Raw genomic sequence first — 70,765 nt, forward strand, 5'->3', positions numbered from 1 at the left:
CTGGGGTCACACACTCCCCTCGGGGCAGGAGGCCTGTCCTGCTGCCAGTTCCCCAATACTACCTGTGCTGGAGGACGAGGTGAGCTACTGAGCTCAGCTCCTGGGTGCCAGGGCAGGTTTCTCCTGATGCCCCCCCCCCCCCCCACGACTCTTGGGCCACCACTCTCCTGTACAGACATGTTCTTACAGACATTCTCATTCTGTCATGGGGGCATCACCTCCACTCTGAGGGGATTGAAACACCGAGGCCCGGACAGACTCAGACACACTTCCCTAAAACAATAAAGTATAATGGTTGTCTTTCAAGGATGGCTTGGGACCAACTTTTCAAGAACAGACATGCGGAGGGAGTCAGCCACTCCAGTCTGTGACCTTCTGACATCAGAAGCTCAAAATCCCCAGCCAAGATGTGGAAATCACCCGCTGCGGGGAAAAATAAAACCACCACCAACAGGGCCTGTGAAGAGCTAAGACACTGTCCATAACTACACAAAGGCACCCTAAAACCACCCTCTCTGACATCCACGCAACAAGCAGCTTCTCCCTGTCCCTTTCCCTCAAGTTCTCTGATACCTCCTGTGCTGGAGGACGAGGTGAGCCACTGGGCTCAGCCCCTGCCCTTGCCAGGCAGCCTCGGGGCAGCACTGTTTCTTTCTGAGAGGCCTGGTTGCACAGTATCGTCTACACACATCTTACAGCAAGTCCTTGTTCTGCACCAAGAGGACTCCAGGATTCAGAAAAACAAGGCCAAGAAGCAGCAGGATGGGTCCAGGGTGACTGATGGACAGACCGAAGCCCTACAGAGTATGTGGCTTTGGAATGTGTCCAGCAAACCCACCTTCCTTCCTCCTGGTACCATGCAGGGTGCCACTTCCAGAGTTTCCTGTCACACACATCCTGACGGGCCTTGCAGAAGGCAGCTCAACATGGTGGCTGATGTTACTCTTAAAAATGCACCTCCTTGTATCCTGAAGCCTAGGTCCCCAGTTGTTGTAATTCAGGACAGTGACATATCCCTTCCCAAGTCAGCCAATATTAAAGAGCCTGACATCTTGGGAGCTAAAGACCGTCTGTTTCTGGATCGATGTTTACTTCTCTTCTTTTAAACACAGCTTCTTGTGGCCTTGACCGTGCAGGCCATCCCCGTGAGAGGTAGATGAAAAGCTGTCATCATTGCTCCTCCTCCCTGGGAACACAAGCAAACAGATTCATGCATCAACCCCCACTTAGCAACAGCAGGCTCGAGTCCTGTAATTACCAGCATGACAGGGTCTGTCCCAGCTGGAGCCAGATGGGAACTATGCTGTGAGAGCCTCTAATTACACATCTCTGCCAAGAGAACCAGGTGGGTGCAGGTCATAATGACTTCCAGAGGGGAGCCGGGATCACCCACTGAGGCAATACAGCCCTAATACACAAGGTGGCAACACACAGTTTCTGGGACCCCACAGAACTGGGTCCCCATGGTCAAGAGGAGACATAGAGGTCTGTTCAGACCACAGCAGCCTGGAAGCGGAGTCTCTTCTCTCAGTGAAGACACAGGGGTTATATATCAGAGGTTCACATAGAAATCACTCCTAAAGGGGGAAACAGGTCAGTGGGACCTGGGACCACGTTTCCTAAGTGACAGTTGACTAACGTAAGTGTATGCACACATGCAACACAAATGCACACATATGCTTCATCACTCACCCACTGCAAACTGGGTACTTACATATGCAAGTGTTAGCCTGTTGCTGCATGCAGCCACGAGCCTAAATGTAGAAAAGAACCTTAAAAGAGCTTCTATGTCTGGTCCAAGTCACATGACCAGTGAAGAGAGGAGACAACCCCATAGCCAGTATAACCACCATACTACACAGCCCCCAAGAGTCCTTCATGTCTAGCTCTAGATAAGATTGTTAGTTCAGGTTTCACAAAGAGAAGCCTGACAACGTGACATGGTCGTTCTCTCTGCCCCATGCTTCAGGCCTGAAATAACCTACACAGAGCAAATTAAGCATCTGCCCCCCTAATGTGGCTGCCGTCACAGGACCCAAGGCTGGGGCAAGTCATTTCCCTAGAACCAGAGTTCCAAAGCCACCATCTTGTCCTGGGAGGTGATAAGTATTTTGAAATCTCTGATAGTGGGTTTCTCCGCCAATGCAATAACCCAAATCAAGCCACATTAAAAAAAATCCAGATTTACTGAGCAAAGCATTCCTGGGTGATCTCAGGGGAAGAAGAAATCACGTGGCAGGTTTATGGCCCAGACCTTAAATACCCTGTAGGCAAGGTCTTGAGTAGCTCTTGGGGAGGAGCTTCTGCTTGGTGGGTTTCCTGAGGGTGGGGTCTGGAATGAGCAGCGGGGTGGGGTGGGGGGTGGAGGGGCGCCGAAGGAGGGTTCCCAGCTAAACCGAAGGCAGTACACAAACACGAAGAATGGAGTTTTGGATTACCTGAAATTTGTAAAAACGGGGCTTTTCCCTGCTGACACTTTTGGAGGCAGGATCACAGCGGCCAGTGAGTGGCATGTACCTGCGGTGCCCACTACTTAGGAGGTTTAGGTGGGAGAATCACCTGAGCCTGGAGGTTGAACCCCAGGAAACATAATAGGAGGGCAGACCTGAGTCCTCCTAGGTGGATGCACACCCCACCAGCTGATGAATTTATCTGTTTCTTCCTTAACCTGTCTGCTTTGCAGAGATCCTGCCAAAGATGCTGGGATAATAGACATGAAGGAGAACACTACCTTCCCCGCACAGGAATGTTCTAGCTTTGACTGGGAAACAAGGAAACGGTGCCCTAGTGACCAGCTGTGCACTGAACCAGGACCTCAGGGTGGAGGATGGAGGATGGAGGGCAGGAGACAGCCTGCTGCTTGCTCTCTTCTCTCCTCTGCTGCCCAGCCTCCCACTGCCTCCACGGGACCTTTCCTGTCTCATTCCCCACACTGACTGACCGTCTTAGTTAGGGTTTCCACTGCTGCGATGCAACACCGTGACCAAACAGCAAGTTGGGGAGGAAAGGGGTTATTTGGCTTACCCTTCCACAGCACTGTTCATCAACGAAGGAAGTCAGGACAGGAACTCAAACAGGGCAGGAACCTGGAGGCCATGAGGAGTGATGCTAACTGGCTTGCTCAGCCTGCTTTTTTTTTTTTTTTTTTTTTTAATAGAACCCATGACCGCCAGCCCAGGGATGGCAACACCCACAATGGACTGGACCTTCCCCATCAATCTCTAATTAAGAAAATGCCTTACAGCTGGGTTTTATGGAGATCTTTTTTCAATTGAGGTTCCTTTCTCAATTATCCTAAATTGAGTTGACCTTCAGATAATTCTAGTCTCTGTGTCAAGTTGACATAAGACTAGCCAGCTCGCTGGGGTTTGATGGAAAGCTGGTTCCCGGGAGGACCCACGAAACTACCTGGCTAGGGGGACAGTCGACACTTTCCTCAGTGGCATGTTGTTGTAGCTGGGTTGTCCTCACCCAAGAGGAGGAGGCCAGGACGAACTCTTTACGAAGGGCACACACTCGTGACAACATGACTACAAGTCTAGAGGCAGACCTGAGCTGAGTGAGCAGAGACTTTATGCAGGTTAAAAACCATGTGTGTTACATCCTGGTGACGCAGTGGTGGCTGCTAGGAAGCAGGACATGAACTTTAAATAAGAACGGGGCACAGCTGTGTCCCCACGGTGTTTCTGTTAGACCGGGGAGTAGAGTGGTTACAGAAACAGAGGATGCAGGTTAGCACAAGTTCCGGTAAGTACCGTATGTGCCTGAGGGTCAGGCTGACCTGTAGCTTGAGTTTTCCTGCCTGGCCCACAGTCAGGACAAATCTCTATCACCTGCCAGTCCCACAGCCACTCAGACCCAACCAAGTAAACACAGAGACTTACATTGGTTATGTTTGTCATCGTGGCGACTGGCAGTGTCTCTCTGACTCAGCCTTCCACTTCCCAGTTTTTTCTCCTCCTTGTCCCGCCTATACTTCCGGCCTAGCCAATGGCCAATCAGTGTTTTATTTATTGACCAATCAGCAACACACTTGACATACAGACCATCCCACAGCACTGATCTCAGGTGATTTAGCAAATATGCTGTTCTCACTTCAGCATTCTCAGCTGACCTGCAGCCTTTGGAGAAGGCTCCATCATTAGGTGGGACCTTGGGAGCCTTAGCGGCTTCTCGTTCTAAATAAAGCTGCCCCAGGAATGCAGGCAACAAGGAGGGGAAGGCTGCTAGCCTCCGGCAGGTGTGTTGTCTGCACATCTGGCCTGGCTTGATGTGGAATACCCCTCACAGGCTGCTGGGTGTGAACATTTAGTCCCCAGCCAGTGGTGGTATCGAGGAAACTTATGAAATCTTTGGGAGGCGGGGTCTGGCTGGAAGAAGTGGGTGGGCCTTGAAGTTTGACAGGCCAGCCCCACTATCTGTTCATTCTCTGCTTCCTGACTTTGGATATAATGAGAGCAGTTGCCCGTGCCATGACTATGCCATCATGGTGTCTGGTACCCAGGAACACTGCTTCAAAAGAAACCTTACTACCAGGCTTTCCTCACAGCACTCAGGGAAAGTCGCTGCGGCAGCTCCTTAGAGATCAGCATCTCCAGATGAAAAGGCAAAGTCTCTCACACCTACGCTACCACCTGCAATCCCAGAAGAGGCACGAAGGCCAGCCAGTTCTTCTTGCCAAACCACAGGAACCACCAAGTGAGAGCCAGTGGGTTTATCCAGGGCCTGAGAAAGTTGAGGGGGAGATGCTGTGCAGTGAGATTCTGGGCTGCCTGCCACACTGCAGAGGTGCAGGAGCCAAGCACAGGAATGTTCATTGTCTGAGATTCCTGTTGGGCTGGTTGAGCTTGGCACCTGCCGCCTCCTCACCCCTGGTCCAACCGGGATCAAGGTCATCCTGAGAATGAGAAACTAGAGCAAGCACCCCAGAATCTTGAAAACAGCCATGCCCTGGGGAAGTCAGGCAGTCAGAGGGGATGGAATGGCATCTCCCTGGCACCTATTGGAGCTGGATAGGTGACTTATCGAAATATCAGCACACAGGTGGCCAGGTGTGCCTCACCAGCGTGGTCACAGCCCTCAGAGACCACACCAGGCCTTGTGTTCAACCCCCACGTACCTCCCTGCAGTGGTTTTCCTTCTGGTTACCCCTCCCCCTGTCCCACCTCACACTGGAACCTGTGGGATGCCCTACCCCCAAAGCTGTGACATACCATCCTCAAGAAGTTGGCCGTTCTGATCTTCGTTTAGACACGTCCACATAAAACCACAGCTATCATCTTGAAGGGAGCGAGAGTTTATTTCAGAGTCATTTTGAGTGACCATGGCCCCGGGAACACAGATTTAGGTTTCTCCAAGTTCCATGTTCCAAAGTGGAAGCAGTTTCGTAAGTTTTACGGAACAAAGAAAGTCATAAATCAAAGCAAGTTTAAAGTACGTTGGTGGCTACATCAGAGGCAGGTACAGTGAGATGAGGGAACTTTTCTATAAAAGCCTCTGATACTATCTGAGCTTTTGGGTTAGTGGAAGCTAGGGATCTTCTAAAGTTAATAGATTCAAAAAGATGTTTTTCTACTAGTCACAAGATGTAAGTTCCAGAGCTGGGCAAGAAATAGCTGTTCTGATCTAGAACTAGAAAAGACAGCTAGCCACTGGGCCTGCAGCAGTCCATCCTCGCCACAGCACTGCAGCTCTGTCGGTCAGTCGGTCAGTCGGTTGCTGTGGGATGGTCTGTATGTCAAGTGTGTTGCTGATTGGTTAATAAATAAATCACTGATTGGCCAGTGGCCAGGCAGGAAGTATAGGCAGGACAAGGAGGAGAATAGAGCTGGGAAGTGGAAGGCTGAGGCGGAAAGAGACACTGCCAGCCGCCACGATGAGAAACAGCATGTGAAGATGCCGGTAAGCCACGAGCCATGTGGCAAGGTATAGATTTATAGAAATGGATTAATTTAAGCTGTAAGAACAGTTAGCAAGAAGCCTGCCATGGCCATACAGTTTGTAAGCAATATAAGTCTCTGTGTTTACTTGGTCGGGTCTGAGCGGCTGTGGGACTGGCGGGTGAGAGAGATTTGTCCTGACTGTGGGCCAGGCAGGAAAGCTCTAGCTACAGACACAGCTTCCTTCTGTGATATTGGGTGGACAACTGAGATCAGACTTGGGTCGTCTGATGCCAGGCAGTTCATTGCCAGCATGGTTAAGTCACAGTACAATTTGGGAAAAAGTTTCCAGGCAACCATCAGTCCACTCAGTCCCATTCCAGGTGCACAATAAAGCTTAGGGTGTGCCTACATAAAAACTACCTTGTAAAGTGCTTGTGACCATGAGGGTGGATTCTATAGCTAAAAGGCCTAGAATCTAGTGTGATCTCTGATAGCATAGCAGTCAGCAGGCCACAAAGCCCCTGTGACATAAACCCTGCGGATGGGTTTAACTGGGAGCTTAAGATAAGGATCTAGGCAGGGAGAGTCTAGGATAAACATTTTAGGTGAAGTCTGCCTCGATAGCAAAGAGTGGATGAGGTCTGCGTCCACAGATAGGAAAAAGGTCACCAGGTCATTAACAATATCCACTCCCAGCTTCTGAGTAGAAGGGAGGAGAAGGCCCTTCCAGTTTCACATTCCTGGTTTCCTACTGCTCTATGGGACAAGAGCCTTTGTGCCCCCAACCAAGGAAGAGAGTTCATGGCATTCCAATACATGCAGTGTTATGGGGGTATCCACCAAAGAGGACTACTCAGACATGGGTTTAAGCCAATACAAAGTCTTCATTTTTTCTGCTTTGGGTGTTCAGGATCCCAGTGTAGCCCCGAGTCTTTCTCAGGGTGAGCTTTTAAGCACAAAAACCATATCCTGGCTTGATATACCTCAGTTAACAAGAACAATTAGCCAGAAGCAGAACTACAGAAGCCAAAAAACAAGGTTAGTGCATTCAGAGACTTTCCCAGAACTATGGTGAATTGCAAACCTAATTAGTCATATCAATAAAAATACCCAGAGTCAGATATCGAGGGTGAAGGCTGAAAGATCAGAGAAGCAGAGCAGCAGCCACTAGAAACTTTTTACCTCTACAAATCCTCGGATCAAATGGGGGGCTGAGATCCTGTCTCCACCACCCTTATTTTCATGTCTCCACCTTCCTGGTGCTGGCATTAAAGGTGTGCACCACCACCACCACCACCACCGCCTGGCTCTGTTTCTCTTTTAGATTGGTTCAATCTCGTGTAGCCCAGGGTGGCCTTGAACTCCTGATCTTCCTGTTTCCTCCTCTCAAGTTCGGGGATTAAAGTGTGTGCCACACTGCCTGGCCTCTATGGTTAACTAGTGGTTAACTCCACCCTTTGATCTCCAGGCAAGCTTTATTTGTCAGAACACAAACAAAATATCACACAACACTATGGGCTTTCATGGATTAGGTCTCTGTTTTTGTTTTGGCAGGCGGTACTGTCTACATGCTGAGTTTTATGGACTGAATGGTACCTCCATCTTGGAGTCAGTTGTGCAGAGGTCTGGGAGCCTACTGAGGTCTGGGGAACTGTTATAGTATGTAACGATCTTGCCCATGTGCAGCCAGCCCTCCATTGCCCTTCCTCACCTCTTTCCCTCCCTCATTCCCACCTCTAATGGTCCCACTCACGTTTTCCCATAAGCCTCCCATGATAGCTACTCCCTGATTTTGCTTAACAGGATAACCTCCAAACACCACTCATTCCTCTTTGTGGCTTAATAAAACTCCACTTGTAAGAGACCACATTTTCACTATCCATTCTTTCACTGCTGATATCCAGGCTGATTCCACAATTTGGCTGGTGTGAACCAGTGCATTGATAGACATGGGTATGCTGGTGTCTGGGTGTCTCTATGGAAAACTCACATTGACTCCTCTGGGTATATTCTCAGAACTGCTATAGCTGGACTATGCGGTTGTTCAGATTTTAGTCTTTCAGACACCAGCATCATGTCCTCCCGCTGTGACTCTTCTCTCACACCAGGGTGTTTATGATCCTTTCCCTTCATCCTTGATAACACTTGTTTGTTTTCTTGTTGGTCGTAGCCATTCTGACGGGCTGTCTAGATAGACTCTAGATGTTACTTAGACTTCATTTCCCCATTTCTAAAGACGTTGGACCCCTTCATGCATTTATGACTTCTTTTGAAAAGTGTTTGATTTGGCCATTTGTAGATTGAATAGTTTGTCCTTTTGGTGTTTAATCATTTAGCTCTTTATGTATTAACCCCTGCCACATGAATTCTTCAATTCTATTGGCCATCTCTTTACTCCAATGTTTTGTTTACTGTGCAGAAGCTTTTCAATTTCATGTAGCCCATTTGCTAAGGAATTCCTTAGCTATTTGAGTTCTCCTCAAAAACTCATTGCTTATGCCCAGATCGTGAAATGCTTCCCCTCTACTTTCTTGTAGGAGTTTGCTTCAGATTTACATGAAGGTGTTTGATACATTTTGAATTGATGCTGCACAAGGTAAGGAATGGACATAGAATGTTATTCTTCTCCCTGTGAATTCTTCCAAATCACTTGAAAAAGCTGTCTTATTTCCAATGTCTGTTTTTGCCATCTTTGCCAAGAATCGGATGGCTCCTTCTCTGTAGATTTAGTTCAGGGTCCTCTTTTCTATTCCAGTGGTCTACATACACGTCCGTTTCTGTGTTGGTGCCATGCTGGTTTTGTTACTGTAGTTCCATAATATAAATTAAAATCAGGAATTAAGTTGCCTCCAATAGTGTTGTTTTGCACAGGATTGCTTTGACTATTTAGGGTCATTTGTGTTTTCGTTTTAATTTTATGGTTTTTGTTTTGTTTTTCTAGTTTCCTGAAGAATTTCATTAGAATTCTGATGAAAGATTGCATTGAAATTGAAGATTGCCCTTTGGTAACATAGCTATTTTCACTGTTAATTCTGCCAATCCATGAGCATGAGAAGTCTTTCCATATTAGAGGAGGTTCATTTTCTCTCCTTCGTGTTTTCCTTGTTAAAGGTCTTCCGTGTCCTTGGTCATGCTTGTTCCTAGATTTTATTTTGATAATATTGTTAAAGGGATTGTTTTTCTGACTTTCTAGTGAATTTTTTTATTTGCAAATGAAGAGGTTTTTTTGTTTTGTTTTGTTTTTTTTTTGCATCTTGCTGCTTTGTGGACAGTGTTTATGAGATCTCAGAGCCTGGCAAAGTCTCTGTGGTCTCCAAGTAGAAGACTGGACAATAAGGTTCGTTCTACCTGTGTCTCTCTTATTCCCTTCTCTTGCTCTATGGCTCTAGCTAAGAATTCAAGCAAAGTATTGAATGAGAGTGGAGAGAGTGGACACCCTTTTCCCATTCCAGATCAGGAAGAAAATGCTTCTACTTCCTCCCACTCAGTGTGACATCACCCTGTAAGTTTGTCATATGCAGGCTCTATAATGTTTATTCTGTGTGATTCTCCTGGTCCTAGGTTCTCACACGTGTTCTGTCCAGTTCTGATGAAGACATTGTGTTCCCTTTGCTCTTGGACACTGTGTTCCTCTTTAAGATTCATGTCATGAGTCTTCCTTTTGATTTGGACCCAAGTGAAATGCTCTGAGGCTTGGAAAAAAACATCAGCAAATATGTAAGCTGAGCACGGTCAGGTTGGGGTGGGCATCATATGATTGTTTCCAAGCCTCTCAAACTACAGAGCATTTCTTTATGTTACTAAAAGCAAGACTTGCCCTGGACAGAAATACAGGTGACTCTTGGGGCTGTTGATGTGAGATGCTCTGCCCTGGCCAACTGGGGCTGGCACGACATAGCTATCACCACAGCTGAGTGCCTTGCAGAAGGATCTGTGCTCCCCACCGCTCTGGAGGTCAAGATCAACTGACAGATTGGTGGCCCAGCTGTGAGGAGGACTCTTCTCAGGGTTGCACATAGTCAGAAGTTTTCCTGTGTCCCACCTGGTCCTGCAGCTGCTCAGACCCAAGCAAACACACAGAGGCTTGTACTAATTATGAACTGGATCGCCTATGGCTCAAGCTTCTTGCTAGCTAGCTCCTATATCTTAAATTAACCCATTTTTATTAATTTATAAGTTGCCACATGGCCGTGGCATTACCGGTCTGCTGGCATCTTGCTGCTCCTTGGGCAGTGGCTGGTTCTGTCTCCCTCCCCTCTCCTTCCTTCTCTCTGTATATCTGCTTGTATTTCCTGCCTGCCTCTAAGCTGCCTTGTCATAGGCCAGTGCAAGCTTTATTCATTAACCAATCAGAACAACAGATATTCACAGCATACAGAAGGATATCCCACAGCAGCTGCAGACTTCTGTTTTCTTACTGTATTCTCACATAGCGAAGTGACCCCTCTGAGATCCCCTTTATGAGGGCATGGCTCCCTTGAAGGCTTCACCCACTTGACATAGTCCTTCCTGTGGTGGTCTGAATGAGAATGGTCCCCATGAGCTCATAGATTTGAATGCTTGGTCACCAGGGAGTGGCACTATTTGAAAGGATTAGGAGGCGTGGCCTTGTTGGAAAAAGTGTGTCACTGGAGGAGGCCTTTGAGGTTCCGAATGCTCAAGCCAAGCCTAGTGTCTCTCTCTTCCTGCTGCTTACAGATCCAGATGTAGAACTCTCTGCTACTTCTCCAGCACCATGTCTGCCTGCCTGCTGCCATGTTCCCTGCCATAAACCCCTGAAACTGTAAGCAAGCCCCAGTGAAATGCTTTATTTTGTAAGAGTTGCCATGGTTATGATGTCTCTTCACAGCAATAGAACACTGACTAAGACACTCCCCAGGCCCTGAGCTTCCAAATTTTCACCCTGGGAGTCAGGATTTCAGCATGAATTTGAGGCACACAAGCAGGCAGACTGGCTGGAAGTTTGACTCTCTGGCTGTCTCCAGGCTGTATCTCTTAACCAAAGCAGAATGAGGGCTACTTTGCAGCCTCTGGGAAGGGTGATGAGAAGAGAAGCAGATTTCTTTCCTGGAAAAATAGGGCTGAGCAAGTAGGACTAAGACTTTGCTTCAGTCTATGGATCTAGGACTAGCTGCTTCAGATGCTAAGTTACCTGAGATAGTTTACTGCTGTGGATATCACTCTGTATAAATAAAACACTGATTGGCCAGTAGCCAGGCAGGAAGTATAGGCGGGACAAGCAGAGAAGAGAATTCTGGGAATAGGAAGGCTGAGGCGGAGAGACACTGCCAGCCGCCGCCATGATGAGAAGCAGATGTTAAGATACAGGTAAGCCACAAGCTACGTGGCAACTTATAGATGAATAGAAATGGGTTGATTTAAGATATAAGAACAGTTAGCAAGAAGCCTGCCACGGCCATACAGTTTATAAGTAATGTAAGTCTCTGTGTATTTACTCGGTTGGGTCTGAGCAGCTGCGGGACTGGCAGGTGAGAGAGATTTGTCCTGACTGTGGGTCAGGCAGGACCAGGAAAACTCTAGCTACAGTTTACATAGCAAGTGTGGGAAAAATGTCAATCCGCAATAAAGTCAACCTGATTGAGAACAAAGATAATTCTATCTCTTTGGGGTTAATACTGACTGTGACTTGGAAAAACATAGATTCAAACAGTTTTGGAAATACGCCCTGGGCTTTCTCAAAGTGGCAGCTACCTTCATAGCTTTAAGCCACAAAGGGGTGTAGGTATTACATGACCTATTTATCGGTCAGGGGTCATGATGTACTGAAAATGCCAAGCCGTCCTCTCAGCCTGTGTGTGGACACCTCTCTGGGCAGCTTGGAGATGGCATCTGTGAAATGTAAGGTCATCAGAGGCCAACAGTGTTTCAGGAAGTTGTGGTCTGGCCCAGGCTCAAGGTCCCCCCTTGCACTGGAGTGACTGGGTATCTGAAGTCCAGTTCAGAAGGTCAGCTGGGAGTTGTATTTGAAGTCCTCCCAGCAAAGGCCTCTTGATTCCACTCGATGTGTGTTGAGTCGATTCCACTCTATTCTGTGTTTGCTTTTTTCTTTTTTCCCTTGACAAATACGAACAAGGACAAACTGATGAAAGGTAAGAGCTGGATGGTCAGGCTGTTTACATGGACTTTCCTGTTGCTGGTTCATCTCTGTAGCAGGTTGCAGTTCCCCTTCCGGGTCAGGAAGTGCAGCGGCTGGGACAACCTAACGGGAAATTTATACTGTTTGCTCAGGCAGATGGGAAGTGTATACACTGGGAGCGTGACTGCTCCAAGGTATGGCTAAGCGGAAGGTTTTTATTATAGATATCAGGGAGAGAACCATCGAAGGCATCGGGAAGAATCCAGAGCAGAGAGAGAACGTAGTAGACTGAACATGGCCAGCAGTCTAGACTTGGCTACGAGGGGAGAAAGAGAAGGGAAGAGACAAGAGACAACTAAGAGAGAGGGTCAAGAGAGGAAACAAGAGAGCAGTCCAAAGAGCAGGATTATAAAAAGAATGAGAAGCTGGAAGGAGGGAGGCTTCCAAACAGGATAGGTGTAGAGTGAGGGGCTAGGTGACAGAGCCAGGATGGCCACATGGACTCTGAAATGTGTAACAGGTACGTGTGATACTGAGGGGCCTGGAGACCAGCATACGCTTTGGTATGCTGACGGACACCACAGATAGCCAGCCATTCGTCCCTTCTGCCGGAGATAAGGAACCGGCTTCACAAACTCCTCACGAGTGCTGGCTTTTGTCTAACTACCGGGATTTGAACCTGACAAAGAGGAGCAGAGATCTCACCCTGGTGTGCTGTTTCAGTGGCCACCAGCTGAAAACAAGCCCTTGTGTCAGGGTGGCACACACTGAGGTGGTACACGCCAATCCTTCAGTGACAGTACACTCACAGCACAGTGCTGCGTCTGTTCTCACTGCAACGTGTGTGAGCAACCAGAAGTCAGGAGGTAAACAGCCGGGGTCGGTGCATGGGCTCCCAGGGGTCACTGAGCACTAGGCCTCCTCTTCTCTTGTCCTGGGATCCTGTGCAATTGTAGCATAGTTTTTCCTGTCTTCCCGTGTGTTTGCAAACTTTTCTTAGAATGCTGTTGCAGGTATTTCTCTTCCATTTCCAAGTTTCAGAAAGGAAAAAAAAAAAAAGAAAAGAAAACAACAACAAAAACAAAAACAAAACAAAACAAAAAACAAATCCTACTAGTGCCTGCTCTAGAATTTGGCTTGTCAATGACGAGGAAGAATTTAGACCGCCCATCTCCAAGAAGAAAAGGACTTGGTGGCCACCAGGAAACTCTCTCTGGGGACAAGGGCTTCAGCTCATGAAAAGAGGCGCCGAGGGAGTCTCTGTGTTGTGCTGACATGGATTGTTGGGGACAGTGAATTACTCTGCCCAGGTTAGAGTGCAGAGGCTGTGGGGTGGCCTCCACCGTGCCTGTGGAACATTTGGATGGCAGTCCTTTCCTCCTTCCTTCTGTCTGTCCCTTCTTCCTCCCTCCCTCCCTTCCTTCCTTTTTTCTCTTCCCTCTCTCCTACCCCCCACCCCATCCCTTTTTCTTTCTCCTGCTAAGGATTGAGGCCAGGGCTTTGTACCCGCTAGACAAGTGCTCCACCACTGAACTCTACCGCAAGCCCTCCTTTTAAATTTTTTAATTTTGAGTCAGAATCTCAACAACTTGCCCAGGCTGGCCTTGAACTCGCTCTGTAGCTTAGGCAGGCCTTGAACTTGCAGTCTTCCTGCCTTAGCCTCCCCAGTATTTGGGATTATGGGTATGCAGCACCATGCCTCATCTTTATTTCGTTTCATGTGTGAACAGGATTGCAAAATGACCCAAACAAGTCCTACCTGTTGTGGAATCTTATTTTAAGGGGTGTTACTTTTCTTTATGTTGCACTGTGTAACTCTGTGAAGCTGTGTTACTGTGCTTGTCTAAAACGCCTGATGGCCTAATAAAGACTGAACAGTCAAGAGTGAGGCAGGAGAAAGGACAGGCGGGGCTGGCAGGCAGAGAGTATAAATAGGAGAAATCTGGGAAGAGGAAAAAAAGGGAAGAAGCAGCCAGAGAAGGAGGAGGAGGACATCAGAGGCCAGCCACCCAGCTCCACAGCAAGCCACGGGGTAAGATTAAGATTTACAGAAGTAAGGGAACGGGAAAAGCCCAGAGGCAAAAGTCACATGGGCTAATTTCTGCTAAGGAAAGCTGGAAAGAAACAAGACAAGCTAAGGCTGGGTATTCATAAGTAATAATAAGACTCCATGTGTGGTTTATTTGGGAGCTAGGTGGCGGGCCCCAAAAGAACAAAAACACCACCACCTACCCTGAGAGCTGTAACTTTTAGGAAAGGTCACCTGTGTGATTGACAGAAGCTTTCTCTTGTTCTGGTTTGGGGTCTGACTTTTGTTTTGTTTGAGATGAGATCTCTCTACACAGGCCTGGCTGTCCTAGAACTTGCTCTGTAGACCAGGCTGGCCTCAGACTCACAGAGCTCTGACTGCCTCTGCCTCTCGAGTGCTGGGATGAAAGGCGTGTGACACTACAATCTCAAAAAAAAAAGAAAAGAAATAGCTGTCCACCTGTTGATTTGGGTCTGACTTTTAATCAGTTCTAATGAACACCATTTAATGGAAATCTTTGTCTAGATCTTTGAAGCTGTAGATAACCTTTATCCGACTCCCAGGAGGATTATCTAAATTTGTTACTTGGCTGGCTGTGGCATGCTTGTCTGATGCATAGAAAATCCTGTTTCTGGGGGAACTATGGATCAGACTTTGAACTGGCCACTGTTTCATTTGTCTGGTTGTGTTTTGGTTTGGGGTTGTCCTGGTGTGTTGTCTGTTACTGTGATAAAACATTCTAACCAACAGCAGCTTGGGGAAGTGGCGTGGACCGTATGCGTGGTGACCCTTGCTGCTTGACCAAGTTCCAGCATTTCAACATTGCAGACAGCACTTCTCCAGCACTTTTTTACTTTTATTATTAACGATTCTCACTATTAATGCCTTTCCCTTTGGGAAATTTTGTGTGAGCTTTGGTAAAGGATGAAAATATGTACAATGGTAGCCTCTCTAAACAGAATAAATCTTTGGAAAAAAATCCCCACCACGGAACCAGGAATTCCATTGTGCCCTCCTAATTCCACCAACTGCCGCCCCCTCCAGAGTGCTGGTGTTAACGGTGTGCATCACTATGAGAAATATTATTTTGTAGTTGTTGTTTTATTTCTGTCAAAGGTAACGAGACCACCGAGGGCCAGTGTTCCCTAAATCTCCCTCAGCTTTGATCTTCTCGCCTTGTGAAACTTTTATGGAGATTTTTAAATCTCCCCCACCTGGTGTTTGTTTATAAAAGGCCCCACTGTGTTCCCAGAACGTGGTGGCTTGGAGCAGGTCCCCTCCAGCTTCCCTTCATTTCCTTTGCCCATCCATTTGAAACTAGTAGTTGTGAAAGACTGAGAGGTAGGCCACAGCCAATGGGGAAAAGACACAGTCCCCCCCTCACTAGAACAAGATCGTGGGTACTTCCTGCCCTTGTTCCCACGAGCTCGCCGGCCCTGTTTGGGTTCTCTGGCACACTTTTTTACAAAAAGAAATTGCCTCGCCGGGTTACTTTTCATTTCGTGTCTTCTTTGTTCGTTTCTACCGTGACCAGCTCAGCTAGCTTTCTTAGGCAGCCCATGCCCACCTGCCTAGGGAGCCGTCTCTCCGGGCCCAAGGTTTTCCCCTGGCTGTGGTTACATGATGACGTCAACTGAGGCATCTTCACTAGGAAGAACCAATCAGTGTATTGTGAGGCTCTTCCTTCCCAGAATCCCCTCCCTGAAACAATCTAGGCTGATGTCATGGGTGCCAGGGTCAACCCTGAAGGACCCTTGGCAGCCAGGAGCTCTCTGAGCCCAAGAAGCGTTGTTGCCTCTAATCACTGTGATGTCTAAGCAGAGCAAGCAAGCAGGAAGGAAAGAGGCCCTCGGTGATTCTTTCTCCTCTCCTTCCATTCCCTCACTGACGGCAGTCTCTTAGAAAACTCCCAGCATGTCAGCAGTGGTGGTTCCTAGCTGTCATCCCAGCACTGAGTGGGGAGTGGGGCTGAGACAGGACTGTTAATATTCTGACCCCCCTTGGCGCCACCCTATGCCCTGATGTAAAAGCCTGTTCTTAAGGGAAAACTCCACCCATTTCTCTCTCTCCTCTTCTCTCTCTTCTGCTTCCCTCGCATGAGGTGCACACCTCTCAAACCCCATGCCCTTCTTCTCCTTCTCCTTCTTCTCCTCCTCCTCCTCCTTCTTCTCTCTCTCTCTCTCTCTGTCTCTCTGTCTCTCTGTCTCTCTCTCCCTTTCTGTCTCTTTCTTTCTTTCTTTCTTTCTTTCTTTCTTTCTTTCTTTCTTTCTTTCTTTCTTTCTTTCTCTGTCTCTCTCTCTGTCTCTCTGTCTCTGTCTCTCTCTCCCTCTTTCTCTTCCCCCTCCCCCACTGCCTGTATGGCGTCTCTGTCTGTCACCCGCCGTGGGGCACCCAGGCTCTACCCACCAGCACATGTATATCATAACAAGGAGGATTGTGATTTTGGTGATTTAAACATGACCTTGCTGTGGGGACACATGGAGAGGATGAATGAAACAGAGCCTGAAACATGTCCTATATAGAAGCTTGTTGTTTAAAGCACCCTTTGCGAGAAAATCCACATTGCGCCAGGACGTAAAAACATTTCCAATCAATTTTCTTGAGAAGGAAAAGAATAAAGCTGACCTCATGCCCTACTGCATGGCACAACAGAAATTCCATGTTGACCAAAGATTTTAAAGTTTAAAAAAATTTACAACATGAAGAAAGAGGAGACGTCTTCATTGGTAATGCACTTGCCACACAATCCTGAGGACTGAGTTCAGATCCCTGAGAGTCATATAAACAAGTCTGGCACAGAAGCTGACCTGCAATTCCAGCGCTAGGAGCCAGTAACTGGAGGATTTCTGGGGCTCAATGTCCAGCTAGCCCAGTCAGTGAGTTCTAGGCTCAGCCAGAGACCCTGTCTCAAAAAATAATGTGGAGAACAGTAGAGCAAGACACCTGACATAGACCTCTAAAAGCATAGGTGTATAGCTGCATGTACACACACACACACACCACACACACACACACACACACACACACACACACACACACACACAAACACACACATACACACATACCACACACACCACACACACCACACAAACACCATATCCACCCCCCCACACACACACCACACAAACACCATACCCACACCACACACACACATCACAAATACACATATACCACACAAACACACACCACACATGCCTATACCACACATACACACACATACATACATACACACATACCACACAAACACACACACACACCACACAAACACACACACATACCACATACACACCACACACACACACACACACACACACACCACAAGTAGCAACAATAATAAAAAATAATACAATAGGCTATGTCTTCCAATCAGCACTTCCAAACAGTGCTAGGAACTGCAGGGAGCAAGTGGGGAATTGTGGGGAGCTTTAAGGGGCACCTATGACGCTGCAAGGAGCCGTGTGGAGTGCAGAGCTGTAGAGCATGTGGGGAGCAGACCTGTGCTGTGGGCTGGGAGTGGGGCAGAGCAGTCTGAGGCCGACTGGTCAGAGTTTTCTGCATCTCGCTGGCACTTGCTCAGCAGTTCTGTGGCTCTGAGCTTCTTCTGAGTTGCATGCACATTTTAAAATTGGCACAGGATTACGTCGGCTTCCAGAAGCAGCATGTTGATATGAGGAGAGGGCTGGCTGCAAGGTAAAGTATGTTAACATCATACGGTGCGGCAGCCACAGGGCACCACAGAGAAAGAGGCGGGCCTGTATCATATTCGAATATGGCCAAGAATTTTAATAAGTTAAAATGTAAATAGCAGAAAAGGTATAGAATAATCCAACTTCTATCCAAAATAAAAAACAAACAAAACCTGTCTGTGAGTTAGAGACAGACAGCCACTCAGAAGAAGTCACTACCAGAAAACGCAGTCTTGGCTTTCTGCCTGTCGGCAAATTCCAGTGAAGTACAAACTCTTCTTGCTTCTCCAGGCTTCTACCACAGGCTGCTGGCTGATTTTTCAGTCTCCCATCCGACTCCCTGTCTGCCACCTGCCACCATCCTGGCTTGCCGTGGGCCCCAGGCTCGATTGCTTCGGCTGCTTGGAACATCCCTCAAGTTTTAACTCAGACACCGGCTCTCCAGACCAACTTCCGAGCCCTCTGCAGGGACAACCAAACCTTTAAGCCCCACTGGGAGGGAACACCACAACACAGACCCTGGTAACACCACCTCCCGTCGCATGAGAAGTCCCCGAAACCAAAGATCAAGACCATCCCCAGCTTTTCCTCTGGCCCCTTGCCGCAACACTGGCACCCGACAAAATGCCAACGTGTCCTTCCAAAGAGCATTTGGGGAAGTAGCTCAAAGCAGGCAAGCAAGGGTCCCACAGAGAAGCCCACGGGACAGAAGGACTTGCAACAGCAGCAGCAGCAGCAGCTTGTGCCCAGCATCCCCAGTGGAAGCCCAACATGGTACAGGTTTTGTGTTTTACGACTTTGGAAGATTCTGTACAAATGTGACTCCAGGAGTGCAGCTGGTTTCAGGTAACAGACAGACAAATGGACATGTTGGAAAGATGGAAAGGGAGTACTGAGTGTGACAGAGTACTGAGTGTGGTAGGAGCACTAAGTATGATGGGAGTGCTGAGTATGGCTCCTGGGGAGGGAAGCCTGAGCCTCTGGCCTTACTTGGAAGAAGCTTGACATGGTAGACTTTTCCCACCCTGCAGCCCCAGTGGCTGGGTACAGGTGCCTTGCTCTCTCAGACCTCTAGCCTGTCCCATCCACAAGGGTAGGCTTGGGGTCATGTGACTACTCTTTGAGCACCCTGCCTGGGGTGACTTTCATCTGTGGCTAGCTGGCTGGCTCAGACAGACCCTGACCTGCCTCATTCACTCTTTCCCAAGAAGTTTGCTTTGGAGTGTGACCGAATTGAGAAACTTTTTGTTTAAGGGTAGAATTGGGCATGGTAAATACTTTATCTTTAGGAAGATTCAGCAGTGATTTGGAGGAAAGCTGGTCCTGGTTACATTTACCGGTGACCTAAGCCTGAACGTCCGGTCTCATTGACAGAGAGGAGAAGCTTCCCTCCTCCATAGCACAGAGCCATCATCAATGGCAACATGGCCATATTTGTTCCTCTTGGAAGCCGGAGAGCAAACAGTTTGCTGTCAGGAGATTTCCACTGAAGAGGAATTTCCTGTAATTACTGAGTCTTCTCTGAGAGAAGATTGGGGAGGCCATTTCTGTGGGCGGATCCCTGGAGGTCACACCCAGCCTTCAAGCCTGTGAATGAAGCCCTGAGGCCATCCACAGCCTCTTTAACCTTAGGTAAGCTCCTGATGACCAGGCCCTGATGAGAGATAAAGCGACTGAACTTGCTTGGGCAGCAGACACTTGGTGCCCAGCACCAGAACAAGGTCCCAGAGTGCATGGTCCCTGAAGAACCTTGCAGGTGGGCTCTAGGGTCTGGAGGGAGGTATGGAGAGGGGCAGGTGCTCCACAAAACACTACAACCTGGCCCTCTTAGAGCTAGGGAGTGGGGGATGTCCACTCGGGGGTTACTTGGAGACAGTCAGATTCCTGATTCCCCTGGGTGAGGGCCCTTTCCCTACCAGGGCTGGGGCTGACTCAGAGATGAGCACTCCCCCTTCTCACTAAGATTTAGAAAGCTCCCCCACTGTTTCTCAGAGTTCCATGTGAATGTGTTAGATATCACAGGCAAAACCAACCTGTCAGGTGACTGTCTGTTAGGCCCAAAGAGTGGTTCTCAACCTGTGGGTTGTGACCCCCCAGGGGTCTCATATCAGATATTCTGCTCATCAGATATTTACATTACGATTCATAAGTCGCAATATTACAGTTATGAAGTATCGACGAAATAATTTTATGTTTGGGGGGTCACCACAACGTGAGGAGCTGTATAAAGGGTCACAGCGTTAGGAAGGTCGAGATCCGCTGAGTTAGGGAGATCTCGAATGGGAATGTTCTGGCCTCCGACCTCTGTGGGAAACAAGGACTGCAGGGAACAAGTGGAAACTGAGGATGTCAGGAGCCTGGTTTAGGCCTCTAAAGGTCTCCAGCGGTGGACAGGCTGCAAAGGGTGAGTTAGAACTGGGCCTGGCTCAGGCACCTGCTGACCAGGATATGCTCTTCTCTATGTCCTGCTACTTTCTGAGGCCAAGTGGTTCTAATCTCAGTGACCTTCCCTGCTACAAGGAAAGGTGTGTGGCCCTGTCCCTAGTGAAGTAGGGACTGACTACCTGTGAGCTTGAGGTGGCCGGAGAACACATGGGTACTAAGCCCACCTGAGCAACGGTGGCGAGGCCGCTCCTACAACCCAAAAGCAGAAGAGTGGAGATCTGGGCTGGCTGCATACCCACCCCTGTGTTCTCGGAGCCTGGGTGCAGTAGACGCCAGCATGGCTATGAGTCAAAGTGTAGCGAATGTCCAAGGATGGGGTTTTCCTCGCAGCTCTGCGTTTTCTTGCCTCTCAGATAGGAGCAAAGGAGTAAGTCTGACACATGAAATGGAGGGTGGGTGGAAGACAGGACAAAGAGGCTGGGTGGAGGGATCCCTACAAGCACTGGCGTGATGAAAAAAAGCCCTGTGTGCTCAACCCCTTTCCTCCTCTGCACTGAGAGATGTACGTGCAGGCACGTGTAGACAGACACACAGACACACACACACACAGACAAACACACACATACACACAGACAAACACACACATACACACAGTGGGCTTGGGTTTTGTTCTTGACTTACAAGTCTGAAGAAACGGAAGGACTAGGTTACAAACTCCTCAGATCCCTGCTACTTTGATGAGAGTAGCAACCCTGGGGCCACGTTGCTCCGGCACAGACCCTGTTGGCTCCCAACACTCCCTAGTCTGGGCTGTCCTGCGGAGCAAGTCTCCAGGGCTGTTTGAACATGGTCCGTAGAAGGAGATCTCAAGATCAGCACGCGGGCATTTCACTTGTTCCTTCTTCCAGAACCCAAGGAGGGCTGTTCTGTGCCTTTAACATCGGCTCTATTTCCTGTGGACTGTGAGGATGGGTGGCTTCTTCAGCGCCCCAGACACAGTCGGGCACAGTGACTAACACACAGTAGGTGCTTAATAAAGAGGGAAAGTGAGTCCAGAAGCTCCTAGAACCTAAGAGAACTACAGGGCAGGGAAAGTTGGCGACATCTGAAAACAGGCTGAGCGGAGGTGAGGGCCACACAGAGAGAAATGGCTGGTTCACGGGGCTGGTGCATGGGCTAGGTGCCCACCCTGCGTGGAGCCCTGCTCTCGTTCTGCTTCCCAAAGCAGACTTACAAGGTCTACCTGGGAAGTGCAATGGTTTATTTGGCCACAGAGACGTTCTGGTCAATGCCAGCTATAAGCTAATCACCCAGGGTAAGCTAAAAGTATCATCTGGCTCACTTGAGGTCACATGACTGAGTCCAGTGTGTCCTCACACAGCTTCAGGACCCCTGCCCGGTTCAGACACAGACCAGAGTTGGTGTGAGAAACGATCCTCGCTTCATAGTAAAAGCACTGGATACTCGGAGTAGTCCAAACCAGGTAGATTTATTTTTGGTTTTGCAGAAGTCAGGACAAGAAGCAAAAAATGCCCGGTGTGCCAATTCAGTATAAAACTGTCCTTTAAAATCCTAGTTCCCAACCCCCACCCTGAATGCCTCATTGGCTGAATTCTTCAGGGAGGTACAATATTTCCTGCATGTCCAACATAGCCCCCACCCCAAATCCACCATTCTCCTGGGACTTGGAATTCCTTTCCCCTTTCTTCTAGGTAGGGTGAATCACAGAGTAGCTTGTACCTCTTCAACCCTAAGACAAACTAAAAAGTGCCCAGGCGAGCAGGTGCCTGCTGCTGGCTCAGGAAGACAGGGACCTAATGTCTTCTGCTTATCTGTGATTCTTTGAGGAGCTCTAAGCACGGAAAATGGGCCATACATTTTACAACTGTTTGAGAGCACCCTGGGGGTGTGTCTCACTGGGGGGCTCTGACATCACTATGGGGAAGCCACACACCCTTAGCAACGGGCAGCCCCTCCCCCAATCCCTGCTGGAATGCAAGCCCCTGCCCTCCCTATGAGTCACAATCCTGCCCACTCTCAGTACCCTGCTTCAGCCTGATTTCTCCCTCGGCTGAGGGAGTGTCAGCCTCCCTGCCCCTGCAGGGCGATCTCAGCCTCAAGACCCTCGTAGGCAGTACCACCGAAGAGGGACAGATCAAAAGGTATGGCCCGGTGTGGGTTTGTTTGCCTTAGAAGAGGCAGCTGATGACCCAGTCTTATTGGCCACCTGTGATATGTCTCACAGATGCATGTTTTTACAACATATTCTGTTGTTTTTTTAACAAAATCTCAGTCATTCGATTTTACCAATAAAGACTCAGGAGCCAGATGCTGGGGTGAAAGCCTGCTAGCTCAGAGAGGCAGAGAAAGCACCTGGCTGACCGTCCTCAGTCAGTGTCCCAGAAACCTCTCTCTCCTACACCACCTCAAAAACTCTCCTCAAACTGAGTGTCCCTCCCTCTCCTTCCTGTGTGGCTCTCTATCCGTCCTCCTCTTACTCTCTATGTTTTTTTTTTTTTCTTAATTATCCTATGTTCACTTCCTGTCAACTGGTTGCTTGCTCTGCCTCTTGACCTGTGGTTGATTTTTTTAAAATCCTGTTTACATTATTCAAGCAGAAAGCTCTTGGATTAAAGATGTGTGCTAGGGCTGAACTACATCACAGCTAGAAACAGGTTTTTCCAGTAAATAACACAATCTCAGGGTTCACAGTGTGATCAAATATCCTGCAACAATATTCATGCGTACACACATATATACATATGTGATTTTTCATGAAAATGAGCTTTACCTATATATTTCAAAACAGGCCCTAATTTTTTTCCTGTTAATTTTGTGCGTGTGCGTGTGTGTGTGTGTGTATTTTGCCTATATATATATGTATATGTCTGTGTACCATGTGCATGCCTGGTACCCATGGAGGCCAGAAGAGGGCATTGGATCCCTTGGAACTGGAGTTACAGTCAGTTGTTAACCACTATGTGGGAGCTGGGAATTGAACTCAGATCCTCTAGAAGAGCAATAACTGGTCTTTTTTTAAAAAAATTTTTAAAAAAGATTTATTTATTTATCATGTACACAGTGTTCTGCCTCCATGTATGCCTGCAGGCCAGAAGAGGGCACCAGATCTCATTACAGATGATTGTGAGCCACCATGTGGTTGCTGGGAATTGAACTCAGGACTTCTGGAAGAGCAGCCAGTGCTCTTTACTGCTGAGCCATCTCTCCAACCCCACAGTCTTTATAAATGGCCTTAATAACAGTGGGTAATTTCCCTGACTCTGGAGTCTACCCACAAATCATCCCCAAGATTGGTTCAATAGTTCTGGTCTGATCATTGCCAGCAGAGTGGCACTTTACAAACAGACTTTGCTATTTGCTAACACAAAAACAAGTGTTGCCCAACCCTTGGACTTTGGAGGAGACACAATGGTTCTGAATAGTGCATTAAAAATTTAACCTGGAAGCCAGGTAGTGGTGGCGGCGACAGCGGTGGCGGCGACAGCGGGTGGCGGTGACAGCGGTGGTGGCGGCGGCGGCAGCGGCGGCACACACCTTTAGTCCCAGCACTCAGGAGACAGAGGCAGGTGGATCTTTGTAAGTCTGAGGCCAGCCTGCAACTACAGAGCTAGTTCCAGGACAGCCAGAGCTACACAGAGAAATCCTGTTTCAGGGGGAAAAAAATTTAACCTGGAAACCTCATTGGCGAACTAACACGCTCCAGGATTAAAGAAACCACATGCCCAGCAACAAATGGAATCAAGCAGGCCACCAAGCTAGGGAAACAGACTCGGGACGACGTTTATCTAGCATGGGGACAGAGTACTGACGGGTGTGCACATGTCGTGGGAACAAGGCTCCAACAGGCCCTATGAGCTCTCCCAGAATAATGTAACACCACTTTGCCTGTGGAGAGGGAGTAATCAACGACAAAAATGCGTAGGACACACCAGCTCAGTTCGCTGCTTGTGTGCACCTTGTCTGAGGGCCGTGGATACGCATGAAGGTGTCTCTCAGCTGTCCAGATTTTGGCCTCTCAGGGCACTTGCTGGTTACGATGTACATGGTGAGCTGCCTGCTCCGTTAAGCTGACGGCGCTGCCCTGGCTTTCCCTTCCCCATGGCAGAAAATCTGCCCTTGGGGACATTTGTGGATCAGAGCTGCTGCTGATGGGGTTTACTCTGCCGCCCTTGCGGATGTGGACTGATAGGTGTGTGTTGTTGGCCGCTTTCCCTTTGGTCCGGCTCTTACAGTCACGGGAGCTTGCCTCATCGGCTTCTGCATTTGCTTGGTTGGTTGGTTTGTATCTGTTTCCTCCTCTGGCACTTTGTCCCCTAAGCACAGGCTCCCGGCCACACTGTCAGCAGTCAACTCCAGCTCTGCAATGGCATCTGGTGCAGAACGGGCCCAGGAAGGATCTGTGGATAGACGCAGAGGAGGAGCGTTGGAGAGAAAAAGGAGACACTTAGAAAACAAAAGGTGTGATGTGTAGGCATGTATGCACAGCTGTATCCTAAAGCAGAGCCTGGTGTCATGCTTTAGAGTGTGGGAGTTGAGTAGTGAATGATTCCCTGAGCTCTGGCTAGCCAGGCACTGTGGCAGCAGCAGGGAGAGAGGACGGTAGGACTGAGCCCCAGACCCTGGTCTGGCCTTCTGTACAGGGTGGCTGTGCCTTAGCTGGATTGGATTTCACGGTCAGTGTCTCTGCAGGGTCCATAGTCAAGAGAGGCTGGCTCATCCAGCCACTTAAATGTCAACAGTAGAAGTGTGTTCTAGAGCCCCTGGCAGACATCAAGACTCAGATGCCCAGCGGGTCACATGCTGCCGACCTGGGGCTCCATGGGATTGATCAGTAGTGAGAGGGTGAGGGAAGTCTCTACAGTCTGTTGTTAAGATGGGTCTGGGCTCTCTGGAAAGGGGTGGAAAGCTGACCTCAACTTAAGACTCGTCATGGAGCCTTTGCTCAGACTGGCTCTGGCTGTGCCTCACTGAGGAAGAACACCAAGTCCAGGCAAGCTCCCCATTCACTCAGAAGGTCATTTGCTTAGCCAGGCTGCTACACATTGTGGGGTTGGCAGTCAGCTCTGAGGTTGCAGGCACTTGGGAATACACACTAAGAGGAAACCTCTTCCCAGGTTACAGTTGCACTGATATAAATTGTAAGGGGAAAAGGAGGAGGCATGGAGTATGCTTATTCCTAGAGCATAAGAACCCTAGAATTCCTAAAGGAGGCGGTAATCGCCATCCTCTAAATATTCATGTTTCATCTTCCTGTAGGGAATTAATAGAATCAATGAACACTTATTTGGTACTGCTTTTAGATTTCAAACATAAGTGCCAAGAAAACTGAGAGCAGCTTGTTCACACGCATGCTATCCCTAAAAGAGCAAGCCATTGCATAGACTTCCCTCAAATTAGGAGTGATCTTTAGCTTCTCAGCAGAGAGTTTACTGAATAAAGTGATGGTCAAGTTCAAAGTCCAGAACAGTGGCAGAACAGTGGCCTCTGATGGCTGGTGAGGCATCTGGCTGTTATTTATTAAATGGCACTGTTTTATCAGGAAAGAAAAGCCAGTATAAGAGTTTATTAAGGGGAGGAAATAGAAGGGGGTGCTTAGGCCTATGGAAAGATCATGCAGGAAGAGAGGGGAAGGGGAAGGGGACCCACTTTTATAGATTCCCCCCGCACATGCTCATATGGGTTTACGTAGCTGTGCCACGCATGCGCATAGATTACATGATCACACAGAGCACAGACTAGCACATAAGGCCCTAGGATGACTAAGCATCTTGCCTGGCTACTGGACAGTACATGTGCAGTCATGTAGCTGGGGGAGTGGCTAGGAATTCTACCACTGGCATGCTGAGGTTAAAAGGCTTTTCTTCCTTGAGGTCCACATGAAGCACTGGGTCCTTCCTTCACTCTCCATTAAGAGATCTCATGTCTGAGCACATCTTTAAGACCGTGGCTTAAGTCCCATGTGGATGCTGTTCTGGTTCTTGCAGTTTCATTGGTCTGCTTCCCAACTTGACATAGGCTGGAGTCATATGAGAAGGGGGAATCTTAACTGAGAAGACTAAGACTGGCCTGTGGACAGGCGTTGGGTGTGGTCTTGACTGGTGATTGATTTGGGAGTGTCCAGCCCACTGGAGTGGTACCACCGCTGGCAAAGCCAACTGAGGAAGTCAGAAAGAGCAAGACAACAAACAGTGTTCCTCTGTGGCCTTTGCTTCAGCTCCTACCTCTAGGTTCCTGTGTTGAATTCCTGGTCCGACTTCCCTCATTGGTGAAGTGTGACCCAAGAGTTGTTTTTTTTTCTTTTTCTTTTTTTGTTTTTTGAGACAGGGTTTCTCTGTGTACCTTTGGAGCCTTTCCTGGAACTCACTCTGTAGCCCAGGCTGGCCTCGAACTCACAGAGATCCGCCTGGCTCTGCCTCCCGAGTGCTGGGATTAACGGCGTGCGCTACCACCGCCCGGCATGACCCAAGAGTTGCAAGACGAACTGGACCTTTTCCTCCCCTCTCAGTCAGAGTTTTATTGCTGTGAAGAGACATCATGACCACAGTAACTTTTATAAAAGAAAGCGTCTGGTCTGGCTAACAGTGTCAGAGGGTCAGTCCACTATCATCATGGCAGGAAGCACGACGGCATGCAGGCAGACACGGTGCTGGAGAAGTAACTGAGAGTTCTACCTCTGGATCAGCAAGCACAAGTAGAGATACTGGGCCTGGCTTGGGCTTTTGAAACCTCAAAGCCCATCCCCAGTGGCACACTTCCTCCAACAAGGCCAGCTCCTAATCCTCCTCAAGTAGTGCCACTCCCTGATGACTAAGCATTCAAATCTATGTGCCTATGGGGGCCATTCTTATTCAAACCTCTATGCTCCCCAAATTGCTTTTGGTCATGGTGTTTTATCACCATAGTGGAAACCCTAAGACAGATGCTAACTGAAAGGCAGTGTGATGCCCGATAACTTGTACCATCCCTGTCTGAGTGCCTTACCTTGGGAGCTTGGCCGTGGTCTGGTTCTCTTTCAGGGTCAGATCAGCTTCCAGGTATGGAGCTTGCTATTCTCTCCTCCCATCCAAGATAGGTCTGCAGGGATGTGTCAGTCAGTCCAGGCAGGAGTCAGGATCTGGAACCGTTAAGAGCATCCTTTATTTTGGCCGTGAGAAGATTACATCTAAAACTCATTTTCACATTAGAGATTGGGGGATGCTTTAGACATCGCTTGGAAAACATCTCTCCCAGACTTCAGTGTTTCCCATTTTCAACATTCCCCCTTGGCATAAACGACAATACTCGGGGAAAGACATGATGAAACATTGATGTCACCAACCAATTCCCAACTAGGAGAGCAGCTCAAAGGACATTGGATCTGAATTGCCAAAGGGAAACTTGGGGGATTTTCATAGACACTGAGGTCCCTGGAAGATGTAGAAGGACTATGAGGAGCTGAGACAGCAGCTATTAGAAGTTGCTTCCAGGGCCAATTGCCAACCCAGAACATAGTCCTGGTAAGTTTGAGAAACTAATGGAGAAAAAAAAATTAAAAGAAAAAGAAAACACCAGGAGTTCTCCCATCACACACAAGTCATTTTGGGTAATTATAGACAGGATGATGAAACTGAAGCCTACTAAAACATCTCCAAAAAACTAAACAGAAGTCATTAAATGAAGTTAAAAGTTCATTAACTGGTAGCAAGGTTAGCATGCAATAGTCCATGTGACGCTAAGTATTACATATAAAGATAGAGTACTCTAGCTCGTCTTGTCTTATGGTCATTTGCTGATGGTTACTATGATTTAGGGCGGTCCCAGGGCTCTCTGCACCTTTAGTCTCTTGAACTTTCACAGCTTCCCTTTTCAAGAGGAAACTGAAGTTTAGAGACTAAAGATGTGTCAGGGCTCGGATGATGGTGCCAGACTGTTTCCAGGGTTAGAACACTTTTTAAAAGCATGTGTGTGTGCTCACGTGTGCACAGGTGGACTGGCATGCAGAAACTAGAGGCCAACTTCCAATGTCGTCCTCAGGCATGCTGTCTACAGGCTCTCTCATTGGCCTGCAGCTTACCAATTAGGCTAGACTGGCCGGTCAGTGAGTCCCAAGGATTCTGTGTCCTCTTTCCACCTCCCAAGCCCTGGTATTACAAGGACACACCACCATGCCTGGTACTTTTACTTGGGTTGGGGATCAGACTCAGGTCCTAATGCTTCACTGACTGGGTAGTCTTGTCCCCCCCTAACCCCACATTAGAATATCTTGCTAGTCAAATGTTGCTCTCATGTCTGTTACCAGCATAATAACCCACGTTCAGTGAATATTTAAAACCTTGTATCCCACAAAGCTTTTCTTTTCATAGGGACCAGTTAAGCAACAAGAGCCTTCTCTCCATTATTGGTGGTCATGTCAGTTACCAAGGCTGTAAGATTCACTTGCTTGGTCCATACTTGGCAGAAATGACCAAGGACACAGCACTTGGGGAACAGTCTAAAAGCAATAAGCTAAATTTACTAACAACTGGGTAGAAGGATGCTTTTGGGAGACAAGGTCTCACTATGAAGCTTTGGTTGTCCTGGAACTCTACGTGAACCAGGCCGGCCTCAAGCTCACAGAAATGTGCCTGCCTCTGCCTCCAGAGTACCAGGATTAGAGGTGTGTGGCACCGTGCTCAGCATGGAGTGTCTATTTGTCTTGTGTACAGTGTGTAGAACACTGTTTGACACTCTGGACCAAGCCTGTTCAACAAGTGCCCACGTGAATTTTTAATGTTAATTAGCTATGTGAAGTTCAAATTCAGTCCCACAGTAAGTGGCAGCTGTATCTTAAGAACTCAGTGGCCGCACATGACTGGCAGCTGCTGAATCAACCAGCTCGGCTCTGGGCTGAAATCCTGGGCTTGGCTGTCTTATGACGGATCCAAGATTGCAAATGCTAATTATTACATACGAAATGGTACATGTAAAATTGTTCTCTACATGTAATGAAGTACCATATTCATCACTTAAAACATCATTGCAACATTGCGAAATTACGTCTCTGCACTAAGTCTTTGGCCCTGGGATCTTATCACATTAAATATTTTTCAGAAGTTGGATGAGGCATCTAAAAGTTGATGCTTTTTGCTTTGTTTTTGTTGTTGTTGTTGTTTTTCGAGACAGGGTTTCTCTGTTTAGCCCTGGCTGTCCTGGAACTCACTCTGTAGATCAGGCTGGCCTCGAACTCATGGAGATCTGCCTGCCTCTGCCTCCTGATTAAAGGCATGTGCTACCTGCTTTGTTCTTTAGGACAGAAGAACTGTCCACATTCTGCACCACTGGCAATTTCTCTAGACATGGGAGTTACTATCAAAGGTACACAAGATGTGATATTCCTATCTGAAAGGAATAGGAAAACAATTGCAGAGGAGCTGATTGGTGGAGTCATGATCTTTTCCCAGAGAACAAGTGTAACGTGGACTAGGGCCTGCAAATGCTAGCACATTGAATATCCACAGCTTTGGTGGCCATCCTTCAACTCAGAGACAATGGGACCTCTTTATAGCTGGAAGTTTCCCTGTGCTCACCTGGCACCAAGGCCTCACAGCCACTTATAAAATTCCTATGTCCCGCCTGGTCCTGCAACCACTCAGACCCAAGTGAACACACAGAGGCTTATATTATTTTTAAAATATGGCCATGGCAGGCTTCTTGCTAGCTAGCTCTTATATCTTAAATTAAATTTCTATAAATCTATACTTTGCCACATGGCTTGTGGCTTACCGGTACTTTTACATCTTGCTTCTCTTGGTGGTGGCTAGCAGTGTCTCCTCTGCTCTCTCTTTCTTTCTTCCTCTCTCTTTAGAGTGTCCTGCCTGACCTTATTCTGCTTCACCGTTGACCAAACAGCTTTATCAACCAATCAGAGCAACACATGTTCATAGCATACAGAACGACATCACCCATCACCTCTTGGTACGGACTCCATGTCTTATGCTCCAATTGGTTTCTTTTAGGGAAGTACAAGCATGCTCATTCACTGACATCCACTGGTGGTGACACATCTATCTGCATAATGGAGAAGAACTTATGGAATATCCTGGTGGTTTCTTTTGGATTCTTCCTTAACTTCACGGCCTTTGGAGGCCTGCAGAATCTGCAGGTGAGATTTACACGTCATGTTCTCCAGTTCACCTCAGCACACCCCACACATGCCCACACTCCCTGGAACAATTCTTTTTTTTTTTTTTTTCAAATGAAGCCCTACAAGATTCTGTCTTGTTCCCCCAGAGTGACACCAGAGCTCAGGTGTATGTGACCCTGGGGCAAGCAGGAGGGCACTTTGCCTTTGAGGGGTTAAAAAGAGATAAAGGAAACTACTGTGGGTTTTAGGTGCTTTGTGGTTGGGCAGAAATGTTTGTGAATTCTTACTTGACCTTACAAAAAGCTTTAAGCAAAACCATGAACTTTGACAAAATCATCTGCATTTTGAACCGTTATGGAATCCTTTTTGCTTGAGTCTGCATGAAAACCAAGCAGCTACCTCCAAGAGGCTGCTGGGCTTGGGGGTCTTGGGCATTAGGTCATGTGGGCCTGAACCCCTTGGCCTGAGGAGGATTTGACAATTTTTCCTGTGGTAAATACAGGAAAAGTGGGATATCGGTCTTGTCTGTCTGTCCATCCATTGGTTCATCCATCTATCCACCCACCCACCCTCCCTCCCTCCTTCCTTCCTGCTGTCCTTCCATTCTTTTTTTCCTTTCTTTTCTTTTCAGACAGGGTTTTGTGTAGTACCAGCAGCACCCGCTCAGTGCTGATGCCCGCGCGGTGGTTGCTGACAGCTCCTGTGTGTTCACCAGCTGAAGGTGGTGGATGCTTTGACGTTTGTGTCTCCACAGTCTTGCACAGCCCTCCAGTGGAAAGTACTTCCAAGCCTTTCCTTGGCCTGACTGGGGGACTGTGGCACACTTATGTAATTAGGTCTACTCTGTGCAGTCTGCAGATACTTGCCTTTGTGTGTCTGTTACACAGATGAGCTCGTCCAGCACATGCCAGCCCAGGTACTTGAGTGTAGGCATTCATGCGGAAAGAGCCATTAGCGCTAAAATTCTGGCTCTACTTAAATATCGATGCCCGTCTTCCTTTTCAGTGGTCTACAGTCAAAAGCAGTTGTCGGTCACAAATATCGCTCCCTCGTTTACTGCAGTAATGTGGGTGATAGGGAAATCCCAACACTGACCAGTGCGCTCAGGGTTTCACTAGACTTGCAAAGCAGGCAAGCTCACTGCTGTGAGCGAGAGGTGCCCAGTCCAAAACGCTTTCTAAAAGGGCCAGGCTGGACCATGTTTCTAGCTGCTCAATAAACACCAAGTACCCAGGCAACCCCACTTCAGGTGAAGGTGCTCGACTCCGTCTTTTACACAGATTGTAGGGATTTTAGGGACTGGCTAGAGCAAGCCACAGCGTCTGTTGGGCGCAGCTGAGCCATGTGTGGGTGCAGGACGTGGGAAGGACAGGAGGACGATGCGGGGGCGGCGGGGGGGGTGCATCTCTGTCACTCTCTTCCACTCCTCCCCTCTCCTCCTCTCCCTCCTCTCTTTCCTCCTGTTTGCTCCTCCCCCTCCCTCCCTCCTCTTGTTCCCCCTCTTCTTGCTATTCTCCCTTCTCCTCTTCCTCCATCTTCTTTCCCCTCCCCTTCCTCTTTCTCCTCTACTTCCTCTTTCTCCTCTACCTCCTTCTCCTCCTCCCCCTCCTCCTCCTTTTCCCCTTCCTCCTCCTCATTCCTCCCTTCCTCTTCCTCCCTCCTGCTCCTCCCCCTCTTCCTGGACTTTCTTCCTCTTTTCCTTCCTCCTCCTCTTCCTCCCCCCTTCCTCCTCCTCTCATTCACCTTCTCTTACAGATGACAGAAGAAGACGGGGTTCTGCTGGTTTCTTGGACCACAAAGTCCAGCAGTAGTGGCCCTTGAGCTGTCTGGGTCTGGTTAGGGATTTGACCTTTGGGTCAGTTCACATCAGCGGCATGCCAGGTACTCCTGTGGAATAACCACAAATTGCGGTACAGCGCAGGGCTCCGGACGGCGGGCACTGTCTCTGCTCCGAGCAGGTCTTCCCTGCAGCTCCACTATGGATTCCTCCCACCTTAACCTTGAGGCTGGAAGCACAAGTCCAGCCGAAGGCCTCACCGTGACCATTTCTGAGCCCTGCATGCCTCCGCCCTGGTAGCCTGGCCCTGAAGCTGGCTTCATTTGCCTTGAGACTGCAGTGTCCTTGTTTAAGAAGGCTGGCATCAGGGTGGCTCAGGGGGCCCTGAACCTGGGCCCAGCACCCAATCATACCTTGGTTCCTCACCCCACGCAGTCCCTTCAACTGTCCCCTCCTCTGAACGCTGGTCTGTCTTCTACAGAGCAGCCTCTACAGTGAGGAGGGCCTGGGGGTGGCGACACTCAGCACCATCTACTGTAGTATGATGCTCTCCTCCATGTTCCTCTCACCTCTCCTCATCAAGAAGTTTGGCTGCAAGTGGACCATGGTGGGCTCCATGAGCTGCTACTTGACCTTCTCCTTGGCCAACTTCTACGCCAACTGGTACAGCCCCTCCCCCACCCCCGCCAGCCCCCCCTTAGTGTGTGTGCCCTAAGCACTCATGCAGACCCCTGTCCTCTGAGCTTCTATAGAGGGACAGTGTTATGACACCCTCTCTGTCTTTCCCGTGTCCCTGCTGGCTTCTTCTCATGCTCCCAATCCCAGAGCGTACCTCTTCTTGGGAATCTCTCCTCACTCACCCCCCCCCCCCCACACACACACACATAGACATACACATCCTCAAGGCCCTAATGGTTAGAGAGTCTGGTGATTCTCAGGGAGATTCAGCCAGCAAGGGACAAATATCCATTCCCTGTACCCTCAGCTTTTGAGAGGGGATTACACTGGCTTCTTTGGGCACACCCTGATCCCACTCCATCCTGTTGGGCCTCTGTGTGGACGCACCCTGATCCCTTCCTCTATTCTGCTGGGTCTTTTTGCAGGTACACCCTGATCCCCACCTCCACCTTGCTGGGCCTGGGTGCAGCTCCTCTGTGGGCATCTCAGTGTACCTACATCACCATCGTGGGAAATTTGCAAGCGAAGAAAGAGGGGAAGTTTGGCAAGGATGTGGTGAACCAGTACTTTGGTGTCTTCTTTCTTATATTCCAATCTTCTGGAGTATGGGGCAACCTGATTTCCTCACTGGTATTCAGCCAGACGCCCACTCATGGTAAAGAGTGAGGGCTGAGTGACCTTGGTAATAGTTAGGTCTCCATGAGAGCAAAGTGAGGTCCCAATTCCACCTATATACCTGACCTTACTGTGGAGGCAGGTGGTCCTGCCAGTCTGGGGACAGTCAGGAGGCTAAGTAGCTGTCTTTTCCACAGGTACCCTGTGGAGGTTGGGGAACCCCTCGGGAAAAGGTGTCATGGGGGAACTGAGCACTCAGCAACTCTTGCTAGTGTAATGTGGGTCCTGAGTTGCTGAGAATTTACGTGGCTTATTTCCCTATAAAACTGACCCACAAGCCAGTGTTAAAACCATCTGTCAGACCCCTTATCCCATAACTGGGGGAATGCTCCATGTCTGTCTTCCCTCAACCCCACCCACCCAGGGTCAGAGCCAGCACCCACTTCATGCCACCCCCAGGCTAGAGGACTTTAGTCTTCCATTCTTACAGCAGAGCTTTCCAGAAGTGACAGCTCTGGAGTAGGTTGGTTTTTCTCCCTCCACTCTGGCCATGTGTCTGGCTTCTCCCAGGCCACATGCTGACAGAAGCTCAGAAGTCACCAATCTTCTTCCCTTCATGGTGACAGTGTGTCCAAGGCAGGAAAGACACTGGGCCACGCATGTGGTCTTGTTCACAATCACTACCACTCAGCCAAAGAAGCTGCAGAGACTGATATCAAACCCAGTCTCTGTCACAGCAGGTAAAGGGACGTGGGCTGCTCTTAGATACAGCCAGACCACTACTCATTCCCTGAGTAGTAAGATAATCCTCCAATGGCATGCCCAGAGATTAATCTATCCCAGATAATAGTCCCTCACACCTCACAGATGTGCCCAGAGGCTGTCTCCTATGTGACTCTAGCTCCTGGCAAGCTGACAACATTAACCATAACAGTAGTTCCAACTGTGTGTGTGTGTGTGTGTGTGACACGTTGGGGAGGTATTAACCACCAAACCAACCTCCTCTCTCCATATATATTTATTTTTATTTTATGAGTACAGGTGTTCCCCCTGCATGTATGTCTATGCCCCATGTGAAAGTAGTACGTGCAGATGCCAGAGAGGGCATTAGATTCTCTGGAGCTGGAGTTACACACAATTGTGAACCAGTGCTGGGCGTTAGGAACTAAACCTGGACCCCCTACTAGAACAGCCAGTGCTAACTGCTGGACCATCTCTCCCGCCCTACACTCAATGTTTTTTAACCAATAAAAGAGTTAGCACTCACTTTCTGAAACAGGAAAGACATGAAGTCACCTGTCCCAGGTGACCATGCTTTCACTGCTGACTTTGGCCTCAGGTATCCCACGTAGTCACTAGAATTCTCACCTTGTCTTCTTGATTTCGACCTCCTTAGTGACCATCCCAGATTCCCAGCTCCAGTCCTGTGGAGCCAAAGACTGCCTGATGGCGACCGTGGCTTCCAATAACACCTCTAAACCCTCCAAGCAACTGATCTACACCCTGCTGAGCATATTCAATGGTATGTACAAATGCCCAACCTCTCCCTGTGGTAAAGGTCCCTCTCCTCCAGCCCATAAATGAACTTTCTCCATAGAGACCCCTGCCATACTTCCCTGGCAGAAATGATGCCATGATCAGGAAGGTGGTTTTCCCAGGGTAGTGCTTGTCCATTGCACTCTGGATATGTTGGTGCCTGTGATCTCCCCAAGTGTAGGGAACACAGTGTATAATTTGTGGTAGTGAGGGACTATGTTTGTGTCTGCCCTTTAATAAAGAAAGCAAAAGCCCTGCCCGTGGTAGGGCTGGGCCGTCTCAATGGCTGACCTGAAAGCAAATTCCGGAGCCAGTGCTGTCCAACAAAGCCACCTGTAACCACGCACGGTGAGGGCGCACAGTTCTCAAAGGAGGATGTGAAAAGTGGGGGCCAGGGAGGTATCCCGGGAAACTTCTGTGTTACCGCTGTCCTTGATCATCTGTGACCTAGACATTTGTTCATTCAATGTCCTGTTTACATTCATGTGGTGGTGGGGACAACAAGGGGTCACCTGGCTTGTGGTTTCTCAGCATCCACCCCATCCCCTTTCTGCAGCGGGGAGGCCAGACGCCTGTGGAAAGTACTGGGCTAAAATGGTTTCCCTGTCTCCTCTCCACCATGTCTAGACAGCCGCAGAGAACCTGGGTGTGTGAAATGGCAGTGCTCGTCAGCTGGAGGGGTACTCTTTCTGGTAGGCCGCATCAGGCAGTAGATAATCCAGGCTTTGTGCGTCAGGTGATCTCATTACCTCACTCCCTGTTGTCTTTGAAGTGTGTGTGTGTGTGTGTGTGGGAACCCACAGATAGCACCAATGAATATGATTCATCAATGCTGTTCAATAGAACTATATATGCCTGGAGAATTCTGTCCTCTAAGTAGCAGGTCAAGGGGCTTGGCAAGGAGACTGTGCCCCAGGCTAGGTGGAGGAGACGTTGTCTTATTCTGATACCTGGAAATCTGCTATGACTCTCTTTCGAGCATGTCACCATAAACAAGAAAGGCCAAAATGGGCAATAATGCCCCTAGTGCCGTCTCCCTGGAGTGATTGTCGAGGGCTCTAAGTGTTGCATTCATAATGATGTTTTTTGGAGTCTGTTTTTAGAATGCAGTGTCTCAGTTCCAGGACACCAGTTCATGCCTTGGAAGGTCAAGGGCCACTTGGCATTGGATACACACACCTCTGAGTAGAGGATGTGACTTCTGAGACCAAGACCCTCCACTCACAGGCTCTCACTGCTTCTTATTAGAGATGGTGTTCTTTAGACCTCTCCAAACTTGAAGTCTTTTGCTGCAGGGTAGGCCACAGAGAAGGAGCTGCCCACCTGATGGTGGTGAAGAAGAGACATGCGTTTTCTAATATTTACTCCCAGCCAACACTGGGATGGTTGGAAAGAAGACACATTGTACTCCCCATGTCCAGATACCTGTTCATGTAAAGGGTCATTGCGATTCAATGACTCCTCACTTGAGGCCTTGTGGTTCTTTCACAGTGGAGGGGGCACATCCACAGGCCCCTGGCAAGAGCTGTCCAGCCTCATGAGCACCTAATAAGCAACACTGAAATGTTGCATTAAAAGTGATGCTGGAGGGGGTGTGTTTAGGGAGGGAAAGCGGCTGAGTTGTAGAAAGCTTTGAAGAGATCTGGACTTTTCTGGGTGTAAGTGTGTTAAAGAGGGGGGTTTCTATGATGGGTGCTGAGACTGGGTGAACCATCTTTGTAAACATTTACCAAGACAGCTGGCTTCACCAAGCCCACAGTTCAGTAAGGCTGGGCCACAGTGTCCTGATGGAGTCTGACACACACTCCCTCACTGAACCTCACACCCAGAGTTTGGACTTGTCAATCCCTGGGGGACACTGCCCTTGTCAGAAAGTAGGATAGCAGTGCTCAAAAGACGTCACAAAAGGCACCTCATATCACTAGGGGACAGGAGGACCTCTGTAGAAGCCCGAACACCCCCATAAATGTCCGTTTCCTGTGCAGGGAGATGAAGGTGACTGGAGAGGTGAGGTGGGGAGATGGCAAAGACAGATTCATTTGCTCATTGCATTTTGCCGTTTTAGATGTGAAGAATGTTCAGGGTCAAATGAACAGTTTGGGATTCTTTGTCCCCCCTCCCCCCCCACAGATAACCCATTGACACCATTCAAAGTACAAATGCAGTGAAAGGTCCCAAGACTCATGGTGCCCTCTGTTAATTGTCCCTCAAAACACACCCCTCTCCAAAGCCTGTCCCCAGACAGCATATGTCTGCCGGGGCCTTCAGGGTGTTTAGTGCACGGATAGATTTCCACGCGCCTCTTCAACTGACACACCGCTCTGCTTGCCTCTCATTGTCTTGTCTTGGGGGACTTTTGTTTTTAATCTTCTTTAAAAGCATGCGATTCCTCTCTGGGTGACAGCAGTGCTGACCCACTGTGGCGGGTTTACTGTAGACCTAACACATACATGGTCCATGGAAATGAGGGGTGGGGCACGCCTGACCCCGGCAGCACCGACACCTGTCTGTGTGTCCTTCTAGGCAGCAGTATCCTGGCTATCCTACTGTTGATCGTGTTTCTCGAGTCTGTGGAAGAAAGAATGGAGAATGAGGGAGAGGCAGGGTCCAGATCCCCACCTCTCCGGTCGGCTTTACTGGCCACCTTCATGCTGTTTAAAAATGACAAGCGTCTGTGCTTCCTGATCCTCCTGCCGCTGTACAGTGGGATGAACCAAGGGTTCATCTATGGAGAGTACACAAAGGTAGGAGAGAAAGCAGCCCAGGGCTGTGTACCCGTGCCCTACCTAAAGGGACCTGAGGGTGTTCCAAGACCAGGGGCCCAGGGGCCCTTGAGTGGGATCGGGTTCCCAGTTCTACAGTGGCTGAGTCTTGGATTTGAGGCACCTGTCTCTAACTTCTCAGCTGAAGGGAGGGCTTCCTACTGGCCAGTGTCTTCCCTACGAAGGGCAAGGCTGGTGGGAGGCAGCTGTTAGCAGCTGTGTGTAACACTCATGTCCATTCTGCTAACCCTGTATTCTCACTGCTGTTAAATAATAAGGGAAGATATTAAACCCTCGAGTAGTAGTGTTGAAATTCCTTCCCGTGCCCGCTTTCACACGGTGTATCCCAGTCTAGAAACCGTGTGCCTTGCCAGTCTCGGCTCTTGGACTTCTACACTTTTCTGTGCTCACAGAAGTCCTTTCCATGTGGGGCAACACGGGCTACAGGGACACATAGAGTGGGCCGTTCTCTAGTGACTGATACAATCACAACTACTGTCTTCTACTGGGGGCCCGTCCCCAGGCTCTGTCTTTCTGAGGAATCCTGGTGCTATGGAAAGGAGGGAGTTCTCTCCTGGGTGAGACTCTAGTATACACTGGCTCATGGTGATCTTAGGGCAGATGAGGAGGCAGGGCGTTCCCCAGTCCTACCTTTAAACCTTGCACTGTCCTCACACTAGGAAAATTTCTACCTCGTCCTTCCGCCAGGGGTAGTGCTCCAGAACAGCAGAGCACACAGTAGCCATCCAACCTAACCCAATTTCCCATAAACTGCAGTTATCTCTGGACAAGTGTGCCCTGTGCAATATTTAAGTGTCCTGGGTTTATCTAGCAGTACCACCCTTTGGGGGTTGGGTGAGGGGGACAGGAATCAGTCTTGCATCTTCTTCTTTTTTTTTTTTTTTCTGAGACAGGGTTTCTCTGTGTAGCTTTGCACCTTTCCTGGAACTCACTCTGTAGACCAGGCTGGCCTCGAACTCACAGAGATCCACCTACCTCTGCCTCCCAAGTGCTGGGATTAAAGGCGTGCGCCACCACCGCCCGGCTCAGTCTTGCATTTTTATTAAAGGTTAGAAAGGAACCAACCCTGGCAACCAAGGAGTGAGGTACCACCCAGGAAGGAGGGATGGGCTGGCCTGGGAGGGCCCAAGGAGACTGTGTCTTGGCAGCAGCTGAGGAAACTCAAGGGAAAGCTTCAGATATCGCAGCCACATTCTGCAGGCTGAGGGGCTGAGGCTGTGGATGCAAGAGAGGTTGGGGTGGCCTGGAATCACCCTGGCCTCCTGTGCTTGTCTGTCTAGATCCCCCACTGGTTCTCATCCCATTCATGTACTCTCCATCATCAGGTGGCTCATTGCAGTCATTCCCCTCATCCATGTCCTGCATGTCTGCTACGGAATGAATCATCCTGTGGTACACTGTAAATATTTGTTGCTGTGATTGGGTTAATAAAGAAGCTGACTGGCCAGTAGCTAAACAGGATAAAGTTAGGCAGGGAAGCAAAACTGAGAATGCTGGGAAGGAGAAGGGTGGAGTCCAGAGTCGCCAGCTAGGCGCAGAGGGAGCAGGAGACGAAATGCCATGCTACTAAAGGTACCTCCACGTGGCAGAGTGTAAATAAGGAATATGGGTTAATTTAAGTGTAAGAGTTAGCTAGTTACAAGCCTGAGCTATTGGCCCATCATTTATAGTTCATATCCAGCCTTTGAGTCGGTTATTTGGGACAGGGCAGTTGGGACAGGAAATGTCCATCTACTCATGTCCTTATCATCTTCATCCTCTTTTCCTCATCACCACTGTGCTCTGTGGCTGGCTGGCCGACAGGCACCAGGTCGTTGTCTTTCCTTGTGGTGCTTTGGAGCCAGGTGTGATATCAGCAGCACCATTCTTAAGACGGTTTTAACAGATTCAAAAGGGAACGTCCAGAACACCTCGGTGATTTGCATGGGTTGTGGGAGCCCATTCTCAGGTTCCTCGTGACTTTACCCAGCAGGTCCGCATAGAGGATGATTAGGACCACGGGCCTGAGTGCAGGTGTCTGGGATGGTCTGCACTTGGCTGTGCTGGGGGAGGAGGTCTTTTGCTCCACCCCTTGGCGTCTCTATAAAAACCCTGGGGCAGAGACAGTCGGGGCCCGTTGGAATAGGTTCCAGGCCCTCTCGAGGCTATCCTTTATTTTCTATCTGTTTATCTCCGCGATATTCTCCGCAATAAATCCTTCTATCTAATATTTCCTGCTGCTCACACTCAAGAAAACTCTGGGGAACTGTGGGGGTGGTTGGGTAAATGCCCCACAGTGGGTCTCCCTTCCCATCAGACATCATGTCATTCTAGCCTCAGCCAGCTATGCCAAGGCAGCCATCCTCCTGTCCCCAGCCTTTCATCCAAGGGTCTTCACCAAGTGTCCTCGATTCTGCCAGTAATGGAGGCCAAGTGTTGAGGCTGCCCAGTGGCCTCCCTAGCCATCTATGGAGGTTCCATTTCCCTCACCTGTCCTTAGGCCTAAGAGAAAATGACGAGATATGTCAATGTCCTTGTTAACACTCTGTAAAATAGTGTATCACACCTATGGAAAAGAATGTGTAGGAAGGGGTTTGCCAAGATGTCTGTCCATTCCGGTCCAAAGTAGACTCTCTCCTACATACCAGTGTTGCCCTCCTAGGCTGGGAGAGGCAGTTCCTGGGCCACATCAGCATGTCAACACGGCAGCTGCAGACTGAAGCCATAGTGAGACCTATACACACCAGTAATGCAGCTCTATGCTTGTCCCTAGTCTTTTGCTACCTGTGCCCTGGGAATCCATTTTGTGGGCTACGTGATGATCTGCTTCTCAGGTGCCTCCTCACTGTGCTCCCTGCTGTATGGGAAGATCTCCAAATACACGGGCAGGGCTGCACTCTTCGTGCTGGGTAAGTAGACACACCAGTGAGCCTGTGCTCAGGGTACTATGTAAAGAAGCACACACAGGGCAGTGAGGGCTGTGGAAGAGCCTAGAAAAGGGAAGCCCTGTAGGTGGCATGCTTTCCTGCCCTCCTGCTGCCCTCCCTGTGCCCCCTACCACCCCTTTCCTTCCTCCAACAAGAGGAAGTGTAGCTGGATTTCTTGGACGGCCAACCCCCAAATTATGACATGGAGATGAATTATTAATTTATGAATGTTTGGCCTTAGCTTAGGCTTGTTTCTGGCTAGCTTCTTAAACTTAATTAAACCTGTTTCTGATCATCTGTTTTACCTCAGAGCTTTTCACCTTTCTTTCATTATGTATGTCCTACTTTCCTGCTTCCTCCATGTCTGACTGTCTGGCCCCCAGCTGACCATCTGGCCAGCTCCTCTTTTCTCTTTCCTACCAGCCCTGCTGATCCCTCTTCAGCCTTGCTCTTGGCCATTCAGCTTTTTATTAGACCAATCATGTGCCTTAGGCAGGCCAGGTAAATCAGCAACACATCTTTACATAGTTAAACAAATGCAGCATAAACAAATGCAATACACCTTTACATAGTTAAACAAATACTCTATTCCACAACAAGGAAGTACATGTTCTGCCTCACCGAGATCTGCCACAGAAGTCGTGCCCCAAGGAACAAGCCCAGATATCACTGTTCGGGGTTCTCCTGGTCTTCCCTCCTCCACCCCATACTCTTTAGAAGCCTAGCTCACACTGTTGGGAGACAACCTGCTGGTCCCCCAGCCACAGGCTGGGGTTCCACAGCCCAGAGCCCCCTAAGACTGTGGGCCCTGTAGGTCCCCATGGTCCAGAGGGCCCCCCCCCCTTAGAGTCAGTCACACACTCACACACCTGTGTTTTCTCTGCACCACCTTGTGTCTGTGCACTGCAGGAAAGTGTTAGAAAGTCTGGAAGCACATGGGTACAGATGGTCCCCAACACAGGCTGCTTGAGGCCCTGGCCACCTGAAGCAGAGGCAACAGCCACCCACTGTCCTGTCTTGCTTCCTCTGACCAGGTGCTGTCATCCACTTCTCCTGCTTTATCGCCCTCCTCCTGTGGCACCCAAACCCGGCTCATCTACCTGTCTTCTTTATCCTTCCTGGCCTGTGGGGAATGGCAGATGCCGTCTGGCAGACACAGAACAACGGTGAGTACCCAGCACAGGCTCACAGTGCCTCAGTCTCCCTCAGTAATCTGTCTTGAGGGTAGCAAGGCCAGAAGGCAGCCACTAAGGTGGAATCCAAGCTCTCTGGATATGTCTAGTTGAAGTCCCCAGTAGAAGGCAACTGTGGGACCAAGGGAGGTGAGAAACAGGTCTCAAGGACCATGCTGTAGGTTTGAAGTGTGTTCTTATCTCTGAGCATGCATGATGCAGAAGGAGGGTCAGTGAGACCAGGGGCTCCATGCAGCAATGTGGTCTCCTGGAGTGCTCACAGTTGTGTACAGATGAGGAACCAGAGGAAGTGATGTCAAGGAGGATCTGGAGAGAATCCAGATAGGGGCCACAGAACACTAGTACATATATCACCCTGTGTCCTGTGGACACGAGGCCATAGAAGGTGGAGAAAGGGACATAGAGGAGGAAGATGCCTGTGGGCAGAGATGAATGCCCCTGATGGACAGTCAGAATCTGAAATGGAGGTGAGAAGGTCCAATGCCCCCCTCCCCCACAGAGCCAGAGACAGGGAATGTGACCCCTTGATCTTGGAGAACTGACTAGTGGTAGAAAGTTGAAATAATGTATGAAGAAGCCATGGTAGAAGCCACCTGTGAAAGACCTTCCCCAGTTAGAGTGCATGATCAGGAGATCAGCAAGGCCAGCAAGTGAGGGGCAGGGCTAGACAGGAGGGCGGCACAGCTCTGGAATGCCGCTGTCCCAGTGGTCTGTGGAATAGAGACGCCAGGCCCAGGGGCTGCACCAGGGAGACTCCAAGAGAGTCAGTGGTCTGGCAAAGTGGCAGAAATGCCGGGGTATTTGCACTGGATCTGTTGGAAGCTCTTGAGTCTACCCTGAGAGCAGCTCACAGGACTTTCAAAGGAAGGGCACTAGGGTGAGAAGTGTGGGAGCCCACAGAGGTTTCCTAGTGAGATCTCAGCTTGCTTTATCCAGCAGAGCTGCATTAGGGGATGACTTGACCACCTGCGTGGTTACCAGGTGACTGCGATGGTCTGCATTTGGCTGCACTGGGCGGGTGGTGGTGGTGGTGGTGGTGGTGGTGGTGGTGGTGGTGGTCTTTGCTCTACCCCTTGACATTCCTTACAAAGCCCTTTAGCAGAGACAGAAGGGGCTGGTGGGTTTTGACCCAGGCCCTCCCGAGGCTATCCTGTATTTCTGTCTCTCTCCTCTGTATTTCTATCTAAATCTTTTATCCCTCACTCCTCAAGAATCCCTGAGGTAAATAAATGTGGGAGCCAGTCTCCCACAGAGAAGAACGCAGGATGCCGTGTGGATATTGACATTGGCGCAGGATAAGTGACGGGATGTGCATTTGGGTGATGGTTATGTTGTAATGAGGCCAAGGTCAGAACCCTCAGCCCTGTGTCTCCCACAAACACCGAATGGCCTGGATTGTGCTGACAATCAGGAAAGGGCAGGCTCTGTGTCTGGAATCTGGAAGGTCTGGGTGAGCCAGGCCTGAGGGAGCCCTGAGATGGATATGGTTCTTAAGTTATCTCTTTCCCACTACAGTGCCATTCCATCTACACTCAGGACACATTCAGGCTTAGACACTGGCTAAAGAAAACCCACAGTAGCTTGAGGCCAGGGTTTCCAGGGATGGGAGACCTGGCCACTTCGTCTGTATTTGTATGAGATCACAGCATGTTGCTGCAGATGGTGGACCGCACCCTCCAGAGCTGTCCTGGCTGTCATCCCCATGTGATGTCTGTTTACAAGAGATGGAAAAAAAATGCCTTAGAGAAACCTCAAACAGCTGGATATAGGGGTCTAGTTCAGTTGGCTTTAGTGGAGCCCAAATGACAAGTGTGTGTTTGGCTGGTGCCTTCCTCTAGTTTTTTGTTTGTTTGTTTTTGACCAAAGTCAGTAACTAGGAGCAAACAGCTAGACTTTTCATGGGCTGGAATGCACTCCTTAGGAATATATGGGTTCAGTGTGTGTGTGTGTTTGTGGGGAGGATGGGGGCAGGGTAATCAGAAACTCACTTTAGCTTTCCTTGGAAGTCCAGAATTATAAACCAGTGACATGGCAGATCAGCTCGGGATCTTAGACAGTTTATCCAGCCAGCACCAGAGAGAAACTGCATCCAGCCCCACATTGCATCAGGGCCCGAGAGTTCACTGAAACACTCATGGAGTCCCATCCTCTGCATGCTGACAACCTTCTTAACTCACCGACTTTTCAAAAGCATTTACCAAAGCAAAGAAGGCACCTGGACAGACAGCCTGCTTTATCCTGCACCCAGTCAGACATCTTGCTTTATCCCACCCTCCAGCACTGCAGAGGTTTAAAATTTTCACAGTAAAAACATTTTGTTTTCTTTCTCTCTGGAATATATAGATAATTACTTTCACTCTCCTTTTCTTTATATGGACACAAACCACTCACAAAGGCACCTTTGTTAAACTGTTCAAATTAACTAAGACCCAATCTATATATCATGAGCACTCAAGTCCAGTGAGTGACTTGAACAATGACTCCATTGAATAAGGGACACTAATTTAAAATGAAACAATTTCAACCTTCTTTGTATAGGTAAGAGTGTGTTTGCTGTTGTTAAAAGACAAACCAGTTTCTTCGAAAGTGTGTGCTTGTGGCCACCCCAGTGAGGAGTGTTGCTTTAGTTCTGAGTCCCTGCAGCTAGCTCCACCCAGCTTCCCACAGCACAGCACACCCACACGTCATCCAGATGGTTGTCTGTCCCTTTTCGACACGACAAATTGCATGTAGCTTTGGCCATACCTCAAGAGCAGTGCTGTGTGGGGCTTGGGAGATGGCAGAGTGGGTCAGAGCGTGAACAATGTGGTGATCTCAGTTTAGATCCTCAGGATGGAACCAGTGCTGGGGAACCGAGGCAGGAGAATTGCTGAGACTTGCTGGCCAGGCAGGCAGTCTAGTAGAGAAACAGAAAGCTCCAGTTATAGTGAGAGACCCCGTTGCTGTGGGATAGCGTTCTGTATGCTGTGAATATGTGTTGCTCTGATTGGTTGATAAATAAAATGCTGATTGGCCAGTAGCCAGGCAGGAAGTATAGGTTGGGATAAGCAGACAAGGAGAATTCTAGGAAGAGGAAGAGCAGAGTCAGGAGTCGCCAGCCAGGCACAGAGGAAGCAGGATGACAAGGCAGAACTGAGAAAAGGTACCAAACCACATGGCTAACCATAGATAAGAATTATGGGTTAGTTTAAGTGTAAGAACTAGTCAGTAATAAGCCTGAGCTAATGGCCGAGCAGTTATAATTAATATAAGCTTCTGAATGGTTATTTTATAAGCAGGCTGTGGGACTGTGGAGTGGGAGGGGGGCGGGGGAGCTTGGAGGGATGGGAGAAACTCTCTGACTATCTTAAGGGGATAAGGTGAGGGTGACAGGGCAGGATGCTCAGTGTCGTCCTCTGGCCCCCGACTGTACACACATGCACATCGACACACAAAGGACAGACGTGGTGGTATGTTCTCATCTAATTCATAGAAATGAGTGAGCTCAGCCCCCCACTGTTTGAGTCACCATTTTTCAAACTCCTTAGTTTAGTAGTGTGTCGTAGGACTCAGGCACTTGCTCCTCTGGCTGGGGCTGGGTACCCCGAGGGCTTCTGAGTTTCAACCTCCCAGCAGTGAATCTGTGCCTAGCCGCTTATCCAATCTGACAGCTGAGGGAGGAGGGCGGGTGCAGTTGCTATAGCAACCCTCACACGCCCCTGTGCTGCATTCAAGACACGGAACGCTCATCTGAGAATGCCGTCTGCCCCATTAGCTGCTGAAGGGGCTCGTTTTCCAGTTCACGGGTGCACAGACTCTGACTTCTGAGTGCCCTGTTTGCCTAACCTGTCTTCGCAACAGACGAGACGCCTGTTTGCTCCTCCTGTCACCTCAGACTAAGGACTCGTCTGAGTCCCGTTAGCCTCGAGTGCCCCGAACGGATGAGGCAGACAGGTCAGGCTGATGCCGAGAGCAAAACAAATTTCTTTGTAAGTAAACAGGTTAATTCACAGTAGTCTTATGTATCCAGACAAGCTACATAGACGAGACCAAGTCTGCACAGAGCCAGGGTCCAGTCCCCCAGTTTTATAACCAGGGGAAGTTGGCTGCTATCAGGACATGGGTTCCCTGTGGCTCACAAAGGGCAGATGCCCTGGGACTTCCCAGTTTACCATAAGCCTCCGTTTCCTGCTCTGAGACCCTGTGTTGGGTGCCACCCTGCACTTGGCATCCATGACTGTGTAGTTAATACAGGGGTGGTCACCTGCTTGGCATGCCCCCTCACCCATCCATCTGGATAGTATTGCCAGTATGGACACCTATTTTCTCATGTGCCTTCCCTTCACTTGTCTGTCTAGCTGTTACCAGTGGACAAATGGATATCTCATCCCCTCCCTTCTCTGTCTAGTGATAGCTGGTGTGGACACCTCTCCCTCAGGGCTGGTTTGATTAACAGGCGTTCCTGAAGGGAAGGTGGTTGCTCTGCCCAGGTCCCTGATTCTTCTGAAAAGGCAGTTCAGGCTGTGCACCCAAATCCTTAGCTTCTCAGCTGTCTGGAACGTAGCTTCTGATAGAACTGTGTTGGCAGAGAGGAAGGGACAGGGCCACTTCTGCTGGTCCAGATGGATCAGCCTTGGTTATCAGTTCTAGAGTTCTGACTTAGAGCTGATACCTGGGTACTGATCCCTGGGGCCCTCCATATAGAACATCTCTATCCTGGGTCCTCCATCCTAGGATCCTCCATGTTGGGCCTTTCTACCCAAGATCCTTCATTTTGGGGACCCCATCTATTCCAGGGCTTTCCCTCATGGCCTTATTTATCCTGGGTCCTCTGTCTTAGGGTCCTCCACCCTGGTCCATGGTGGGAAGTCAAGCAGAATTTCTAGGGACGGTGTAGGGGCTAAGGGTGGTCTTGTGAAGGGAGAGATTGTGTGAGTAAGAGCTGGCACAGCAGTCCGGGGTGTGGACAGACCACAGAAAACCACCAGGGCCTGCTCTTTTCTCATCCATCCCCTCCCAGATGCACCTGCCACTCAGCCATGTCCTGCAGTGGGATTCTTCCTGCTCTCATCCAGATCTGTCAAAATTGCCCTGCCCGGCACTGGAAGCAAAAGGGACTCAATTGTTCAGAAGCATCAGGCTGTGCAAATTTCGAGTTTTCTGTAACCCACAAAAAATACCATTGGCTGGGGATTATGACAAACATGGATTCTCTTGGCATCTCTCTGCCAGGCTTTTCCACTCAGGAGGTCTCAGGAATACACACATGCATACACACACATAGGTGCTGTGTGTCAATTTAAAATGAAAAAAAATCAAGACTGCTGAGGACATTAAAAAAGAGAAGTTGTGCCTGGCATGGTGGCACTTGCCTTTAATCCCAGCACTCGGGAGGCAGGAGCAAGCAGATCTCTGTGAGTTCAAGGTCAGCCTGGTCTACAAAACAAGTTTTAGGACAGCCAAGGCCATACAAAGAAGCCCTGTCTTAAATAAAAACAAAAAACAAAACAAAACAAAATAAAAATAGAAGTCACAGAGCTAGTAATAAAAGTTTGGGAACTTCCGAGTGGCATTGACTCCACCTCTAAGCACTGAGCAGTGGGCATCACCTGCTAGACTACTACTGCCCAAATGATAGTGGCATACCCTTGAAAGGACAAATATGGCTTCCATGAATGTAACTCATTACCCTTTGGTTCTAGGGATGGGAGACAAGCTCCACCTCATCTTATACTGGCTAAAGCAACTCCATTTTATGCCAGGCATGCATCTTGGTACCCACCAGCCATTTGTCTCTGACTCCAGTTCCTGGAAGATAAATTCCCAATAACCCTGACTCAGTAACCCCCTCCCAAAAATGTACAAAAGTAGCCGTGACTATCTACTTGTTATAAGACTAACTGCTTCTTTGCTTCTGCAGGCACCCAAAGATTGTTTTGAGTGACCTTAGCCGCGTTGCTTGGCGGAACAGACCAGCTTTTGCTAGCTTGCACAGCTCTGGGAGGTCTTGTGCTTCTCCTCTGTAAAAATTCTTCTCTCAACTCTTCTCACGGGAATCTCGAATTTGGCTCAGAGATTGTTTATCCTGCTAGAAGCTAGTTAATAAATCCTTTCATTATAATTGGGTTGAATCTATGGTCTTTCCCCAGGGGTCACAAACTCCACACAACACACACTGAACTCTTTGCTTTCCTTCATCCTTAGAGTGAGGACTGGCTGGCTCCCTCCAGCAGCTACTGCTCTGGGGCTCCCATGTTCCCTCTCCTGTGCTGCCCACTGCCAGAGGACATCACCTGATTTATCAGCATAATTCTGTGCTTTTTTTTTTTTTTAAGAAGAATAAAAATATCCAGATTAGGCCGGGCGGTGGTGGCGCACGCCTTTAATCCCAGCACTCGGGAGGCAGAGCCAGGTGGATCTCTGTGAGTTCGAGGCTAGCCTGGGCTACCAAGCGAGTCCCAGGAAAGGCGCAAAGCTACACAGAGAAACCCTGTCTCGAAAAACGAAAAAAAAAAAAAAATATCCAGATTATTTTTTTCAAGAAAACTGGCAGTGGTGAGGCCTCTCTATGTTCAGGATTAATTTAATGGACCGAGTCTGAGGTCTTTGTGTACATCTGTGGGTGTCTATGGGTGGTGTGTGTGTGTGTGTGTGTGTGTGTGTGTGTGTGTGTGTGTGTGCATGTGTGTGCATGTGTGTGCATGTGTATGTATGTACATGTGTGCATGTGGCGGCCAGAGGTCAGCATTGTCTTAGTCACCCTCCATCTTATTTTTTCAGAGTCTCTCCTTGATTCAGCTGAGTCAGCTGACTAGTAAGCCTCGGAATTCCTCCCTCCTGTCTCCCAGCACTAGAGTTATAGGCCAGTGCCTGGCATTTTCTGTGGGTACTGGGAGTCAGAGCTCAGGCTCCCACGCTTGCACACAGGCACTTAACCCGCCGGGTCTTGTTTGGTATCTTACACAGCGTTTTCACTCTCATCTGCTCCACAGCTCTTTACGGTGTCCTGTTTGAGAAGAACAAAGAAGCTGCTTTTGCCAACTACCGCCTTGGGGAATCCCTAGGGTATGTCATCGCCTTCGGGTACAGCTCGTTTCTGTGTGTGAGCACCAAGCTCTGCATTCTCTTGGGCGTCTTGATTGTGACCATGATGGCTTACGGGATTGTTGAGTACCTGGAACCCAAGACTACTAACAAGTCCGTGGCTACAGAAGACAAAAGCCAGGCAGAAAAAGAAGAAATGAAGACAGAAGTGTGAGTGCAGCCACGCCATGGCCAGAGACTCAGCCTGGATCAGCAGAGCAGTTCCCTGTAGCAACATTCAGTAGATAGACTCAGACATTCATGATTGTTTCAGCAATACGTGGACGATCATGTGTATTTTCTACTTATTTTCTTCAATTGGACAAATTCCCGTCCATTTTTCTACTCACAGAGATCAAGAGTATGTGCCAAGGACTGGGAATGTAGCCTAGTGCTGGCGTGCCTGCTTAGCATGCACAAGTTCAGTCCCTAGTACTACAGAACCAAAGCGGTGACTATGTACAGGGCCAGGGAAATGGCCGTCAGTAAAGAGCTTTCCAGACCAAGCATGAGGACACCAGTCGGAACCCTTGACACACATGTTATAAAAGGGGGGTGGTGGTGGTAGTAATGGTAATGTGTACTTGGAATGCTAGCACTGACTGGCGGGGCAGAGGCAGAAAGATCCATGGGGCTCATTGGCTGGCCAGACCGAGGAGCTCCTGGTTCAGTGAAAATCTTGTCTTAGGAACTAAGGTTAACAGCAACTGGGGTCACCTAATGTCAACCTTTAGCCTAAACACACACACACACACACACACACACACACACACACACACACACACACACACACACACGGGCTTGCCATGTCAGGGATTGTGCGTGTTAGAGGCCATTGGAAGGATTGCAAATGGTGTGCTTGATGCTCAACTATCACTGTGGTGAAGTCAAACATAATTCATGCATAGTACCTGCCAGGTGCTCATGCTATGGCCATGGTGGAATCAGACCTGGCACGAGTGTCACATACCACACGTGATCATATATAGTCCTACAGCCACCGTCCGCTACAGCCACCGTCCACTACAGCCACCATCCACATTCATCATCCCAGCGGCTTCTCTTCACTCTTCCTCACCCTGAACAGCTCTATCAGTGACAACTGCCTTTTTTCCACACACACTTTTTTCTCTGAGTCCCTGGCACCTTTGCCCAGACTCCCATGTGATTTTGACGTGTCTTCCTTCTCTTCTTTTACCACCATGTGGAATTTGGCCATTTCTGAAGAGGTCAAATTCATGTAGAAGGCATTCAACAGGGCAAAGGACACTCGCATCCCCTCTAGCTTGGAGGCTCAGGATTGTGTAGACAAGTCTTGCGTGGGAACAGGTGTGAGGTGAACTTGATTTAGATGTACCCCCTGAGGACCCCAATACAAAGAGGAAGGCAGGAAATGCATATGTGTAAACCTGAGGAGACCACAGAGCTGCCAGCAGGTCCCCATCATGGTAGAGTCCTCTGGTATGGGTCTGAGACAGAGCCACAAGCAGTACTAATTTTATTTTATTTTTCAGGAGTGGCTGGGAGGAACTACCATAGGCACTACCTGATGAATGCACTGGGTGACTTGCTATCAAATATCTCATCTGTGTGGGTGGGCTAACCTGGCCTAAGATTGTGGATTGTCTGTATGTCTTAGTATTCCCACACAGAATACAGTATTCCTTAGAGAGTAATACTTTCTGTCTTCCAGTGAGCTTTCCTCATCCCCAGCTAGTGCCCTGAGAGCGTCAGTGACAGAGGTGGGGACATTTTTAAGATAGGAAGCTGGGAAGATCTACCCGTACTATGCACACGTGTCCCTGCAGCCTAAGGCGCTTCATGCATGCACAATCCCCACGCCCTGAGTCACTGTGCAACATCCTGAGAAAGGCACAGCATCCTCAAGAGGAGCAGGTTTGGGGTCATTGACAGCGGACGTGGAGACCTGGACCTCATCCTCTGCTGATGAGAACCCCAGCGCCCGCTGCTGTTCTTGCTTAGGAAGGTCTTCCCGTCTGGGCCTCTCATCTGAGACATCAGCCTTGTTTGCTCCTAGTTCATCCTTAATGCAGAGAATGCAGAACAGGCTCACATGCCACACAGGACTGCACCACATGAACAGATTAGGAGCTTCATTCCTTCACCTGACAAGTGGTCTTAGACACGGCCAGCAAAGCCGGGCAAAGCAATAATATTCCACTCTGGAGAAACTGCTCTTTTCCACAGTGTGAAATGAGTCCGTGGGCAACTGGTGTCACTAAGCAATAAGACAGGAAACACAACAAGAGGGTCAGCACCAGCTTTGTAGATGTATCCAACCTTCTTATTAAATAAGAAACACAAAACCAATGCAAAGAAGAAAGCCAAGAGGTCAGAGCTAAGAGCTAAAACCTTACCCTTCCTCCTGCGGTGGTCCTACCTCTCCGAACCAGAGCTACCCCTGTGTTAAAGTCTTTATATAGAGTTCCTGTCCTGCCTTCTCATTGGTTGTAAACCCAACCACATGACCGCCTCCTCACAGCCTGTCTGTATAGGCCTCCAGGTTTTCCATGGTTGGTATTAAGATTAAAGGCATGTGTATCCAATAATGGCTGTATCCCTGAACACACAGAGACTTACCCAGCTCTGCCTACCAAGTGCTGGAATTACAAGCGTACGCCACCACTGCCCTGCTTTCCTATGGCTTGCTAATAGCTCTGACCCCCGGGCAACTTTATTAACATACAAATAACATTTTAATACAAATAAAATATCACCATACCAGGGTAAGGGAAGGATGGTCCGGAAGGCCCCGTGGGAGCATTAATGAGTGCAGTGCCTACCCTATGGGATGAAGGTAAGAAGTGGTTAGATCTGGGGTGTACACTCTGCAGGATGTGATGATGAGAAAGAGAGCCAAGATCCCCAGAAGGCTGACCTAACCAAGAATAGAGCTGTCGCTTCCTTACCCAGAGAGGGTCTGACTCAGGTAAAATACCAACGTCCTGGCACTGGACGTGTTAATTGATAAGTTGCTGACACTCAATATTTTTTTTTTTTGCATGGACATTATCAATAGAGAGTGAGACTGGAATTCACAGAAGAGATGATGATGATGATGGATGTTCCCATCACAGAGGTGACAGATCACACACAGAAAGAGCCCAGCTCTGCGTGGTGGAGTGGAGGAAAGCGGAACTCGGGGGTCTGCATCCTCAGACCTTGTAGGGTTATGAGGGTCAGGAGGAATGAGAGGAACCAGGGAAACAGATCAGGGAGAGAAAGAAAATCAGGACCCAGTTACTGACCGAGCTCTGACCAGGACTGCTCGGGGCAGTTCTCGTGCCTCTGTGTGTGGTTGGAGGAGGAGTGAGGCTGATGGCCTGCATAAGCCCAAGACTGCTCCGTGTGGATGACGGAACGGAGAGCATTTACTGTCTATTGTGCTGTATGAGACATGAAAGCATCTCTGTCCCCAACAGTCTTCCCAACCAGGTGACCAAGCTCACTATAGGCACAGTGCCTGCGGGTTGGGGATGATGGGGACTGTAGAGAAAGGACTTTTGTGTATTGTCCTTGGGACTTCAGGGCTGTTGACTGACTTAAAACAAACATGATCATTTTGTAATCGTTAATAAAGGGAGAGACACATGTAATTAACATAGGGGGCCAAGGAGTTCTTATCTTTGGGGAGATGGTGGGGAGGGGTCCTTGGAGCCCTGGTGGGACTGGGAATTCTGTTTCTTGCACAGGAAAACTTAGCTATAAAAGTTCAGAAGACCATACATACTAGGGGTGGATCTGGGCCACAGCGATGTACACCACGATTGTACTGCCTCCTTCCCAAGCAGCCTAGGCAGAGGTGACCCTGGACCTGCCATGGGACAAGCCAATGCTTTTCTGGAGCTGCTCAGTAGCCACAAGTCCAGACTCAGTGTGGCTGTTACTGGGGTACCAAATTCTCTCAAGCCTTTCCATGAGGTCATGTGGGCACTCAGCCCAGGAGAGAACTGAGCCAGAAGGAAACCCAGCAGGAATCTAGAGACACCCGGCTCCCAGCCAGGCAGTCTGGTGACTGAGAAAATGCGATGCTCAGAAGATGTGTGTCTGTGTTCAAATGCTCTTGGCAATGGCCGCTAGCCTGGGTGGCCCCTCTCCCTCAGCCTGGATGTTCAAGCACAGAGTGAACCCAGATTCTAGAAGCTTATCTTCTCAAATGGAGGAGAAAATTAAAAACTGCTGAATAAATTTAGGATTTCCAAGTCCCTAAAATAGCTAATCCAGGCCCAGAAACTGCCTTCCTCTGCTACCTCCTGGACTGGATATACTATCCAAACAATACATGTCAGACCCAGCTTCCTGTTTATGCTCATAAAGAGCACAAACTTCATTAAACTTCATTTTTTTACAGAATTTACCGGCATCTAGAGCTGGAAGGGAATTCAAAATCAAGAAAGAAAAATGCCTTGTGGGTTGCATGCCACCAGCCCTGGCTTAATGTTTTGCCTGTAGCTGAAGTTTTCTTGGTCCTGCCTGGCCCAAGGTCAGGACAAATCTCTCTCACCAGCCAGTCCTGCAGCTGCTCGGACCCAAGCAAACACACAGAGACTTATATTACTTATAAACTGAATGGCCATGGCAGCCTTCTTGCTATCTAAATGGCTTACTGGTATCTTACATCATGCTTCCTCATGGTGGCGGCTGGCAGCGTCTCCTGCCTCAGCCTTCCACTTCCCAGAATTCTCCTCTCTGCTTATCCTGCCTATCCTATACTTCCTGCCTGGCTACTGGCCCATCAGCGTTTTACTTATCCATCAATCATAGTAACACATTTTCACAGCATACAGAACAACATCCCACAGCATTTTCCTGGCAGAGTTCAGCCAGCATCCTGGGGATGACTTATTGCACCTGAAATACATGAACAGTTAATCAACAGTCAGCAAGGCTGGCAACTCAGCGGCCTGATCAGAGGGTTTGTTGGCCCGGAAAGAAGTATTTCCCATTGAGATTCACCACCGAGGCAGTGCTCAGGCCCCTGTCATGGACACTGGGAGTCATTAACAACCACCTTAGCTGAGGGAGGGGTGTGGCCAGCATCGCTGGAGCTAGCAGAATATTAAGGATTATTCTAGAAACCCCTCTGCCTTTGTGAACCAATCCTTTGACGGTTCCCCCAGCCCACAGCACTGGGAGATCCCGGGAAGAGAACTCCCACCTCCAGAGGAGGCTGTAGCCGTCCTTGTGACAGGGAGGACTCAGAGCCCCCGGGCGGTGGCACTGGAGTCCCCAGGGTACAAATAAGGCGGCCCCTCTGGCGCTCACCGCTCACCTGCTGGGGTCCTGGCGGCCAGTCTTCTCTGAGGTAGGGAAGGCCCTCCCTTTGTGAGGAGAGCAGGCTGTGGGTTGCTAAGCAACAAGCACCTCTGTCCTCTTGCCCATACCCACCTAGCTGCACAGGTGACAAACGCCCACTTGGCATCTGTACCCAACGAGAGGCCATTCCTGTATTTTAGGCCGAGTGTGGGGACTTTACCAGCAGAAGTGACTCCTAGAGTCCAGAACCTTCAGAAGCGGGCAGAGGCTAGTCAGTGAGTATGCACCGGCCTGCACAACACCACAGGACCCGAGTAAGGGGGCCTAGCAGGAGAGGTAGACTGAGCCACCCAGGCTACGAACCTACAGACACGTTTCAACCCAAAATATGCGTTTCCGGGATGCCCTGGGTGCTGGTCATGCAGAGCAAATGGTATTAGGATTCATGTCTGTGATAAAGGGGGCCAAGGAGGAGCGCTCCTCTACGTGGTGACTCGTGCGGAGAGGAGAGTCAATTGAGTTCAACTCAAACCCTTTGGACAGCCAGGGTTTTCAGGATGAGTGTTGATGTTGGGTGTGTGACTGAGCAAGATGGCCTACTGGGGAATTAGGTACGTGGGAAGTGCCATGGGTCCTAATAGGGAAAAGGAGGTACTCCTGAGTGGAAGGGGGAGGCTCAGGGCTGTCCTTGTCAATGCTCTCATCCATCTCCTGATGGATTCAAAGTTTGAACAGAATATTGAGAAACTGAGACTTAGGAGGGCAGAGCTTAGTTAGTTGGAGGAAGCGGGTCAACGAGGGGGTGGCGGTCCGTCTTCGAAAGACACAGCTTGCCCTGTCCTTCTGTCTGCTTCTTCATGCTTCCTGGCCACCATGGAGTGAGCGGTTCTGCCACACACTCCCCCTGCTCTGATAGTCTGCCTCACCTTTAACACAAGCCATTCAGCCGGCCATGGATAGAAACGTCAGAAACCAGCAGCTAACATAAACCTCCTCCCTCCAACAGTGTCTTCCAAGTGTTTGTCATGGGACTAACAAAGGATGCTGGAGGCCTGTAGCTACGGTCTGTCCCTGCTTGATAAAGGGGAACATTCCAGATGTCTACATGGCGAAAGCTCACTGAGCTAAGCTGTGTGAAGTAGTCATTGCGATCCCGGGGTCCTCAAAGACCAGCAGACCCCAGAGCAGACACGGCGGAGGCTCTTACTAGAAGATAAGACCACGCACAACCAAGAGGCATACGACATGCAGATCACTGAGAGTAGATCCCGGGAATCCAGAAAAGGCTGCTAATTCAATTTTAAAAAATACCCAAAGTGCAAATCAACCTTTTAGGTAGAAAGGTGCATGCCTTTAATCCTGCCACTTGGGAGTCTGAGGCAGGCAGATCTCTGTGAGTTTGAGGCCAGACTGGTCTACATAGTGAGTTCTAGGACAGCCAGCCAGGGCTACGTAGAGAAACCTCATCTCAAAAAGCAAACACACACACACACACAACAATAACAAAACTCAAAGGTATGGGTTTTCTGTTTTGTATTTTGCACATACTCAGTCTCTGATGTCCCCCAGGGAAACAGCAGTGGAAGCTGCTTTTGTGGATCTAGTGGCAGGGTCCCCTAAAAGGGCACCTCTGCTTAATTGCCAACCATCTCCCCACTCAGTCCCTACATGACTGAAGTTCACGGTGTTTGGTCACATGGCCTTGCACTTGGGCTTGACCTGGGGCAAGTGGAAAGCCACACGGCCCACCTGCCTTTTAAGCAGAGAATGTGCCAAGGAGATAGAATGCAAACAGAGAACTAGTTCTGATTGGAGAGCCCAGTTTGGGAGGAAAACAGACTGAGAACCTGTTGCTGTTATGGGCATCTCTGGCCTCTGAGTGTTATCCCCTCACACACACACACACACACACACACACACACACACACACACACATCCTGGTCTGCATACCCCCCCTCCCCCAGAGACAGAAGCCTTGTTTTTCACTGAGTTTCTTTCCACAGGACTCCATCTGCCCTGGATTACATCAAAGTCTGGGAAAGAGGGGCCCTTCCCCTTCCTAAGCCTGGAATGCTTATAGCCGGGGCTGAACCAGATACAAAAAGCTCATAAAACCTGTAATTTTAACAATGATCTAGTAATGAGCCTGAATTGGGGGTTGATGTTCATTAGGTGACGTCTGTGCTCTGGTGACATCAGTGTGGTTGAAGGCAAGGAATGAGCAAGCTTTGCATATTTTAAAATGTGTGTCTGTCTGTTGGCAGCATGCTTGAGGGTTACAGTGCCTTTACTGGTTCTCATTGCCATGCAGTTAAGTGGTGGTTGGTATGTTCCTTGACATGAGAATTCCGACCTTACTAATTTCCCATGGTTGGTCTTCCATGGTACCTGATTGAACCCTGGTCACACAATGGAATGCACCCACATTACTACTGCTGCAGGCAGTAATAGGTGACTGGTTAGTCCCCACGATCTGGGTTGACATCATCCTGCTCTGAGTTGTGGCTTCAAGGTTTAGTGAGGATTCCTGTCTGGGCACTCCCCAGCAAAACATCTTGGTGGCTCTGGGCCCCTTCTCTTCCTGGGTCTTATCATTAGCAGATAGCTAGATTCCCTTACGCAGTTTTTGTATAGTGGTCTGGCCTTGGCCTCTGGGGATGCCCATACAGGGGCATATTGAAGCTTTGGTGCCAAGCGAACTCTTGGCAGTGTGTGCTGGCCATGAGGTCAGGACTCTTGCAGTCACACACCTGTTAGACCTGCTAACTGGCTCCCCCAAGAGGAAGCTGCTAGAAATGCAAGCTGGGAATCACAAGGTGGTGGATAGAACGGCATTGTGCCTTTTGTGTTCAGCTCTGGCAGTTTATCAGAGCTGTGGGAAAACTACATTGGGAGTCGGTGGAGTTCCCAAGCAAGCTGAAAACCGTGACTCCACATCAACTTTTGCTAAGTGTTGACAGAAGGTTGAGTGGCATCCCTGTGACCAAACACACCTGACAGAAACACCTTCCGGGAGGAAAGCTCACTGTAGCTCACAGTTTGAGAGGGATTTCAGCCCACCATGTTGGGGAGGCATGGCAGGAAGGCGTGGTGGCAGAAGTGTGAGGCATAGACAAGACACCAAGACCACACACATTGCACACTCACACTCACACAGATACCCTCCCCCCACGCACATTGTAACAACCACACTCACACATACCACACACACACATTGTGACAACCACACTCACACAGATACCCTACCACACACATTGCACACTCACACTCACACAGATACCCTCCCCCACACACACATTGTAACAACCACACTCACACAGATACCCTACCACACACATTGTAATAACCACACTCACACAGATACACCACACACACATTGTAACAACCACACTCACACAGATACCCTACCACACACATTGTAATAACCACACTCACACAGATACCACACACACACATTGTAACAACCACACTCACACAGGTACAGCCCCTCCCACACACATTGTTAATGACTGAAGAGGGAGGTGAAAGTCTGGGGTGTATGGGATGTATTCTGCAAATGTTAAGGTCTGTGACATCTCTTTGTCTTGGAATGGAATTTTCTTCTGAACTTTGGGTTTAGGGGTTAACTGTGGTGCCAGACTCCCGGCTTCTGACTTAGGTGAGAGAGGCGCTGTGAGAAAGCGGAGGAGCTGCAGTAGGCATGAGCAGTGGGTGAGAGTCCCACGGATGACTTGCGCCCAGGAGTGCTTTCTCATGAGGTCGATATAGGGAAATGTGCCGGGCTGCGGAGACGGCTCAGTGGGTAAGAAGGTGCTGCCACACCAGTGTGAGGACCAAGGTTTGAATCTCCAGAAGCCATGGAAAAGCTGAGTAGATGTCGGAACCCACCTGTAACCCCAGCGCATAGGAGGGAGACCAGAGAACCCCAGGAGCAAGTTGGCTAGCCAGACTAGCTGAAACTAGTCTCCCCGGCTCAGTGAGAGAGCCAGCCTCAGTATCTAAGGTGGAGAGCAGTGAGGAAGACGTGGCATTCACTTCAGGACTACACACACGCACACACACACATGCGCAAAACTTGTACAAAATGTCTTACTCTGGTAAGTCACAAGGACTGTAACAGCTCTGTTCCTCCCTCCCCTTTCCTTGGCTTGCTGACTTCTCGTTTGCTCCGTCATGGGCAGGGCACCTGGTACAGGAACAGAGCAAACTGGCCCCATGTGTGTGAGGCCGCCAAATGGCCTTTCCTAAGCCCCTATGAAGAGGACAGTGAGGGACCGTGCAGAGTGGAGGGACACTCTGCAGCCCTGTCTCAATCCTTCCAGCAGAGAAACCATCCACTGGAGGGGGCCCTTCAGCACCACGCCAGCAGCAGCTATATGAGCCCTGCAGTGACGCCTGTATGGCCGCCAGTGGGACCCATCTGGGGCCTTGGGTTAAGGTGCTGAGTGAATCTCTCTCTCTCTACTTGGGCTGAAAGGGTCAGTACAGATGAGCCTGATTTCTTGTGCTGCACTGGCTGAAACAGAGCTCGTCCCATTGGGAGTTGAACAAAATAAAAAGACTGATTTTCTCACAACAGAGGGTGTGAGATATTGCCACACCATAAGAAACAGTGTATCCTCAGATCCCTCTGCGCACTAGCATGGGATGTGCTGGGCAGTGTTACCTCTGGTCCAACAGCTCTGTGACTGATAAGATCAGCTTGCTCATCCTGGCAGGCCCTGACTCTGACTGGAGAGACCAGGATACACTTTGAGATATTGGCAGCTATCAAAACGGCAAACCCCAGGCCCAGCTTCTTGGGAAGCTGATAAAACAAGAGCAAATTATTACTAATAAGAGAATACATGCCAAGAGTGGGCCATTCTGATCAGGGAGAGAGACCTTTTTCATCAGGTCCCATGGTTTCTCTGAATGAAAGGGTACCTTCCCGAGAGGCCAGAGGTTGCTGTTACCAGCTCCTGCGCTCCCCTGTGGAACCCCTGGTCCAGACAAGACCAAGTCCACATCACAGTAGACTTGTGGACTGTGGACTGTGACCACAATGCAGCCAGAACCTATACTATGGTCTACATCATAGTCCCTGCCATGGCCCCATATTATGGCCCACATCATACTTTACACCATAGTCCACACCATGGCCCATACAACAGCTCCTGTAAGTGGTTCCATATGTATGCTGGGCTGCTCAGTAATCTGTTATGAGGAACACCAACCGAAAGTCTTGCTTCTGTGGAAGAAGGGAGCTTGAGTTTGCAGATTGCACAGCCTGGAAAGGCAGCCTGGCCCTAACAGCAGATCTCAAGGTGGGCAGAGCCATGCCCAGCACCGTACTCTTCCAGAGCCTCAGCTGAGCTCTGCGCCAGAGTGGGAGAAGATGGGGATGGCGAAACGTGGGCAAGATCCAGCTGGATTTTCCTCAGTCTGTTTTCCTCACCCATATTGGCTTATGAAATCCTAACTCAGGCTCCACGGTACTGCCATACCCAGGGCTTCCCATTCTAAGGCCATGCTCTACCCCTGACCTACACTTCTGCCAAAGGAAAGTATTTTTAACTTGAATGTGTCACTCACCATTATGACTGTGGCCCCTCTGTATATGCACACCACAATTTACAACACACACACACACACACGTATACACACACACACACACTCCATATACACAAACACCATACACACACACCAAATACAAACACCATACACACACACCATATACAAACACCATACACACACACCATATACAAATACCACACACACGCGCACACACACACACACACACACACACACACACACACACCACACACAAACACCACAATACACACATACACCATATACAGACAGGCACACACACAACACACATACATATACCATACACACAAACACCACACATACACACATACACCATATACACACAGGCACACACACAATACACTTACATACACCATACACACGCACCCCTCCCTCACATTCCACACCACACACACACACACACACACACACACACACACACACACGACATACACACACATACACACCACACACAAGCACCACACACACACATACACCATATACACACAGGCACACATACAATATACACATACACACCACACACACCATACACACACACATATATACTCACACCACACACACATACACCATATACACACAGGCACACATACACTACACACACACACACACACAAACACCACACACCCACACACCGTATACACACTGGCACACACACACACACACACACACACACACACACATACCATACACACAGAGAGAACTTGAAATGCTTATTGACACCATTAAACGCAGCCTGAAAATGGCCCAATGAACTGGATTAATGCTTTAACAGCCACATGGATCTCTTTTTCTGTCCCTGCCAGGCTGTAGCAACACTGGAATGCATGTGGCTCTGTTGATCCTGTCCGTCCTAGCCCAGTGCCCTCAGGACAAATCGGTGACAAGCTTCCTGTGACAGTGGGCCTCACATTTGTGAAGACGGTTGCTTGGAGACGCTTGATCCCTAGTCCATTGAGGACAACTCCCAGCTTCTGAGTTGGGAGAGAAGGTGGGTGAGCACGCCAGATATCCCATCATTCACCCTCCTCACTTCCTTCTCCTTTTCCTCCTTTCTGCCTTCTACTATTTCTTGTCATCTGTCAAAACTCTCTTTTTTTCAGGGATCACAAGCTCTTCAACACCACAGAATCCCCATCCAGGAACTTAATTATGTCATTTTGTGATAAACTAGGACAAGATGATGCTAATATTGTCCCCAAACAACCAAACAACCAAAAACACATTAAAGTGGCCTTAACTGGGATACTTTGAAGAGCCTGTTTAGGCGTTTAAATGTTTATCTCCCCCCCCCAAGAGGCTTTGCCATTTGTCTCTTTCTCTCTAGGTCACAGAGACACCATGACTTCACTGTCAGGTATAACTTTCTCAAAAATGACCTTGATTCCCTTGGAGGTGTCAACCCTGGCAAGCCTGGAAACTCAGTATGTAGACCAGGCTGGCCTGGAACTCGCCTCTGCCTCCTAAGTGCCTCACTCATTATCATTGCTTTGTTTTGGGTAGGTTTCCTACAAATTACCACTTATGTGAATGGCCCCTGAGCATGCCCAGTGACCACCTGGCTTAGGCGGGGTACTTGGAGAACTGTTGGGTAGCTGGCCTACTGCCCTTGAACGTCCAGGCTGAGGAAACTCTTGGGAATCACACAGCGTTATTTCAACCTTCTGTGTGTGTGTGAGTGGGTGTCTGTGTGCATTCAGGGTGTGCAGGTGGGCATACCCTCATGGGTGTGAGGACACCAGAGGTTGATATTGGATGTCTTCCTCTATCAGTCCCTACCTTATTGTTTGAGACAGGGTCTCTCACAGACCTAGAACTAAGCTGACTGGCCAGCAATCTCTACTCCAGTACTTGGCTTTTTATGTGGGTGTCAGGAATCCAAACTCAGGTCCTCACCCCTATGTGGCAAGCACTTTACTGACTCAATCTCTCAACTTCAAAAAAATTGTGTTTAAATTCACTTATCTATTAAAAAATTCATATTTTTTTATTATTAATTATTGTCACTCTTTATGTCAACAGTGCTGATCACAGGGAGGGCTACAATGAATGCTCACAAGAGTTTGGGTGGTGTGACTGCGAACATCTTTAACCTGTCACTAGAGGGACATAATCTACAGGTAAGGAGAGAAAAAGCAGGCCGGAGAGGAGGTGGGTTTGTCTGCAGAGGCGGCAGGAAGGAGCCCATAGGGTGGGATGGAGGGAACCATGCTGCCTCTCATCTGAGCTGTTGTTTAACCCCGTCTGCATGATCAATGTTTAGAAAAGACAGCCTTTGGGGAAGGAAGATGAAGCCCTTGGGGCCGCCTTGAAGCCGCTGGTGTTCCGAGTGGATGAAACCACACCCAGAGTTGTACAGAGTGTCCTTCTGGAACGTGGGTGGGACCAATTTGACGAGCAGCAACAGGATGTGGAGGACTGGAATCTGTACTGGAGGGCATCCTCCTTCCGGATGGTAGAGCACGTCAATGTCAAGCCCTGGCAGAGACTGAACCACCACCCGGGGACAACCACGCTCACCAGGAAGGACTGCCTGGCCAAGCACCTGGCATACATGAGAAGGCTCTACGGTGAGTCCCTCTATGAGTTCACACCCCGGACATTCATCATTCCCAATGACTACACCAAGTTCGTAGCTGAGTACTTCAAGGAGAAGCAGGTGCTGGGAACCAAGCCCACCTACTGGATCTGCAAGCCAGCAGAGCTGTCTCGTGGGAGGGGGATAATCATTTTCAGTGACATTCGAGATCTCAACTTCAATGGCACCTATGTCGTGCAGAAATACATCTGCAACCCTTTACTCGTGGGTAGATACAAGTGTGACCTCCGCATCTACGTCTGCGTCACTGGCTTCAAGCCTTTGACTATTTATGTGTACAAGGAAGGGTTAGTGCGGTTTGCCACTGAAAAGTTTGACCTCCGAAATTTGCAAGACTCTTATGCCCACCTGACCAACAGTAGCATCAACAAATCTGGGGCCTCGTATAAGAAGATCAAAGAGGTGGTGGGCCAAGGCTGCAAGTGGACCCTCAGCCGGTTCTTCTCTTACCTTCGGAATGGGGACGTGGATGACCTGCTGTTGTGGCAGAAGATCAAACACATGGTGATTCTCACCGTCCTGGCCGTGGCTCCATCAGTCCCTGTGGCCTACAACTGCTTTGAGCTTTTCGGGTTCGACATCCTTATTGATGAAAACCTGAAACCATGGCTTCTAGAAGTCAACTACAGCCCTGCTTTGTCCCTGGACTGCTCCACCGATGTCTCCGTGAAGAGAAGTCTTGTCCACGATGTTATCGAACTGATTCACTTAAACGGCCTAAGAAGGGAGGAGAAAAAGGGCAGCAGAGCTTCTCCAGGGAGCCCCAGGAGCAAACAGCTTGAGCTCTGCACAATCCCTGCTTCCCCTCCCTATGTGTCTCTCATACGGTTTACAAGCAGGGCGTGCAGTAAAACCAACCCTGTTGTGCAGAGAGTCATCAACGTCTACCCCAAGCACACACGGACCTCCCAGCTGAGAGAAATGATGAACAAGCAGCGCATGCTTCTAACAAGAGAAGGCGCCAAAAGCAAGCCAAAGCTGAGGGCTTGCCATACAACTCGCAAGGCGCTCTCTCCATATACACCAGTAGCCCAGTCACAGCCCCACAGGATGAAGGGGCCCGTGGGCATCCTTCCAGAAGCTGGCTATGCACCAGATGACCGTGCAGGCAACTTTGTTCTCATTTTTCCATTCAATGAGGCTACTTTTGGAGCCTCCAGGAATGGATTAAATGTCAAAAGAATAATTCAAGAGCTCCAGAAACTAATGAATAAATAACTCTCAAGTGGTAAAAACTAAAATCAAGAAGTGAGGTGAAACTTTTGAAAACTGAGGATTTCTTTTCTTTCTTTCTTTCTTTCCTTCTTTCTTTCTTTGCTTATTTCTTTTATCCCTCCCTTCCTTCCTTTAATTTGGAGACTGAGTCTTTTTGTGTAGCCCTGGATATCCTGGAACTCACTCTGTAGACCAGATTGTCCTGTGAACTCTGACATCCACCTGCCTCTGCTTCCTGAGTTCTGGGATTAAAGCCATGTGCCACCACCACACAGCTGAAACCTAAGGATTTCTACCCCAGAGGAGATGATAGGCCAAGCCCTTATCATGTGCTGCCAGAGGCCATGGGAATATACAGTAGATGGCAATTAATAGTTCAGGTGTCAACCCATCAGATGAATAACTCTGTGACGGAGGAACCCCATCAAGCAAGGCCTACAGGACCATAGACTCTGAAAACCAGTTGCTTCTGTCTGTAATTTTTCTCATGTGTCACTACATTTCTTCCCTAAAAACAGCTATGGGTATTTCTCCCACTGCTTATGTGTTTATCTCATGTATATATTCCATCTACTGGGCACATATATAGCTGTGGATGGTCAGATGATTTCTGCTTAAGCTGTATAATTCTGATGAATAGAAATAATACCAGGATATTTTTCATACTCAGAGACTGACATGGGAAAATAACTGTATTCTCAGCTACAAAGACATCTTTTCACACATTTAGCTAAGACCTTGGAGCAAATCCAAAATAGACTTAGTTGCCCCTGGAGATGAATTGTACAAGGACAAGTTCCCAGATGTCTGTTTGTTGAACCAAAGTCAGGCGGATAACGTTAAGACATAAGCTCCCTGCAGCCAACGGCTTTCTGCACATACTCCTAACCTCAAGGTTCAGTCAACTAACTGTTTATTGCTTAGGTCCTGGGTTTCAGTGTCACTCTCTGTGATGTCTCCCAGGCTACGCGCATGGCCACGTGTTACTCACTGGCCAGTCAGTGTGGCATCCCTAGCCTGAGAGGAACTGTGTGATGGGAATGACTTGTTTACTCAAGAAATGCCATGTGACCCTGAAAATGTGATTCATATCTGTCCAGAGTCTTTGCTGTAGAGGAAGAAGTGTGAAGAAAGAGATGTAGCTAAGAGAGGGGGGGAGAGAGAGGGAGAGAGAGAGAGAGAGAGAGAGAGAGAGAGAGAGAGAGAGAGAGAGAGAGAGAGGTGTGAAGGTGTGAAGGAAGAGATGCGGCTGTGTGGTGAGAGATGTACCTGTGTGGAGATTTGTAACTGTGTAGAGACAAGGAAGATGAAGCTGTATAGAAGAGAGATGTAACCGTGTGTAGAGATGTGCAGGAGAGAGAGGTATGTATGTAAAGAGAGAGAGGTATATGTATGTTAAGAATGTAGCTGTGTGGAGACAGAGATTTTCAGAAAGACTTTTTTAAGATTAAGTAAAAGAGAAAGTCACCATCAGAAAGTGTGTGTTTCCTTATTTACCCCTCAGAAAAGTCTAGCCTTACTGCATTTGTGGATTTTTTTTTGCATACCCTGGAGGTGGTCTTGGAGCAGGCTCTCCCAAAGGCCCCAATATCATTCGTGCCTTCAGCACACAGCATTGTTACTGGGTACAGATGTGTGAACAGAAGCATAGAGGCTCCACCAGGATGGCTCCATCAAACTGGAGCCTGTTGACTGTGTGGGGCTTCTCTGGGTCCTCCTGCGAGCTGGTCTGCCTGCAGACGCACCAGTGGGCATGATCCGTGTAGACTCCCGGCTGTGATGATTGCAGTAGTCTCATGGCCAGACAGAGCTACAGACTTTGTGAAATGGGGCTTTTGGGGGGCCTGGAGTGTGAGCTACAGTCAATAGGTCTGTCCTCTGAGCATAGGGTCTTCCCTATCACAACAATGCTCCTGAGTCTTGGGTCTAGCAATGTCTCACAAGACCCACACAACCAACAGGCCTGTAAAACTCCACCTCACAGCAGACTGTTGGAGGGGCCCTGGCTTGGCTCTAGGCTGTGTTGGATGCAGTCTGTCTTGGGAACAATTCTGACAGCACAGACAACTGACTAGAGATGCATCTATGTGCCTCTGGGACAGGTCTGCAGGCTCCATCCCCCCACAGACTCTGAAGGAGCCCTGCAGCTCCACTCCAGGCCCTCCGTGCTGTCCCAGGGACAGTCTTACACAAAGAACTGCACAGAGTCTCATCACCCAGGGGCCCTAGGTTGGGTTTGCTGATCTGGACCTTAGAGCCTAGTTCTAATTCCTGCTGGCTACCCAGGGGTCTGCCAGGAGACACACCATCTTGAGTCCCTAGACAGGCTTGTCAATCTCTGTCCCAAAGCTCTGTTAACGGCCCAAGATTCCAGTCCCAGCTTCCCTTTTAAGCCGAAGAGTAGCTGTGCCTGAGGACTGGAAGGCACTTAGCCTCCTCTTTGTGACTTCTCACTTTATTATCCTGGGAGTCTTAGAATATTTCTATAAATTGGCTTCAGCCCTTCTCAACTAGCTGAAAGCAGGCATGTCAGCCCAGGAACCACTTGAACATATGCTTGTCCGTCACTCTGAAGCATCATCTCAGTGTCATAGAGTGGTCCTCACTTTAGTGACAGCCCCATAGACCATGGTCCCAGAGACAGTTCAATCTATCCTGTGGCCAAACAGAACTCAGAGTCACCAGAGCTCTTCATAACAGGTCTGCAAACAGCAGTCTCCACTATAGACTCAAGAGCAGCCATGTGACCCAGACCTAACCATACGCACACAGCCCTGCACCCGGAAACAATTCCATCTACCCAGACTTAACCTGAGACCAAATGGCTAAAACCAGTGTGTGAGAGCAGAAGGGAGAAGTTAGCTCCTTCAAACTCAATAGTCTAACAAGCTATAACAGATAACAAGAAACTATAGTCAACTGATGGGATTAAGAAAGCAGTATATAGCCAGGCGGTGGTGGCGCACACCTTTAATCCCAGCACTCAGGAGGCAGAGGCAGGGGGATCTTTGTGAGTTCGAGGCCAGCTTGGTCTAGAGAGCGAGATCCAGGAAAGGCGTAAAAGCTACACAGAAAAACCCTATCTCGAAAAACCAAAAAAAAAAAAAAAGAAAGCAGTATATAAATTAGAAGCTAACTATTCTAATATAATATAAACCATTGCAAAGAACCAGACAGAAGTCCTGAAGCCAAGGAATGCATTTACAGGAAAATTCAGTAGTGTATATGATTATGCAGGAGAAAGACCAGTAAGTCCTAAGATAGGGCCATTGGAACTATCCAGTTAGAGAAATAAAAAGACTGAGAAGCGGTGGGCGAAGCAGGGGGGTCCATGTGACATCATCAAACAGGAATGTTCTGCTCACAGCAGCACCAAAAAAGAGAAGCGATGCCTGTGTGGGAATTCGTCAACCTTGGGGGTGGCGCACCCATGCTTGATTGACATGTCACAGAAGCAGTGCAAGGGAGGGAGGATTTACCGTGGCTCACGATATCAATAATGGGGGAGTGCTCTGAGATACAAGATAACCAAATGGTAAAAGTAAAAAGACAGAGTCTTAAGAGCAGCAAGAAAGAACATATTGCAGATGGGGAGCTCCCAGGGTGCTCCAGTAGGATTCTTAGAAGACTGGGAAGAGACATGTTCAAAGAGCTAAAAGCTCAGTGCAGCAAGAATTCTGTCCTCAGCAAAGCCATCCTTCAGAAGGGGAAATGAACATTCCAGGCAAGGGAAAGCGGAGGGGTTTAACACAGCTAGATGCGGCAGAGGAGACAGCAGGGGGAGCACTTCCAGTTGGAGAATACTAAACGCTAACATAGAACATGAAGGTAAACATTTGCTCAAATTCAGAATACTCTAGTGCTGAACAGCTGGCATGGCAATCACTCAGTTCTTATACATGAATTTAGGAACTGAGGGGTTAAAATAGTCAAAGCCATGCCATAATCATCTTTTCTTTTCTTTCTTTTCCTCTTTCTCTCTCTCTCCCTTTCTTTCTTTCTTCCTCCCTCCCTCCCTCCCTCCCTCCCTCCCTCCCTCCCTCCCTCTCCCTCCCCCCTCCACCCCCCCCCCCTCTCTCTCTCTCTCTCTCTCTCTCTCTCTCTCTCTCTCTCTCCTTTTACCCAGTAGGGGAACCTTTTTACTTTCTGTGGCTTCATGTCCTGCTCTGCCCTGATCCCATTCTGGGCTCAAGCTCTTTTACAGTCCCAGCTGTCTCCAGGTTTTGGGCTTGAATAGAGGTGGTGGCAGTTAGCAGGCATTGCTGGTAGAGGAAGTTGACACTAATGGAGCTACACTTTGGCCAAACTGAAAACCTTGAGTTCAGGAGATACTGTCTATAAGCCATGGCCACGCTGACATTAGAAATCGTTCTGTGTTCCTGGGCCCTGAATACTCACTGCATGGTGAGGTCGAGGCGGGGTGGTAAATTGGCAGCTCCCAGGGGTGGGGATTCAGACATTGTTCTAAGAGCTGTATTTGGGTCCAGGTACCATGGGGTTGGGGGACAAGGTAGCAAGCAGCTTGAGAAGTTTCCAGTATCTCTTAGATCTTTTTTTTTTCCAGAATATTCTTCAACCCTTTGTCAGCCAGTGTTCTCTCCTCATCCTGTCAATGACTGGTGGAGTGGAGGTGAGTTCCAACCAGGGGCCAGCACACATGCCGGCACTCCACTCAGAGCAGGCAGACAGCACACTGGTCCACCCTCTAGGGGCAGAGGCCCTTGCAGCCTCGGAGACGAGACGCTCTCCCATGGCTGAAACAGTGCACATCCAGGTGTGCCACCAATGCGGACAGCTGCACCCTGAGTGGTGGCGCCCACAGCTATCTCCTTCTAGCTCCAGACTCTCTGAATCAATATCCTAGACCCTGACTCCAGGGCCTGCCTACTGCTCCAGCAGGGCACTAAGCTGGTGTCCTGGACAGTTTGATGTCAACTTGACACAAGCTAGAGTTATCTGGAAGGAGGGAACTTCAACTGAAAAAATGCCTCCATAAGATCTGTCTGTAAGGCATTTTCTTGATTAGTGATTGATGGGGAAGGCCCAGGCCATTGTGGGTGAGGCCACCCCTGGGCTGGTGGTCCTGGGTTCTGTAAGAAAGCAGGCTGAGCAAACCATGGGGAGCAAGCCAGCATCCCTCTATGGCCTTTGCATCAGCTCCTGCCTCCAGGTTCCTGTCTTGTTTGAGTTCCTGTTCTGACTTCCTTTGATGATGAACAGATGTGGAAGTGTAAGCCAAATAAACCCTTTCCTCCCAACTTGCTTTTTGGTCATGGTTGTTTCATCACAAGCATAGAATCCTGACTAAGACAAGTTGGTACCAGGAGGTATTGCTGTAACAGACCTGACCATGTTTGGGGGAAGAGTGTGGAATGACTTTGGAACTTTGGACTAGAAAAGCCATTCAGCACTGAGAGCTTGGTGAGCTGCTCTATAGGACCTTGGAAGATAAGAATGGAGGGCAATGCAGACAATGGAGGCCTGGCTTGTGAAGTTTCAGAGGAAGTTTAAAGACTCTATCAGGGCCATTTGTTATTTTGAATTAAGGTTCTGTAGTTCTGGTCCAGCTGTCCGCTGTGATTAACAAGATACCAGAACTACTAAAGTGAAACTTTTGCTTTGCTGGGATTCTTGATGCTGGTCAGCTAAAGCTGAAAAATTAGCAGTGGTTAAGAATAGACCAGCATCATTGAGGTAAAATATTCTGGGAACTTTTTCCTGAGAGTCAGCACACAAGGCTCTATTCCAGAAGTGGCCAAGGTTGTACCTCGAGCTGGCATCTGAACTTGGTAATGGAAGAGTCGCCCAGTTGGTACTGGTTTTGAAGGCATGAAGGGGTCATAGAAAAGAGTTGAGTCTTGGTGCCATGAAGAGAGCCTATGAGAGGCTATTGGTGAAAGGACATTCCAATTGCATCAGAGACCCCAGCATTTCGGAGATGCCAGTACCATGGGATAACCACCAAGAACAGCAGTAGCAGTGGAGTGGAGTCAGCTGGAGCCTAGAAGACAAGCTGTGTGTGCTGCAGGGGGCGGGGCCAGAGAAGTGACCCAAGCCCTTTGGGAGGAGCCCAGAAGATTGTGAGTGGACCCCTACACATTGGACATTGAGTTAGTTATTTACACTGTTGGAGTTTGGTTTTGTTTAGTTCAGATTGTGACTGTGCCTTGGTTCTTCCCTCTTGAAGTTAGGGAGTATGTAACTTATTTTTGATTTTTACAAGATCTCACAGTTGAGAGACTGATTTTGAAAGAGATTTTAGGTTTTCAAAGACTTCAAAGTCTTTGAATTTTTAAAAGAGATTGAATTTTAAAGTGTTTGAATTTGGGACTTTTAAGATTCATAAAATTTTTATATTGTGATGTTGATGTTCATGTGTGATCTTGGGGATGGACCAGAAAGGAAACGTTATGGGTTATGGCTTAAAGAATGATGTTTGTGTGTCAAGTTCACAAGGGGTCAATGGGAGGGTACATGGAGAGGAGGTAAATCAAATCATCTGAAACTTCAGCCCACATGTCCAGAACTCTGTAAAGTTCTGTTCTGTCCTCTGCAACCCAAGCCCCTCACTTTGCTTAGACTTGACCCAAGCTGGGCGTGAAAGTTCCGGCAGCCTGATTCACACTGTGGCCTTTTGCTACAGGCACATGCAGCTTTGTGAGAGCAGAAGACACAGTCTGGACAGGGCTATGGAAGTCATGCTTCTGTGAGCTCTGTTTCCTGCATCCCTTATCAATCTTCAAAAGAATTTAAGGGTATCATCAGCTGCTTACTAACAATCCTGTGCAGAGGCCAACAGTACGAGACGTCACGGAGCATCCGAGCTTATACAGGCAATGAGGATTTAACAGCTCACTGCGGTGATACAGACCCTAGCTGCAAAGACCCTGCACAAGGCATGTACGACTCTAGTGCACAGGACATTGAAGGAAACAATTGTGTCTTATTGTCTACTCCAAAGCCTGGTACAACAGTGGGATAGCTGTACGACCCAGGATGAGCCCGGAAAGAGATCTTTCCTCTACCTTGCAGATTCTCTGCTACCAAGAAGGCAGGTGCCCTTTGGACACTCTTATCATTGACTTCAAAAGGTAAGCTAGGGCAAGCGGGGTTGGGTTGGGGTGGATGTGGGTGGAAGTGCTGCTGCCAGTCGTTCCTCTCCCTGCCTCCTGAAGACACCCACCCCACGGGGCACAGTCTGCTAGTGTGCAGCGAGCGCTTTCTTCATCTACTCACCTTGCAGCAGTGTCGCAGACACAGAAAACCCACATTCTCAGAAGCCCTCATCAGAGGGGAAGGCCCTCTACAGTGCACATGCAGCCGCAAGCCCAGA

The 70,765-nt window shown here is 48.9% G+C and overlaps 2 protein-coding genes and 1 non-coding gene across 5 annotated transcripts; all 3 read left to right on the forward strand.

Moving 5' to 3' along the window:
* Positions 1-30,090: 30,090 nt before the first annotated feature.
* Unc93a (unc-93 homolog A) lies at positions 30,091-51,479 on the forward strand. 3 transcript variants are annotated; one of them, XM_052751583.1, is made up of 8 exons: positions 30,091-30,220; positions 32,461-32,642; positions 33,083-33,312; positions 34,669-34,794; positions 37,332-37,552; positions 40,344-40,479; positions 41,532-41,663; positions 48,662-51,479. In XM_052751583.1, the coding sequence occupies exons 1-8, from the start codon at positions 30,134-30,136 to the stop codon at positions 48,925-48,927; spliced, it is 1,380 nt and encodes a 459-aa protein (XP_052607543.1). In that variant the 5' UTR covers positions 30,091-30,133; the 3' UTR covers positions 48,928-51,479. The 3 variants fall into 3 exon arrangements, 2 of the variants coding, with proteins under 2 accessions (XP_052607543.1, XP_052607544.1); XM_052751584.1 differs by lacking the exon at positions 34,669-34,794; XR_008221311.1 differs by lacking the exons at positions 30,091-30,220; positions 32,461-32,642; positions 33,083-33,312; ... (2 more) ...; positions 40,344-40,479; positions 41,532-41,663 and adding an exon at positions 44,774-44,832 and having other exon boundaries at positions 48,662-48,770.
* On the forward strand, positions 34,881-35,043 carry LOC128118792 (U1 spliceosomal RNA). The gene has a single exon (XR_008221322.1). It is a non-coding gene; the product is annotated as a U1 spliceosomal RNA (small nuclear RNA).
* A 10,184-nt stretch (positions 51,480-61,663) lies between the features above and the next one.
* On the forward strand, positions 61,664-63,435 carry Ttll2 (tubulin tyrosine ligase like 2). The gene is made up of 2 exons (XM_052750664.1): positions 61,664-61,738; positions 61,882-63,435. The coding sequence occupies exons 1-2, from the start codon at positions 61,664-61,666 to the stop codon at positions 63,433-63,435; spliced, it is 1,629 nt and encodes a 542-aa protein (XP_052606624.1).
* The last annotated feature ends 7,330 nt before the right edge of the window (positions 63,436-70,765 follow it).

The sequence above is a fragment of the Peromyscus californicus genome, unplaced genomic scaffold (assembly GCF_007827085.1).
Source record: "Peromyscus californicus insignis strain IS unplaced genomic scaffold, ASM782708v3 Scaffold_22__1_contigs__length_63687245, whole genome shotgun sequence".
Taxonomy (NCBI): domain Eukaryota; kingdom Metazoa; phylum Chordata; class Mammalia; order Rodentia; family Cricetidae; genus Peromyscus; species Peromyscus californicus.

Coding starts and splice junctions, on each gene's coding strand:
- Unc93a (XM_052751583.1), top strand. CDS start 30,134: ATGGAGAAGAACTTATGGAATATCCTGGTGGTTTCTTTTGGATTCTTC. Junction 30,221..32,460: donor GAGGCCTGCAGAATCTGCAG/GTGAGATTTACA, acceptor TGTCTTCTACAG/AGCAGCCTCTACAGTGAGGA. Junction 32,643..33,082: donor GCCAACTTCTACGCCAACTG/GTACAGCCCCTC, acceptor GTCTTTTTGCAG/GTACACCCTGATCCCCACCT.
- Ttll2 (XM_052750664.1), top strand. CDS start 61,664: ATGAATGCTCACAAGAGTTTGGGTGGTGTGACTGCGAACATCTTTAAC. Junction 61,739..61,881: donor TAGAGGGACATAATCTACAG/GTAAGGAGAGAA, acceptor ATCAATGTTTAG/AAAAGACAGCCTTTGGGGAA.